Source organism: Onthophagus taurus, chromosome 11 (assembly GCF_036711975.1).
Source record: "Onthophagus taurus isolate NC chromosome 11, IU_Otau_3.0, whole genome shotgun sequence".
Lineage (NCBI taxonomy): Eukaryota > Metazoa > Arthropoda > Insecta > Coleoptera > Scarabaeidae > Onthophagus > Onthophagus taurus.
The window spans coordinates 7,567,340-7,639,428 of record NC_091976.1 but is presented as its reverse complement, the minus strand read 5'-3'; the positions used below and the strand labels follow the sequence as shown (position 1 = coordinate 7,639,428).

Genomic DNA, 72,089 nt, shown 5'->3' with positions numbered 1-72,089 from the left:
TTCTGTTGATTTACATTTTCGTCGAAGAAATATGGCCCAATTACCCCGTGATATGTTATAGCACCCCACACATTTACTTTTTGAAATGTTGACTTCGTCTAGAGAGTGTAGAATTTGGATTTACATCACGCTTCTACGGTTACATATCATAAATTGAACTGTGAAAAATTTTTAGATTAGAAAAAAGGTCAAATTTTTACATAAAAATGAGAATAATTAGTTAACTTCTATAGTTAGAGTATGAAATTCGTGCGATTTAGTGGTTTGAACATATCCGACGCATTATTTATGCTGAGATAAATTTGAAACATCAGTAATAAATTTTTTTTCCTCTTTGTAACTCGATCCGGGGACATACTGTATGTATAGAGGCTGGTCCATTTAACTTGAGACAAGCGATCATCTCGAAAACAGTTCATTTTACATAGAAATACTATTTAAGAATGCTCAACAAAAAAATCCAGAAGAGGGAGGTACATCGGGTGACCTGGCTCAATACCTTTGAAAAAAGGTTCCGACATTTCTCCGCCTTTGTCAATTTGATAATAGAATAACGCATAAAAAACAAGAGTTCGTGGAACTGCTTATGTCGGCATTTTCAAAATATCACTTTCAGAGACTTGGTTTAAAATGTAACAGGTTAAACTAAATTTGCATAAAAACTGCTTGGCAACAAATTCTGAATTCATTCCATCGTTTTACATTAAGGCAAAGTGTTTAAACTAAGTCATTAAATCATGGATACTCTAAGTGTGGTAGAAAAAGTCGAAATGATTTTTATTTATGGAGAAAGTGGCAGAAAAGTTGCTGATAGTATAGCTTTGTATCGATAACGTTTTCCTGATCGAAATAAGCCTTCGAGAAGTACCTTTGACAGAGTTGTGAATGATTTCACTAATACTGGAAATGTGGAATCAAGAAAAAGAACTCGGCGAGCAACTGTAACTACGGAAGGAAAGGAAATTGCGGTATTAGCTAGCGTTGAGGTAAATCCTCAAGTCGAATCATATCGAAGATCAGCATTTTAAGAATATTAAAGCGCAACAAGTATCACCCATACCACATTTCATTGCATCAACAGCTTTATGGAGGTGATTTTGAAAATCGATTAATATTTTGTCAATGGGCACAAGAACGAATGTGGTTGGACGTCAATTTCTTTGCTTCTTTTACAAACAATGGACAAGTCAATAGACATAACATGCACTATTGGAGCGTTGAAAATCCGAGGTGGTTGCGTGAAGTAGAACATCAACGACCTTGGTCGGCATAATTGGTGATAAATTGATCGGTCCATACTGTATTGATGGTGTGTTGAATGGGGAGAAGTACTGAAATTTTTTAGATGTCGTCTTACCAACGTTACTTGTAAAATTGAACAGGGAAGAAAGACAAAATATGTGGCTGCAAAATGATGGGTGTCCAGCACGTGAAGCTTTAGATCGGGATTATGCTGGGCGATGGATTGGAGGGGGAGGTTCAATTTCCTGGCCTGACAAATCACCTGATTAACACCTCTTGAAACGGTAATTCAATTTAGGACCAACCTGTATAAGATACTCTGATACAACAATTGACAATCTATTTGACAGCATCTGAAGAGTAATCGTGCCAATTTAGACAAAGAAGAGAATTTGGCACAGGGTACACAACTTGACAAACTAAGTATTTTTTGCATAAAAAAATTTTTTTCTTAAATTCTGCGTTATGAAGTAGATATCTTCAAAAGAAAAATAAAACATTTTTCAAAATGTAATTAGAAAAATTTAGTTAAAAAAAAACGATTTAATTAAACGTAAAATAGTACTAAAATGCTTCTTCATTTTTGAAATCACCTTAGAACATTGATTAAAATTTATAAAGTTACCTTTATATATCGATTAAATGCTTAAAATGATGACCATTCACTTCTAAACATTTCTGAATTTTCATTGAAAACGTTCTCTGCACATTGCTAAGCATTTCTTCAATTATTGATTCGCAAGCTGCTCTGATACAGTTTTTCGTATCGTTTGGTGTTGTTGGAACCTGGTTATAAACTTTCTCTTTAAGGTAACCCCAAAGAAAGAAATCGGGGGAACTTTTTCAGAAAACATTTCGTCTAAAACTTCTGTTGCGGCTAGAGCATAATCAGATGGACATCCATCATGCTGATACCATAGCGCAAGTCATCGCTCCAGAGTAAGGTCTTCCAACAAAACCGGTAAATCGTTCAACAAAAAAAATCCGATACTTTCTGCCATTCAAATTGTCATCAATAAAAAAAGGTCCAATTATTTTATTGCCATCAATGTTGCACCAGACATTAACTGACCAAGGTTTTTGATGATCGACTTGTCTTAGCCAACGAGGATTTTCATGTACCAGTAGTGGATGTTATGACGATTTACTTGGCCGTGATTGGTGAAAGAGGATTCGTCTGAAAATAGTACATTGAAGAAAAAATTTTCATTCAATCTTAATTTTTCCATAGCCCAAGTACAAAATTGTACACGAGTTTCCAAATCATCGCCATGTAATTGTTGGTGTAGAGAGACATGATACGGATGAAACTCATTAAGTTTCAAAATCCGATGTATCCTCGTTAACGAAATGCCTGAATCTTTTGACAATTGACGGCAACTTACATGAGGATTAACATCTACAGCTGCTAAAACAGCTATTTGATTCTGTTCATTCGTAACCGATCTTGCATGTGTTTGTTTTTTCCTCCACGTTACTACATTCCAGAAATTTTGCAACTATTCGATATAAAGTTTTAGGACAAGGCGCTCTTTCTGTAGGAAATTTTCGAACATAAATGCGATGGACCTCAGCGAAATTTTCTTACGGTGAAAGTCGTGAAAATTTCGCTGAGGTAACATCATCTGAATTTTCTGTGGAGTAGAGAAGTGCTCCATTTTTGCTTTGATCACAATGATTTTTTCGCTTGAAATTTTTATCCCACGTGCAAGTTAGCGCACATCCAAACAAGGTTTAGAACAGGATTTACTCGATTTATAAACATTAAAAACAATTTTTTAATCAATTTTCTAAGACGGTTTCAAAAGATAAGAAGAATTTTAATATTATTTTACGATTAATTAAATCGTTTTTTTTTATTAATTAATTTTTTTTAATTACATTTTGAAACATGTTATTTTATTTTTGTTTTTGTTGATATCTTCACAACGGAGAGTTTAATAAAAATGACGCCAGAACGGCCTTTAGGCAACCCTGAAAAAAATTCTGTTCATGTGTAAAATGTGTCCCCCTTCTCACCAAAAAATGTTTACTTGAAACTTTTTTCGATTCGAGTTTTTGTTTTTGAGATATAAGCATATGTCATTTTAAATTAAACGCCCGGTATATTAGTAGTATACAGTGTAACCCATTTGAAAGCGGAACACCCTCGTAAAATTTGTATTTATTATCCGATTTCGACAATTTTTTTTGAATTGTAGGTAAAGAATAGATAAAGAATTGTATTTTAAAGCTTTAAACATTGTTTTCTAAAAAACCTAAAATTATGGAATAATCCTTTACCTCTAAGGTACAGAAATATTTCGGCTGAAGGAATATATATACTGGGTGTTTCATTTAAAATGACATATGCTTATATCTCTAAAACAAAAACTCAAATCGAAAAACGTTTCAAGTAAACTTTTTTTGGTGAGAAGGGGAACACATTGTATACATGAACAGAATTTTTTTCAGGGTTGCCTAAAGGCCCTTCTGACGTCATTTTTATTTTTTCAAATGGCACTTAAACAACTTGACAAACTGATAACTTTTCGCCCATAAAATTTTTTTCTTATACTCTCCGTAGTGAATATATCAACAAAAACAAAATAACATGTTTCAAAATGTAATTTAAAAAAATTAATTAATAAAAAAACGATTTAATTAAACGTAAAATAATATTAAAATTCTTCTTAGCTTTTGAAATCCTCTTAGAAAATTGATTACAAAAATTTTCTTTTAATGATTATAAATCGAGTAAATCGATTATGGATGTGCGCTAACTTGCACGTGGGATAAAAATTTCAAGCGAAAAAATCATTGTGATCAAAGCAAAAATGGAGCACTTCTCTACTCCACAGAAAATTCAGATGGTGTTAGCTTACGGTGAAAGCCGTGAAAATTTCGTTGAGACCCATCGCATTTATGTTCGAAAATTTCCTGAAGAAAGAGCGCCTTGTCCTAAAACTTTATATCGAATGGTTACAAAATTTCTGGAATGTGGTAACGTGGAGGAAATAAAACGAACACGAGCAAGATCGGTTGCGAATGAACAGAATCAAATAGCTGTTTTAGCAGCTGTAGATGTTAATCCTCATGTAAGTTGCCGTCAATTGTCAAAAGATTCAAACATTTGGTTAACGACTGTACATCGGATTTTGAAACTTAATAAGTTTTATCCGTATCATGTCTCTCTACACAACAATTACATGGCGATGATTTCGAAAATCGTGTGCAATTTTGTACTTGGGCTATGGAAAAATTAAGATTGAATGAAAATTTTTTCTTCAATGTACTATTTTCAGACGAATCCTCTTTCACCAATCACGGCCAAGTAAATCGTCATAACATGCACTACTGGTACATGAAAATCCTCGTTGGCTAAGACAAGTCGATCATCAAAAACCTTGGTCAGTTAATGTCTGATACGGCATTGTTGGCAATAAAATAATTGGACCTTTTTTTATTGATGGCAATTTGAATTGCAGAAAGTATCGGAATTTTTCGTTGAACGATTTACCGGTTTTGTTGGAAGACCTTACTCTGGAGCGAAGATTTGAGCTATGGTATCAGCATGATGGATGTCCATCTCATTATGCTCTAGCCACAAGAGAAATTTTAGGCGAAATGTTTCCTGAAAAATTGATAAGACGTAATGGACCGGTGAATTGGCCAGCTAGATCACACGACTTAACTTCTTCCGATTTCTTTCTTTGGGGTTACCTCAAAGAGAAAGTTTACAACCAGGTTTCAACAACACCAAACGATATGAAAAACCGTATCAGAGCAGCTTACGAATCAATAACTGAAGAAATGCTTGGCAATGTGCAGAGAACGTTTTCAATGAGAATTCAGAAATGTTTAGAAGCGAATGGTCATCATTTTGAGCATTTAATCGACGTATAAAGGTAACTTTATAAATTTTAATCAATGTTCTAAGGTGATTTCAAAAATGAAGAAGAATTTTAGTACTATTTTACGATTAATTAAATCGTTTTTTTATTAATTAAATTTTTTTAATTACATTTTGAAAAATGTTGTTTTATTTTTCTTTTTGTAGATATCTTCATAACGCAGAATTTAAGAAAAAAAAATTTTAAACAAAAAATACTTAGTTTGTCAAGTTGTTCAAGACGTTGAAAGAATATATGCGATTTGAAAAAATTAAAATGACGTCAGAAGGGCCTTTAGGAAACCCTGAAAAAAAATCTGCTCATGTGTACCTTGTGCCCTCCTTTTCACCAAAAAAAGTTTACTTGAAACTTTTTTCGATTCGAGTTTTGGTTTTCGAGATATAAGCATATGTCATTTTAAATGAAACAGCCAATTACCTGTATACAGGGTAATTCAAATTCGATTGGGATCCCAGAAACCATAAAAGTTTCATGTACACCTCCCAAAATAACAGAAATTGCTCAATGTTCGATGTCCTCATCATTGTGGACCTTGTATTCGATGCTAAGAACGTGTTTAAACATCCATAGACAAAAATTGTCACATTGATAACTAAAAAAATTAATGACCTAATGTCACCAACTTGAACTGGTTCCATAAAATGTTACTAAAATCTCATTACAGCATCGGATGCTGTAAGGAGTCTCATTACAGCACCCGTTTGAGTACTGTTAGAGCTTTCGTTACCGTCGCGAATTACAAAAAAACTAAAACAGCTAGATCCAAAAACTTAGTTGAAAAATGATGAGCTCTAAGATACGTAACTTTGCCCCCATTTAACCATTAATGTATCTCTTATGGTTTCTCAAATCCCAATGGTGGGGGGTCGAATTTGAATTATCCTGTATATACCGGGTGATTCAGACCACCCGTACCAGGGATTGCAATTTGGGAGAAGTTGCAATAAAAAATATGATAATAAAATCGTATATGAAGAATTCAATGCACCAGTTTTATCACGCTGGTAACACCGGAAGTTGGTGGTAATGACATCAACTTAAAAATTTTCCAAAATGTCATATGAATTAAGTTATTTATTTGAACTTGATTGCAAAAAGTTACACTGAATCTAATACAATGAATATTGATACTAGACTAAATTATGTCTAATTAAGCGCATAAATTTTTTACGGCGATTACAAAAGAATCTGCTGATTATTTATTTTAGCTTTCCTTTGTTCTCGGCTTATAACTTATATATATACAGGCTGTCCCGAAACTCAACGTCAAGCGGGCACCGGGTGAGAGGCCTACCCATACCTGTTCTGGTAAAAAGAAAGAAAAAAATTCTATGTCTCTTAGTTAAGTGGTAATAGACACATTTTTGAAAAATTGTTCACTTAACTAAGAGATATGGAATTTTTTTCTCATTTTTACCAGAACAGGTATGGGTTGACCTCTCACCCGGTGCCCGCTTGACGTAGAGTTTCGGGACATCCTGTACTATATATACACTGATGACACATGCTAACTGTCTTTCATGCTAACATCAAAAGATAAACGTGACCTTGAAAATAGCACTGAAATTGTTATGGCTGAAGCTGTGGAATGGTTTGGGACTAATTCCCTGAAGCTAAATGTTGACAAGACGCAGAAACTTCTGCGACAAAACCTGAATGCCAGGAGCAAGAACCAATAAAATTCCTAGGAATTTCCGTAATGCCAAATCAAAACTGAAACTCTCATGTTGAGTATCTTCAAAGATCTCTAGCTGTTGCGATTTTCACTATCAGGCATATTAGAACAATAGTTGGATATGAGGCAGTTAGGGCTACGTACTTTGCGAACTTTCACAGTAAGGCATCATATGGTATCTTAATTTGGGGGAACTCATCGGCGGAGAAAGATATTTTCCTGCAACAAAAGACAGCGGTAAGGGCTTTAACGGGTGAAAAATATACCACAACCTGCAAGCCACTTTTTCTACAACATAAAATATTTACCTTATCCTCGGTATTTATCCAAAGGTATCTTCTTTACGTCCACTCCTCCCAAAAAGTTCTGATATTCACTTTTACGAGACACGTTGCAAATCAAACCATCAAATTCCCTATAATCGTATAAATACAACGTAAACGAGCACCAATCACCTAGCCGTGAAATTATATAATAAATGTCCTTTGCAAACAAGAAAGCTGCGACGTCTTCTGATGGCGCTTTCTATAATTTTGAGGAGTTTCTTCAAATGTTCTCATCGGTAGTGGAATCCTATTTTAATTTTTAATTACATTTGCTTTGTTATTATTATTATTATAGGTATATATATACCTATATGTATTTCTTGTATACATTACTTTTTGAGATGTTGGTCCAAATGGTCCGAGGAAGGGGTGCAACAACGTCGCCCTGGATGTCAATGTCATCTGTTTATCGCCGGATAAGGTCTTATGGGCTGCGTTCATATCGTCTATTTTTGTGTCTTCCTCTTACACCATTTCACCGTCTACGCAGGCTAGAATGGAGCACAAGGAAACAACGAATTGGGCGCAAGAATGGCATCGAATTGTGTTTAGTGACGAGTCCCGATTTTGCTTATTTATTGATAATTTTACATACAAAGTTTGTTGCCATTTGGTCATACATAAAACAAAAACATTTGAGATACGGTACTTCAAAACCGCGTATTATATTGAATTGTTATAAACACATACATTCGGGATATCAACAATACCTCAAAAGCTTAAGTGATGCATGTCTAGTGAGACCACGTAGAGGCGACAACACTCTCACCGGGAGAGGAAAGGAAGATATGTTAATGAAATTGGATTGTTAGTAAGAAATCTAAATTGAATGAAATTATCACTGCCAGGTATCACACCAGATGCAGAGATATAAATTTGGTCTAGGGGGTAACTATGTATTGTTGTGTATTATGGCACATTTCACAAATATAACTTTGTTGTCTTGTGCTAGTGCAAATAAAACATGAATGCTTGCGGTATTTTTGACATTTTACTTCCTCATTCGTTTCTTCACAATATAAGCATGAATTTATTGTCAATTTTGAATGTTCGATAATCAAAATTTTTAAAGTACATCGAAACAAATTCTGATCTAGAAAATTGCACCACTTTAAATTTTTTAAAAGTACATTACAATAGTAGAGAACAAATAGATCACAATTCCAACTATCAGTTTGCTTAGCATATTTGCAATTTGAAAAATATGATATACTATTAGACACTTTCTTAAATAGGGAGTTAATTTTTCTGAAAATTTGTTACCCTTCTTGCTTCGTGTACTAGGATCAAAGAAAAATATTTGATTACTTTCAAGATTGACATAAATACATGACCTGGAATGGTGATTAATTGAATCAATGATAGGAGGAAATATTAATTGTTTTTCACTTGGAAAGCCGATAAGATTATAATTACCATCTAGAATGGTTGTGATTTAATAAGCCATAAATACTTTAAAATGTATTGCATTTACGCTCAGTATTTTTAAATTCAAATTTAATGTTGAAAAACTTAATATATATAACTTAGAAGAATATATAGAAAATAGGGTCTGCGATATTGGTATAACAACTAGTGACACTTATTGAACATTTTGAAGTTATAATAACAGTACAGATCGATAAAAAAGAAGTTGAGAGACAAGAGCGAAAAAGAAGTACAGCATTTGTTGATTTAGGAAGTGAGGTTGTGACACTTCGACAAAAGGACGCAGACAAACTAGAAATAGAATATACGTCATTTACCATTCAACTGAAGGAATTTGGAGGTGGATTAGGAAGAACAATCGGAAGATGCCAAACTTGACTGGACATTGATGGAGTTGAAACCGAGGTAGACATCTATATGGTTCCGGATCATTGTCAAGAAGACGCCATAATTATAGGAAATAGTGCTAAACATGGAAACCCTTTGTCAGTACAACGGTGCATCACTCCGGAAGTCGAGGGTGAACTCTTTTTAGAACGAGAGAAAGAAATAAATGAAGAAACAATGATGAATGACGACGAATATGATAGCAAAGACGAAGACAAAGAAATCTCACAATCCTACAGCAATTTAGAAGAATACAATGATAAAAAGAAAGACGAAAATATGGAAAATGAATACTCGATCCCATTATGTAGGTCCATAATGATTGAAAAGGATGAGATAGAATATGACGTAAACGAAGACCTTAGTCAACAAGACAAGCAAAGATTAAAAGAACTACCCAAGAGACCAGTTTTGACGATATACGATCCAGAAGCTGTCTTGTCTGAGCTGGAATAGTATTTCAAAAGCTGAAAAATGAACCAAAAAGGTTATTGAAACAGGTTAAAAAAAAGGTTATTGAACAGCTTATTTCAGTCGACAAACAACGGAATTGGAGAGTCGTATTAAAGCTACGAACTGGAAATTCTAGCCGTTACAGAGACCTTAGAAAGATTTCGAACGTACGTACTAGGTTGAGAAATCAGAGTGGTAAGCGATTGTAATTCTTTAAAGACCATCATGAAGAAGAAAGATTTGATGCCGAGAATAGCACGATGGGTGTTGAAACTCCAAGAATACGACTTTAATATTGAATATCGCCCAGGAACTCAGATGGCTCATGTAGATGCATTGAATAGGAGTCAAATTGCAGAATCAGAGGGCGCTAAGATAGCAAGCTTTTTTTGTGCTAGTGCAATACTAGAACTAACACTAGACCGAGAAGTAGAAACATTCATATTTAGCCGCACGTCTCTCAAGACGGCTAAATCCGAATGATTCTAGTTCTAGGTCTTGTGTTAGTTCTAGTGATAGTGCAAATTTAGTTCAATTAGAATATGCAACATAGTGATATCTTATGTTAACTAGTGTGCTCATGGCTTCCGACATCATAGAGCAGGTCTAGGTTAGGTTTAGGGTTCTAGGGTTGTTTTCGCGGTGGATGTTGCCTATAGATCCCAAAGAGTTGATTCAGAACATTTTGTCTCCGAACTTGAATCACAATTGTCGACTGTTGTCCCAACAGTGGATAGATTGATACTCATGGGTGATTTTAATTTGAATTTATACAGTGGTCATAGCAATAAAGTGGATAAGCTTGTCACAACTTTGAAGGCATTTAGCTTGCCAGGATTGTTAGCTCTCCCACACGTGTGACTAAGACCACTTCAACAATTATTGACCTCGTTTTTGTCTCCGACGGTGACGGCATTGGAATGTTAGTGTTGTACCGTCAACGGGTATATCTGATCATGAAATCGTTTGTTTCGAATTGTTTGCGGAGTATGTGGTGCAGCCGCCTGCTTCTGTCACTAGGCGTATCTTTTCTAATTTTGTTTATCAATGGTTCTTGCAGGATCTATATGCTATTCATTTTTTTCTAAATTTTGATATGGTTGATGTTAACGATAAAGTAAGGTTTTTGACGGAAAATATTCTGACACTTTTTGATGCTCACGCTCCAGTGCGAACTTTTAAATAACGTGCTGCTCCAACACCTTGGATAACGGACACAATAAGGAGAATGCAAAAGCTTCGAGATAAAGCATATAAAAAATATAGATCATTAAAAACAAATGAGTCCTGGCAATACTATAAAGATATGAGAAATTATGTAAAGGGAGCCATGAACAGAGAAAGAAAGGCGTATGTTAGTCATTGTATGGGATTGGAAACTAATCCATGGACAGCGTTGCGGAAATGTAGAATCTTAAGTCGCACAACTGACAGTATTCCGACCAGCTTGCTGACTCGGAACAAATTAACAACTATTTTACAAATATAGCTCCTCTGAATGGGGACATTGACAAAGATTTATATCAATCTTATATGAATAATGTAGTCACAAGACATGTTTTCAATTTTGAATGTGTCAGTGATGCTAAAATAGAGGAAGTTATTAACTGCGTAAGAAGCAACGCTACAGGATTAAATGGACTTAATATCAAAATGATTAATTACTGTTGCCCTCACATAATTCCTCAAATTAAAGACATAGTTAATTGCTGTTTGTCAGACGGTCGATTTCCGGACTCTTGGAAAAAGGCGAAAATAGTTCCATTACCAAAGAAAAAAAATCCAGATTCATTTGTTGATTTACGTCCGATTAGCATTCTACCGGTGTTGTCTAAGATGCTGGAGAAAATTATGAGTGAGCAGCTTCAGGCGTTTGTGTACAAACATAAATTGTTACCAGAAACGTAATCTGGTTTCAGGGCGAGTTATGGCTGCGCTACAGCTTTGCTTAACATAGTGGATGATGTACTGAGGGCGTCCTATAGCGGTAAAGTAACGGTATTGTGTTTGCTTAATTATTCGAATGCATTTGACAGGATGAATCATAAAATGTTGTCCTCAATTTTGTATCATATTGGGGTAAGTCAACCAGCAATAGGTTTTTTGATGAGTTACTTATCTGATAGGGAACAACAAGTAGTAATAAATGGTCGCCTTTCGAAGCCGGCATTTGTCAAGGTTGGATGTCCTCAGGGATCAATGATATCTCCCTTGTTGTATAGTATATATACAAGTCAATTCAAAGACAGAATTCGGTATTGCAGTGCCCATTGGTATGCTGACTACACACAAATATACCATTCATTCACTGAATCGGAGGTGGATGTGGCGTGCGCAAAAATTAATGAAAACTTGCAAAGGTTGGTACGGTTTTTGGAGGGTCATGGCCTTTGCATCAACCCGCAAAAAACGGAATTAATGCTGTTTGGTCAAAAAAACTTAAAATTAAAATATAAAATAAAATGAAAATTGAAATCAACAATAAGCAATTGATAATTAGTAAATCAGCAAAAGACTTAGGAGTAATTCTTGACGAAAATTTAAAGTTGGATTCTCGTGTTAATAGTGTATACAAAAAGCATATGCGTCACTGAAATTGATTTATTGCAACCGAGAGTACATCAATAGAACAACTAAACGATTACTATATGACAGCATAGTGTTATCGCAATTCGGTGTAAACATTCAGATTTAGTCGTCTTAAGCCTTTAAATATATTGAATATTTCCATAAGCTCACGATAAACCGAAAAGATTGAAATATTGAAAAGATGAAAAAAATTTCGATTCCGACAAAATTGTCATTACGGACCAGTATTTTTCAAAAATGTCCAAACGATCTGAAACTTTCATGTATGACTCAAAACCTATTTATAATACTTTTATATCCCTTAATACATCCTGTAATATAAATACAGCCTTATAAATCAGCTATTAATGTGTAAATTTATTGTATTTTATATCTTCTTTTGCCATAAAGACAGCGTCAATATATTTTTTTTCATCATGTTCAAAATACATAGTTACATGAATACTTTAGTGTTAAATCCTTTCAAATGCATAATATATGGAGATATACCTATTATAAAAACGAAAATTGTCATAAATTTTATGACAGCACGCCCGCTCGAAGGTTAAACAACATGAGGACCAGAACTACTCAGAAGATACCTCACGAACTATTGTTTGGGTTTCTGGCACGGAACATTCTTCAAAATCGCGTCATAATAGCTCTCGAAGAAGACCAAAACGTGCCAGATATAGATAAATTAAACGATTTACGCGATCACGCGATAGGAAATATCGAAAGGGTACAACGAACACAGAAAGAGAGAAGTGGCAGGAAGTACTAAAAACCTCGAAAGTACTAAGAGGGAGATCTAGTATTGAATAGACTAGAGACAATGTAGAAAGATGATGCCATCTTATAAAGGACCGTATCTAGTAAATACCGCTCTGGGAAATGATAAATATCATTTTCCGACGCCGACGTACCAGGTGCTCAACAAACCCAGCGAAAGTTCGGTTCAATTTTTGCTGCAGACCTTGTGAAACCATGGTGCCAAATATCGGATGACGTTGACGATGGAATCGAGGACGATTCGTCAGGTACACTGAGAAATATAATATGGAGAATTGAACTAAATCAATTTAGATGTTAGACAAATAGTCATTTATGCTAGAAAATTTATTCATTTACCTAACGTAATTTAGCTGACATATACAATTCTAATTAGTCAAATTTATGATACAGTAAAGCTCCGCTAATTCGAACACCCCCAAATCCGAATTAACGGTCTTTTTGTGTGGCCGTTTAAACAAGTTGGAACACGTTTAGTTTTATAGTTTATAGTTACTTGTTTACGTTATACCAACCCAATTGTACTCCACTTATCCAACCTATGGATCAAAATGCAATTCATTTAACGAAATTGTATTACCAGAAAAGTCTCTTAGAACATGTTCTATCTATAGAGGAAGACGATATTTTCAAAGCACTGAAGAATATTTCTATTAAGGATGCTGTGTTCATGCTTGCCAATGCTTGGGACAAACTATCGGCTAATTTAATAGCAATTAAAAGTAAAACATGAGAATGCGATTAAAAGCTTCAGTACATGTATTCAATGTGCGGAGGAGAATGCAGTCGATTTAAACACCGTAACAACCCTTAGAATTCTACGGCAACGCGCCATGAAATTTAAACAAGACTGCATGCGACAAACAACGTTGTTTGATTTTTTTAAATAAACTGTATAAAACATGTATTGCATATATTATCTAGTACAATAAATCTATAAATAAGTATTTATAAGACTTTTTTAGATAATATTTAAATATGACTTCAATAATCCGCATGCTTCTATAATCTGAATTGAGCTGATTTTAATTGATTCGGATTGGCGAAGCTTTACTGTAGTTAATTTATCTATTTATTGAGGTGATATAACTAATTTTTAGAAAAAGAAACTGCATCGTGGAAACTAGTTGATAAGTCTAGTTGTTGAGTAGTTTAGTTACCTAAAGTATTTGGAATTTTTGTTTATTTTGTTCTAGTCTGAATTTCTATACACATTTAACAATGAAATATTTTACCTAAATGGACAAATGTACTATTATTAAATACTTTATTTAAATGTATTTTAGTCGTTTTGTCTACCTGTTTTCATCGTTACATCGATCGTTTATAGAAAATGTTTCTTAATACAAAAATTGCTTTTTCATCATCGAAAACGATCGATAAAGCATCTGTTTTTGAGGATTCGCTACCAACTTACAGTTACAAACTTTCTTCATTATTACAGTTACAAACCTGTAAGACTGTACTCTTGTTTTGTTAGAGGGAAGTCCACTAATATTAATACGTTTTGTGGTACTCTCAGTCGTCATTAACGTGTTCAGGTATTCGGAGTGTTTTTACGATTTGGTAAGAAATAAAAATGGATGTGCAAGTTGAAGATACTGTAACTACTTTGTTACAGCAGTGGGAATTACACGTATTAATTCCAGATTTTCAAGGCAACTATTTAATATTAAAATTATGCGTGATATGTTTTATCAGTTTAACAAACCTTTTATTATCTTTTTATATTGACAACTAATAATAACAACATTCACTTGTTTTATATTATATGTAACTACTCGTAAAACATGAACGCACTCTTGATTGCTTTAATTGCTTGATTGGGATTGCTTTATGATATAACATTTCAACACTCCCCCTCAAGGCCAATCATAGTTATAAACTTTTCTAATTTTGGTTTTGGTAACGGCTTTGTTAGCACGTCGGCAATCATTTCTTCTGTTTGACAATATTTTAAATTAATAACGTTATCTTCCAAAGCTTTTCTTATGAAATGATATTTTATATCTATGTGTTTAGTCCTACTATGATAAACGTTGTTTTTTGCCAACATTTGACAACTTTGATTATCATTGTAAAGGACGATTGGTTTTTTTGAATTGAATTTTAATTCCGATAAGAATTTTTTCTCATACACTGCTTCTTTAGCTGCTTCAGTAAGGCTCATGTCATGTATTCGGCTTCTGTGCTTGATAAAGCAACAGTCCTTTGTTTTTTAGTTTCCCACGAGATTGCTACGTTTGCCATTTTAAACAGATAACCAGTATAGGAGCGCCTATCATCTATAGATCATCCCCAATCTGCATCTGTATAACATTCCATTTCTTTCCCTGACGTTCTATAAGTTAGTTCCAAATTTATTGTTCCTTTTAAATACCTTAACACTCTTTTTGCGGCAATCCAATGACTCTCGTTGTAATTTGTGTTAAATTGACTTAAAAAGTTAACGCTAAATGTAATATCTGGTCTTGTACCAATTGATGCATACATTAAACTTCCGATCAGATTTTGATATGGATATTTTTCATTATTTCTTCGTTTTTTACTTCAGGTTTTTGTAATTTTGCATTTGGGTCCATTGGTGTACTGACTGGTTTTGAGTTTTCCATACCAAATCGCTGTAGAATATCTTTTATATACTTCTTTTGTGAAATTTTGATCGTTGTTTAACTTATTATAATTTCATTATATCATTATACATTTCACAGAACGTGGGAAATCCCCGCGTTATATGGGGGAAAACACGTGTTATACAGAAACATGATAGTATGAAAACGCGTTATAAGAGTACCGTGTTAAATGGGGAATCACTGTACTTTGTCTTTTGTACGTACAATCAGAAAAAGAGAAATAAATTTTTTTTTTTCATCGGTATTGAATCCGGATTATCGACGGACCGGATTTTTGACGGCAGACATGTTACTTGTAGTTGTATAAGTGTTTTAAAGGCACCTCTGTATGTGGTATGTGTTATGTTACAGCCAAAGGAATAGATATCGACGTCCTTGCAGAACTTACTACCAACGATATTGATCATTTAATTCCTGCAGAACAATTCGGTCTACGAATTAAATTTAGAAAAAAACTTTTTGTGTGGCAACAACTCAACGTAAGTTGACAGCTATAATCTATAAGTGCCATCGGTGCCATCATTATGTCACAATCTATAAGTTTATTTTCTTTAAATGCTTTTTATAGGGATTAACAACACCCCTGGCAAGTACAATTACTACATCGAATTAATCATCAGCAACAGTAAATAATTGGATAAATACTAATATAATAGATACAGATGAAAATGGTAATCCTGAATATCAACCGATCTTTGTAAGTTGTTTTATATTCCAGTTTATTTCCTAAATCATAGATGTATTTATTTTAGAAGTTAGAAAATCTCTTATTAAAATCGGTTAGTGGTCAGTTAATTTTATCAGAATATAAAGTTAGTGGATTAAGTTCGAAAAATCGAAATATCCTTACCACGATAATCGTGGAGGATTGGTTAGCCAGTGACACATCTGTAGATCGCCAATTGTGCCAAAATGTCGCAAAAAAAAATCTATTCCCATTAGAATTGGAGGTACGTTTCCAAATTAAAACTACCAGTACATGATTTTTTATGTTTTTAATTTCATGTGCCTTACAGGTAACGTATTTGGGTACCAAAAAACAACGGGGAAAACTAATAGAAAAATATTATTCCCTTCGAAAGAAGTATAAGCATTCACTTTCTATCGGACAGAAAAGAAAAACAGAAAATTTGGTTTTTACCACTTAATTATAAATCTGAATGCCATACTTATTCCTGCTATAATTAAAACTGGACAAGACATTTACAAACCAACAATACTAGATGGCCAAGAAAGTTTCGCCTATCATTTAGGCTAGGTATATTTAAATTTATAGACATTTTAAACACAAAAAATGATCAAAAGATTTACAATATTTTGATAAACGAACTATCGTCAATATTAAATTCAACTATTTGCAGTAGTTAATATAAATATATTATTATATAATACATCAAAACAATGTTGTAATAACACCTACCAACAATGGGATATTTTGACTACAAATCGTCGATATTACAGTGAAAAATTTTGGTACGACGTCTATATTTAAGTAATAAAGCTATCTACTACCATTAATAATAAAAATAATATTAATAGTAAAAACATCTATTAATATTATATAATGAAACTAATTTGATTAGGTATTTATAAGATACATTTTTCGATCATTTATCTATCTTAAATTATCGAAATAGAATTAGTTTATATAACTAGTAGTAGTAGTTAGCTAATTTTTGACTATATACATTCTAGATAATATGACTAAATTTTAGGTAGTTTTCCCACATTATTTTTCTCAATGTAGCGACACCTATTGAATATGTTGAAGTCATAAATATAGTGGCGATCGATAAAAGAAGAAGTTTAGGGATAAGAGCGAAAAAGAAGTACAGTATGAGTATGTTAGCGGTAGAATAAAGTTGTTGTTGTTAATGAATGTATTTATAAAAAATAAGATAAACGAAAAACATGTAATAAAAGGACAAACGATAAAGCCCTTTTTATTTACTACATTGGTATTATATGTTACTTCTACCTTATTTTTACTTGCTCATATATTTTTAATAGATAATGTTTAAAATAGGTGTATTTGCGTTTTTGCCTCTTATTCCAAGTTTATTCTGTTTTTGGAAAATGTTCTTTTTGATAGCACACTTCGTCCTTTTAAGATTACGTGTGCTTTAATTCACGGTATTGACTTAAAATATAATCACGCGTTTTCGTTAAAAATCTAGAACATTTATCCAAACGGGATTCAAGTATGTTATTTTTAACAACATTGAACCAAACTTCAACGGGCGCGTTACTTTCCTTACGCGAAAATATACTGCACCACATTGGAACAAAGGGAATGTAGTGTTTAATAAAATGATGTGCAAAATCTAAACTATAATAAGGATTGAGGTTTTCTTTCCGCAAAGTAGACGACTTTTCTGCAACTTTTAAATTATTAAATATTGCATTGTAATGTATATAAAACTTATTTAATTCATAAAACGTTTGTACATCTGTATTTAATGTGACTTCGTCAATTTCAAAATTACATTCTTTTGAAGCAAACAAATTTAAGCGACTATTTAATACAACATCCGTCTCTAATTTACACGCTAGAATTGTTAAGAAATCTTTCATTTTTCCTTCAAGTGATTCAAAACTATTAATATTGTAAAATGATCCAACAATTTCTTTCATGTATTTATTTACTTCCCCTTTAAAATATTTGTTAATGTCCCGCGTCATTAATTTCATTAAATGAGCACAACAAAGCTTTAATATAACTATATCACTGCCAGGTTGTTTACCAGATGCAGCAATATCAAACATATTATTCAAATAATCGTTTAATGATAATAAATTCCAACTTTCGCAAACAGCGTTAATTATTTCTAAATTAAAGTCGGTTACACACGACGCAAAGGCGGGCCACCTATACTTATCCTTATAATAATACTTAACTTGAAGTAACCAAACCGTCAAATTTGAAACATCGTCCTCGGATGAAACTAATTCAAAAGCCGGTATTACCCTATCGTTTTTTGTTTGAATAACACCCGCGTAATAAAGTATCCGTGTACTACCCGAAAGTTTTTTCACCACAATATCTGTGGCGTCTAAAAATAAAATTGGTAACCCTTCTGTTTTAAAGTAATATTGCACTATCCTAACCTGTTCTTCACTATAAAGATAAACATTAAGTGGCTGTGCAATTTGTTGAACATAATGAAAATTTCGGCGTTGGAATGAAACTAAATCGATAAAGAGTTCTTTCGAACTATCTAATTTATTTCTACGATATACGCAGTCGGATGTAATTTTATTTAAATTACGCGTCTTTGTCATATTTTTAACAGCCTGTCCCGTAAGATCATGCTCATGACTAAAATTAATATTCGTGCTAAAAGCTGCTAATGTAATACAATCGTTGTCTAAACGCGAAGTGATTTTAAATCTTTTGCAGGTAGTATGACCACAATATCCATATACAACTACATTTTGTTTACTTTTATTTATATTATAGCCTTTAACATAAAATATGCAGGAGTTATTTATTTCTTTAAATTTTTGTCGTAACAGAAATGTGTAAACGTTGCGGTCTAATTTTAATTTAGATATTGATGATTTCATGCGATTATACTCTTCAGTTGTTAATTTTACCGATCCTTCAAAGTGAACGTACAAATTTAAAACTCTTAAATTTTCTGGAAACACATTTTGGGAAAAATGTGGGCAATTATTATCAAGTTTCGAGTTTTCGTTAGTTACATCTACAGTATTATTTATACAAGTAATTGATTTTTGATCAGTGAGTTCAATCGAATTCGTTTGGGGGTTTGAACCTTCAGACGTACTATCCTGAGTAATATTATTAATTGTTTTGATGTTACGCGCTAATTCTTCATTACTATTATCTAAATTATAGCTAATATTTTGATCTAAAGTGTCGTTAATTCCAGCAGTCTCATATTGTTTTAACTTTGTAACTACTTTTGTTGTACGAGTGAGTTTATTAACTATCCTATTCCTAACTTCTATTGAACTGTTACCATAAATAAACTCTGCAGCCCTTATAATTTCATTACTTGTCCGTTTTAACCTGCGCACCTTATATGAAGGAACAGCAGCTTGTCGAAAGAAATCGACCAACTTATCAGTAAGAAAATCCATGGTAGACTTTTCAAATATTTAATAATTACCCTAAATTGTTATCTAATTAACATGTATTAAAAGTTGTGTACTAATTTGTGTATTAACTTAAACTAACCTTTGCCAAATCCTGGAACTTCGACTGCCCTAGATGATGATCTCGTTGTGTTGGCACAATATTAATATATAACTTATATATTAGACACCAACACTTATACGAAGCAGTTTGATTCTAAAAAGAACCGATCAAATATCGAAAAAGGAAAATATATCAACTAGTGATCTCAGCAGGACATCAAATACCATTCGAAAGCTAGCGGATAATGTACCCAAAAGAATATTTTAACCACATTTATAAGTTTACTCCTCACCCTTGCGGCAAAATCTTAAAATTTTTTCCTAAATAACTGCCATAAAAAATAACAAACGCAACAACAAACCGTCTGTACCTGCGCTCCTTTGTAACTGCACGTGACGGAGTTCCTTTTGTTACCTTTTTGCCTGCAACGGCTAAAAAGTCCATAAAACAATAAAAAGTCTTTCTTAACAATATTTATTTTTTCCACGAAATATTAAGAGTTTCGCAGTTTTGATAATCTATTAAATTACTAAAGGCACCTTCTAAATCATCCTAAAATTTCATTAGGGTCAAATTCTGCGTCGCCCTATACAGGGTGTTCATTTCAAAACTTTCCACCTCAATTTCTGTAAATCCGGAAGTTTAAAAAGAAAATCGCTGAAATAGGTAAAGAATGAAACCAAGGGGGACAACTTTTTATGCAAAAATTGACTCACTCACTTCAACCCCCCGCCGCCAGAAACCAACCAACCCCTTAAAAATCTTAAATGGAAAGGGGTGTCAAGTGATACCTCATTTTAAAGGTCTTTTAAGGTACTACATGTTAGTATTTATTTTTTTTAAATTGATCGATTCGTTTGCGAAATTTCCCGCTTTAATTAATATTAAAAACTTTAATCACCTTCTTAAAAGGGATAAAGAATAAGTAATCTTTTATTATTAATTTATAAAATTAAATTACCATGTTCATTTTTACAACGACCATTAAACCTTTATTATTTCGGAGCAATCGGAAATATTTAAGAAAACTACACGTATAATTATGAATTAAACTAAATTTTATTGAAAGTATTTTACATTAAACCTGTATGAAAATTACTCTTGACTCGAATGGCCAAAAAAAGGAAAAAATAAATAAAAGTGCAATTTTAAACATAAGTTTATTTGGTTATTACTTAAACAACTTTGTGTTATCCACTTAACAAAGTTATTTAAATAAAACAGCAATAATGGTTTACAGTTTGTAGGAAAGGATTGAAATTGTATTAATGTATGGATCCCAAAATGAATGTGCTCGACGAAGTGCCGCAGTTTTTAATGAAAGGCATCCAGATCATGAAGAAATTTACTCAGACTGGGTCCGTTGCCAACATAAAACATAATGAGTCGAGAGTTTTGAATGAAACCACTCAACTGGAAGTGTTGGGTCATTTCGGTATCAACCCCAATACTTCATTGCGTCAGGTATCTCGTGCAACTGGTATATCCTTGGGTTCTGTTCATAAAGTTGTAAAACTTCACAAATTCCATCCTTATAAATTGAAAATACATCAAGAGCTAACTGAAGACGATTTTGACAGGAGAATACAGTTTTGTGAAGAAGTGACCACTATTATTAATAATAACAACGTTTTTGTGAAAAATATCTGCTTTAGTGATGAATGCACTTTTTCTTTACATGGATTTGTAAATAAACATAACTGCAGATATTGGAGTAACGAAAACCCTCATCTGACTGTAGAAGGGCATACACAATATCCTGAAAAAGTTAATGTATGGGCCGGCATTTTGGGAGACCAAGTGATTGGTCCAGTGTTTATCGATGGAAATTTAAACGGCGAAATGTACTTGGATATGTTAAAAAATACTATCAATCCATTAATTACGGGAGCTCTCGAGAATCAGTTGGATAGAGAAGAAAATGCCTTACTTGATGAGGATGAATTACATTTTCAACAAGACGGAGCTCCTCCTCACTATGTTCTCCCAGTACAACAGATGGATAGGACGAAGAGGTCCTATAGAATGGCCAGCCAGATCACCAGATTTGACGCCATTAGACTTTTTTTTATGGGGTCATTTAAAGTCTGTTGTATTTACCCCTCAACCTCAAAATTTAGAAGAACTTCGTCAGAGAATTACTGCAGCTTGCCATGGAATTCAAAGGGACGTTTTTGAAAATGTGCGCCGTAGTTTTGAACAACGGTTGTACCCTTGTTTAGCTAATAACAACACTTTCAACAATTATTAAGTTGATTTCGGATTGCTCCGAAATAATGAAGGTTTAATGGTCGTTGTAAAAACGAACATGGTAATTTAATTTTATAAATTAATAATAAAAGATTACTTATTCTTGCTTTTAAGAAGGTGATTAAAGTTTTTAATATTAATTAAAGCGGGAAATACAAAACAAAGATTTTCGCAAAAATTTCGAAAACGAATCGATCAATTTAAAAAAAATAAATACTAACATGTAGTACCTTAAAAGACCTTTAAAATGAGGTATCACTTGACACCCCTTTCCATTTAAGATTTTTAAGGGGTTGGTTTCTGGCGGCGGGGGGTTGAAGTGAGTGAGTCAATTTTTGCATAAAAAATTGAGGTGGCAAGTTTTGAAATGAACACCCTGTATGTATGTATACGTATACAATCAAACAACAAATTTTTTCCTCGAAAACCGTTAAGTTTGCGAGTGCGGGAGGTTAGCCCCCCATTTTTTGATATTGTTGTTCTAGATTGTTCTAGAGTTGTTCTACATTGTTCCAAAGCGGCAAATCGAAAAAATAAGAACTCCGCGAGAAAACCGAAAAAACGGGTTTTTTAGCTAGCCCCCCATTTTTAGAAAAATCAAATTTTCTTTGTTGTTCTGGGTTGTTCTAGTTATTATCCTAGAAAATCAAAATTATGGGTTACAGCATTACGAAGTTATAACTAAAAATAGGTTTGGCCGCCGAAATGTCTAGTTGATTGCTGTGACCATAGTTTTTCTATTATCAATTCCATATTACAAATATATACTTATTATAGCTAACGCAATCTGGAACAGCTATTATTTTTACTAGAACAACTCTCTAAAGGGCACTTTACTCTTTGAAAATGAAAGTTTTCGGAAGTTTCAGTCAGTAATTCTTGTGTCAGCGGTTTTATATTACACAATAAGAATTAAAAAATATAGAACAATCTAAAATAACTCAAACTTTGCCGATTCAAATTATTGTTCTAGATGTGTTTTATGTTTAACACGGACATTAATTTTGCAAAATCACATATTTTTTGTTGCTCTAAATTGTTCTTATTGTTCTAGGTACTTAAAATGTTTATTTAATCACTGCGGCATTAGTTCTTTTAAAGTTTCATATTAAAAATTAGTACTTACAACAATTAAAACAATTCAGAACAGCTGTTATTTTCACTAGAAAAACCTTAAATTTGAGTTGTTGTGATATCGGACTTTCATATTAAAAATTAGTACTTACAACAATTAAAACAATTCAGAACAGCTGTTGTTTTCACTAGAAAAACCTTAAATTTCAGTTGTTGTGATATCGGACAGGTTTTGTTGAATCAGTGAACCCAATCTTTAATATAATAATAGTTTTAAAAAACTAAAAAAATATGGAATTATCTGACCATATTAATTTTCTAAAAATCACAAGTTTCACCTTTCTCTTTAAACTTATAACACTAAAACATAAGATGCGATTTAAAGTGTATTTTATTTTGTATAAACTAAGTAATAAATTAATAAATAAACTAAACTAACAAATAAAACAATAACTATTCGATCAGTATTACCACAGTATATATAACAGACAGTACTCTCACTCGGTTTGGCGGGAAGATATGCGCAGCCCTCATTACGCAGGCGAGCGGCCATTACGCTGGTTTAAATCTTGCTAATCGCCAGTGGGTCTGTGAGGTTTGTTTTTGTGCAGAGCCGTAACGACAAGTGTAAAGATTAAAATAAAATATCAAATATTATAAATAATATATAACTCAATAACTAATGTTTTTATCAGTTCAGAAATTTAATTGCGAATAACTTTTTTAATTTAATATTTTCGACGTTTTAAATATTTTTAATGCGGACCTGTTGTGTTTTATGCCAGAATAATGGCTTCGAGGTCATTGAAAATCAATTCGCCACATCAAACGTACCGCCACTGAGTGAGAGTACTGTCTGTTATACAGTGCTAGCGTAAAGTAACCCCCCCCTGTTTAACTTCCGAACAAATTGAGATATCACTATGAACAAAAAAACGTCAGTTTCTATATTTTATCAGCACAAATATTTTCTTATGGAAAATTTTGCCATCACTTTTAGTTTTTCCGGAAAATAGATCAACTTTGTTTTTTTAAATGGAACACCCAGTATATTATGGTATCTTCCGAAAGATGAAAACAATACGAATCCAACGGTACCTCACAATCAAATATCGGTTTATTAGTTTTTCGCATAAAAATTAAACAAAATGCGGAATTTTGCCGCAAAAACCAACGTATCTTCGTCGACTACCTGTCGAAATGCAATCGGCCAGGTAAATGGTGGACGGTCGGTATACGCTCGAGCTAAGACGGATTTAAAATTGCAAGTTCAATTACTTATTTTTTTTAGAAATGAAATAAAAGTTGTTTGGAAGTATATTAAATTTATGAATTAATCATATTTTATCAAAAAATATTTATAAAGAAAAAAAGTCAATATAAGAAATGAAATTTTCTTATTAAAGATTTTGCTAGTATAGGTAACGGTTGAAAAATTTGCTTAGTGTTGTTATTGAATAATAAAAGAATTTTTTATTTATTAAGAATCAAATATTAAGTAAATTGTTCGATATGATTACCTTGAACTTCTAGGCAGTGGTACCATCTTTGTAGTGTTTCCTCTCTCACACGGCTTAACATGTGATCAATATTTTGGCAGACGTCAATAATTTTTTGTTTTAAATCCTCAATACTACCCAACGGAATTTCATATACCTTGGATTTTAAATAACCCCATAAAAAGAAATCTAAAGGTGTCAGATCTGGTGATCTTGTTGTCCATTAAAATTTTTATCAAGATAATTTCGTACCATTGGCGCATAATGTGGAGGTGCTCCGTCTTGATGAAACACTAGTTCCATTTCAAAATCGTCAGAATTCTGTTGTACAATTTGCAAAAGTCTTGAAAAAAAACATTTACTTTCTAATGAAATTGAGTGATAACGTCACGATATTCATGTGGATTAACATCACGCCGATGCAGTTTTCCACCCAAAAAGAAAGTACATTCATCACTGAAACAAATATGTTTCAAGTATAATCGATTTCGTTCAACCATATTTGTCATTAGCTCACAAAATTCTGTTCTTCTATATCAGGGTCATCTTCTGTTAATTCATGAAGCATTTTTATTTAAAATGGATGATATTTATTCTGCTTTAAGTATTTCCACGTCGTCCAACAACGACGCGGAAATATTTAACACATCACACGTTGATGCGATAGCAGCAGACGACATCATGGGCACAATAAATACTTCTGTTAATATCTGACGACCAGTTCTTTTGCGGTCTTCGACGCTTCCAGTTTCCAAAAACTTATTCACAAGCTCTCTTAAATATTTTCGACTAATTGGATGTTCAGGAAATCGTTCCTTAAATTGTCGCCCTGTTTCATGTACATTTCTGTCAGCACGAACGAATATTAAAATTGCTTCGATATTGTGCTCTAAACTTCTTCTAGCTATTTTGATCTCACCTTTCTTTGGTTATACTTGTTCGGGTAGAATTCAAAGATAGAAATGAAGGAAAATATTTGCATGCTGCCTTAAATACAAAATTTCAAAGTACCTACAAACTTTAAAATTGTTGTTATGACAATTTTTTCTTAGAAGTTTTAAAAAGAACTTTCTTTTTATCCTTTTCTTGTATTGATTGTTTCATAAAAACATTCTAAAAGAATTGCTGATTTTAACCCTGCTTAATCCGAGCGTAGACCGACCTTTAACTGACCGTCCACCATTTATCTGGCCCATTGTATCTCGACAGGTAGTCAACGAAGATACGTTGGTTTTTCCGGCGAAATTCCGCATTTTGTTTAATTTTTATGTAAAAAACTAATAAACCGATATTTGATTGTGAGGTATCGTTGAATTCGTATTGTTTTATTCTTTCCAAAGATACCATAATATACTGGGTGTTCCATTTAAAAAAACAAAGCTGTTCCATTTTCCGGAAAAACTAAAAGTGATACCAAAATTTTCCATAAGAAAATATTTGTGCTGATAAAATATAGAAACTGACGTTTTTTTGTTCATATTGATATCTCAATCTGTTCAGAAGTTAAACGGGGGGGGTTACTTTACGCTAGCACTGTATATACTGTGGTATTACTATATCAGTACAATAACGTATTCTAAGGTAAAGTATAACCCTTTTTTATAGATATACATAGTTATTCAACCGGTCGAGTTGGGTTGCTCTAGCTCGTGCTGCCTCTAACGGCAAACGAGAAAACCATCATTTATGAATGAATTGAATAAAATTGGAAATTCGACTTGTAGCATAAGTTGCATACTTAAAGTAGAAAATTAGTATGACTAAATATTGGAATTTTTCCGCAAAAGAGACATTTTTTACATAGAAATGCAATTTTAAGAATTACAAATTTACTTTTAATAACACAATGTATTACAATTCCATTAGAATTTTTAATTAGGGTATAAATTAAAACAATATTTGCAGTGTTAATCTATAACACAGAAAAATTTTTTTATTAAAAAATATTTATATAATATGAAATATTTTTATGTGTTCTATTTAAAAACGTAGGCTTTTCTTTAGGGTTAGAAGTGTAACTTTTTTCATTCAGTGAAAAAAAGTTACTTGTTTACATTGTTCTTGGCGTCATCAACCTTTCTTCACTGTTTATTTTTTTATGTTTCCGGAACTTTTTTTTTGTTTTTTTTTGTTATCGAAACTGACCAGCGCAATAAAGTAAATAAAATTCTAGACAAAATTGAGTTGATTTTAATATTTAATTGAACTCGGCTGTAATTGTACTTCTAACACTTAGTTAGCCCAACTGTCCAATAGTCCAAATTTATTGAAATAATATATTGAATATTAAGCAGATGGTCTGAGAGAGAACATTACTTAACTGTTTATTAATATGTCTATCACAGAAAACTTTAATTATGTTGAACAATACTTAATTTATTACTCCTACCACGACTTTTAAAATTTTGTGAAACGTTTTTACATTCTTTATAGATCAACGTCCGTATTAGTAGATGTAACATAAAGTAGCGGTGATCTTTACATACTGAGAACCAATCGGGATAATTTTTAAGAATTTTCATAATTATTTTTTTTTCTAAAAATTTAAATAAGCATCGTTGGCTCATGATTGGTTTAAACTGTTGTGAAAAACATTTCATGCTTAATTTTATAATATTTCTTTGTAAATCGGAGGGATTTGTCAATGCCGTAGGGTTGTTAATGTTAAAATTCTTATAAAAAATTAAAATATCATTATTATGCGTCAGTTGACCTTTATCTGTTAATAAGTCTCGGCACACATCGCAGTTGAATTTATCAATACATTTTTTTATTATACAGGGTGATTCATAAGTAATGGGCCAAATTGTAAATGTACGTTCAGGAGGCCAAAATAATAATATTTTCATTAACAATAATGGGTCTTAGTCTGCTCCTTACTGAGATACAGGATGTTAAAGCGAAAAAAATAAAATAGATTTTTGTTAATAGATCAGCTACTTTTCTACATAATGACTCATAGTTGACTTATAGTTTTTGTAAGGGTAAACAATAATGTGTGAGAGGATTTGAGTTAACTCGTAGATGTCGCCACATGCGCCATATGAATTATGAAACGTCAATGAGCTTTTACGTTTAATGAATAGTTTAAAACATTTTATTGTTAAGTAAACTGATTCATTCTTGTCCTAACATAAATCAAAATGCCGAGACATAATCACTTTTCAAACGAAGAAATGAGAGACATGTTATGCGTTTACGCACAAGAACGTTTTTCTGGGCAAGCAGCATCCAGAAAATATCGTGAAATGTACCCTTACAGAAGGCAGCCAAACCGGAAGATATTTCAAAATATTTATAATCGATTGGGTGAAACAGGTTCATTTCGTCCAAAATATCATACAGGACGTCCTAAGATTATCACTCCGCAGCAAGAAGATGAAATTTTGGTAAGAATTGCGCAAAATTCTGAAATAAGCACTCGTCGATTGTCTGCAGCAACTGGAATAAGCCAACCATCCGTGACTAGAATTTTACACAAGGAAAATTTATATCCCTATCATTTTATACCTGTGCAAAATTTACTTCCAACAGATTATCGAATCAGAGTTCAATTTTGTCAGTGGCTAAAAGGAAAATTGAATAATAATCCAACATTCCTAAATAACATTCTTTTCACGGATGAAGCAACCTTTACCAGACGCGGAGTTTTTAATTGGCGAAATAGTCATGCCTGGGAAACCGAAAACCCTCGTTTAAAAAAAGATAGACATTTCCAGCACGAGTTTAAAATAAATGTGTGGTGCGGTGTAATAGGCAATACATTACTGGGCCCAGTTGAATTACCTCCTAATTTAAATGGAGCTCTTGGGAGATCTTCCATTACAACTAAGAAGAAATATGTGGTTCATGCAAGACGGTGCTCCTCCACATTTTTCACGTGCTGTGCGCGAACATCTGAATGAAACATTCCCTCACCGTTGGATTGGACGTGGTAGTGAATTTCAGTGGCCACCTCGCAGTCCCGATTTTAATCCACTTGATTTTTATGTGTGGGGTTACATGAAATCAATGGTCTATGCTGAACCTACTATAAATACACGAGACGAGTTATGGAATAGAATTCAAGATGCAGCCAATTCAATACGAAATAATCCTGCTACATTTTTTAAAGTCAGACAATCCTTAACCAAACGGTTAAATGCGTGTATAAATGCTGGTGGTGGTCATGTTGAAAACCTTTTGCAGTAGCTCATAATTAAGCTTAAATTTAATTTAACTTCGCACAACATTAACATGTAGGTTTTGATAACAGTTGTCGTAAGTGGTCTTAGTTCAAGTCTGTTCTAATGTTGTATTTCGTTTTATTAACTGGCGTACAATAAATTGTTTTATTACGTAATTTTTTTATGGTTTCAGTTTAATATTGTTATCAATTATCAATTACGGTTAGGTAAATGTCAACATTCCATGCCATGCTTGTGTCTTAACAGATTAATGCTACGTCGACCACCGTGAAATGTAGTGTAGTGAATTAGTAAAATTCAAATATCTCGAAAATCGTTAATATTTTCAAGATCAAAGAAGTATAGCTTTTTTCTACAGAAATGATAGGGCTATCCAAATTAAACAAGTATGTTGTAAAATAATGAGCGATAAAAAATTTGTAGCTGATTTCATCTAATTCATATGGCGCATGTGGCGACATCTACGAGTTAACTCAAATCCTCTCACACATTATTGTTTACCCTTACAAAAACTATAAGTCAACTATGAGTCATTATGTAGAAAAGTAGCTGATCTATTAACAAAAATCTATTTTATTTTTTTCGCTTTAACATCCTGTATCTCAGTAAGGAGCAGACTAAGACCCATTATTGTTAATGAAAATATTATTATTTTGGCCTCCTGAACGTACATTTACAATTTGGCCCATTACTTATGAATCACCCTGTATATCCGGCGAAATACACTATAGCACAATCTTCTAACATTGGTTGTATTAAAAATTCTTCCTCACTGTCGCTACTTCTTGCCGAAGATGCGCTTCCGGATGTAGAGGTGCTTGATTCTTGCATCGGTGTTGCTTCCACATTTAATACTGTTTCAGAGCTGGTTAGTTACATTATAACTTCCTGTTTTTGGAGGCCTTAAAAGATTCCAAACAGCGTTACTTTTAAACGCAGCTTGAAAATTGCGCACTGTTGGATTTTTTGCATACCCCCCGCGTTGCCTGTAAATAGAAAATTGATTTTCCAAGATATCTTGATTTAATTTTCCAGTGAGGAGGTAATGATAACCCTTTTCCTTTTGTTTCGCATATAATTTTAGGACCGCATTTATTGTAAGGAGTAACCCATCAAAACATGGAGGTCTTTTAAATTTACCCCTTTTTGACATTTTATTGATGTCTTTTATCATATCGGTCGCCCTTTTCAGGGCATCAAAACCTATTATATTGTGGTCTGAAAGCGCAGCACAACTTGCCTTTCTCGCTTTTACTTCTTTGCTATTTAAAGCATCGAACATATTATTTATAATATGTACAAAATTGGCGGTATGTCTTGCGCTTTTGGACTGTAATTGCCCAGTTTCAGCAGCAGTTTCTATAGCAGCACTTACGCTATGGCTTAGAACTTGTACCGCCAATTTTACGTTCATTTTTTGGAATGCATTGGGCATTAAATGCGTGTCCGTTAACTTTGGCAAAGCTTTGCCCGTGCTGCTGCTTTTGTCGAGTTCGTATACGTGACGAATATCAGAAAATGATATTATATTATCGTGCCAAACAAAATTGGCATCAATCAAATTATTTCTCAAACTTTTGAGAAGATGTGGTGCATCATATAGAGCAAAATATGTTATCCCGCCAACTTTAAAGTAAGGGTTGTTATGTGTAACTTTTAATAAATTGAATAATTTTTGATTAACGGGAGCCTGGTCGCAAATAATTGTTATAGAGTGCCTTGTTTATAACTTTTGTTAATTGATTTTATAATTTTTTCTTGTTTAATTATAAAAATTTCACAAATTATTATCTAACCAATCAAGCAGTTAGCCAAAATTCACCTGAGTTAATTATCCACTGTTGACACCTAGTTTCGTCTGAGGTCGGAAAGGCAAACATTCTTAACCCTGGTGTATTCCGATCAGTTTTCCCACAAAGAAAATAAACACACTTTCGCACCATTGTAGAAAACGGAAAAGTATATAAGTTATGTACAAAAAATAGGTAGAAGAATAATTGTACAGGATTTCTATAAACTGCAACTACCTACTAATAAGTCAACTTAAAAACTACACTGCACTACAATTAAAAACACCACACTATTAAACAATAAAAATAAAAAAATAAAATATTATGGATACGAATAAAGTACGAAAATTATGGATACTAAATAATAATAAGATAATTAAATAACTATAAAAATAACTAAATGTTTAAATTACTTATTGAAAGGAATGCGAAATCGGTTTAAAGTGGGTTTAATCTTCTCACACGAGAGTTGTTAAAGAACTGACTCTTAACAATACGTCACAAAAGCTTTAAAGCCTAAATAAACTCAAAACAATGACGAAAATAAGTCGAAAATAAATTTTAAAAAGGTTTACATAAAACAGAACTAAAGTAAACTAAGAGCAAAGGTGACAAATACGTATTTCAGAAAATGTTTACATAAAACAGAGCTGGACCCTACAGTCTCTACCTGCTTATTCGAATTTTGGTTTGAAAAATATTCTTAAATATTTTATATCCAATAAAAACTCTGTAAGTAAGCAAAAGATTTGTTTCTTCAATCCCGTTAGCAACTCGAAAAGACACGCTAATTCAGGATAGGATTGAGGACGTTAAAGAACAATTATTTTTTCATTCACCAATTTTTCGCTTTGTTTATTAAAGCTTCTTCAGGGTTTGAATTCATGTGAGAACCGTAAGGACGTCAAGCTTTAATAAACAAAGCGAAATATTGGTGAATGAAAAAATAATTATTCTATAACGTCCTCAATGCTATCCTGAATTAGCGTGTCTTTTCTATAAGTAAGTTGACATGTTTTTAGTTATTAATAAATTAGTTAGTAAAGTTTAGCCCCCAATAAGAAAAAATTAATTTGTATTAAATTGATTATACAACTAATTAGTGTAATTAACTTGTTTTTCATTACGTTGTCCAAGATAAGTAAAATCAATTTCAGATGTGCCGAAAATGATTAGAATAAAGAATGACTAAATTTTTCCAAAATATTTATTTAATATAGTCATTTCAACAAATTTCTTAAAAACATTTAACTCCGGTGGTTTCTTCTCATAAAATCTGTTCATACACCTACGTAAAAAAATTTGGCGCCTACAAATCGGTACCTACCGACGAATAGTCTCCAACAATTCATTATTTGTTTCGAATTTGTATCGCTTCAATATTCAAGAAAAAATTTTTGGAAATAGCGAATCGATTTTTGTTTGATATGCTGTATCATTATCGCCTCAAATATAAATAATATTTATAATAAATTCAATGCAATTATAGAATGGAAGTAACGGTGAAAAGATATAAAAATGTGGCAGAATTTTACAAGTCTAGTAAAATCTACTAAAATTTAAAATTTAGAAAAATATACAATAAATTGGTAGGATTTAGTATTTACCAAAATTTTACTTCCGGTAATACCAGAAATGGATACAAGCTTCGTTATTTTAAAGAAATAGCAATATTATTAGTTGATTAGTAGGGCTCGGATTTTATGCAAAATGCATCTTCTTTATTTTCTGGAATATTTTGTTCAAAATTGCTTTCTGGGCGAATTACATAAAAATAAGGCAAATGGTACAATAAAAAAATTGCATATTTTGTATATTTTTTTGATTGTTGCATAAATTGGCCTTTTACTGCATATTTTCACATATTTTGTCATTTTACTAGATTTGTTTCTTGTTACCTAATAAAATATATACAGGGTCATCCACGACGACCGTTCATTAGAACTTTACAACTTACACTAGGTTAAATACCGATAAATGTGTGAATCTTTCAAAAAACCCTAATTATCTCCCAAACTATAAATGTTAGGTATAGGACACATCGGATATAAAAGATGTAAAATGAGACACCGAAGACGACTATGTAATAAAATATGGGGGGTGCCATTTAAAAAAATGAAGTTATGGTAATTCCAAGTTTCGAAAAGTTAATGTGCCATAGTAAAGTGACCAAATGTTCTAGACAGCCGTACTCGGCACCAAAACATACTCCATCATGTTGCTTATGCATGTTCTGAATCCTAAATTGATATCCCAAAAATCGAGTGTTCTCTGATTTTTTGAACAAATGTCTGCTGGAGCAGGTTTTTCTAGAAAAATTTGAATAACTCGAGAACGGCCGAATCAAATTGCAAAAAGTAAAGTTATTCATAAACCTTGAAAACAGATAAATCCAAATATGTAAACATATATAGGGACGCGAACAACCTGAAGACGATTATAGAATAATCGAAACCGGTCGTTGAGAACAAAAAAAAAAAATTTTTTTTAAATAAAATTTAATCTTCAGAAATACAATCTGTATTATTTTCACCGATTACTGTAATTCACCTGAAGACAATGGAGAAATTCATTAATTTATATATAGGGTGTTCCATTTAAAAAAATAAAGTAGGTGGCGACTTCCGGTATAACCGGAAGTGTTAGATATCTGAAAATATATTAGTCGAAGAGAACGCAATTGATAATACTTAAATCTGAATTTTCAAATTTTTATTTTGGCCAGAACCCTGTAAAGTTCTAATGGACGATCGTCGTGGATGACCCTGTATAATGACTGCGTGATTTTTAAATATGCGAACAAACCTTTTAGTTTAAAGCAGAATACAGGATATTTTTCGATTGAGGCTTGGTTTCTTGTTTACAACGATTCACAGAAACATGCGGGGAATCCCTAGCGCTGTTGAGTTTAAGTTTAAGGAAATCTCCAACTATAGTTACTGTGGCTGTGTTCAGTGTGAGTGAACATTAAGCTACCAATCTATAACAACAATACCTAAAGTGATATCGTGTCTTGTGTCCCAGTGGATAAAAAGTTATCCCGAACTAAATTTAAATAGTGAGGAATTATTTTGTAAAAGTTGTGCCAAAGTTGTAAGCGTGTTTTTAAAAATTATGTCGTAGCGTTTTAGCCAAAGATTTAAGTTAAAAATTTGAGTTTTTAGAGGAATTGCCAATGGCTTGTTCCGAAATTGTATTTCTCATAGACTTTTACACTACGAGTTAAAAAAAATGGAAAGCTGTTAAATTAAAACTAAATGAAACTATATTAAATTTGGTGTCCCATCTTCTTGGAATATGTTTTTATATATGTTTCTAGACAATCGACAATAAAAAATACGAATCTGTTTTATAGTCTCAGAATTAAATTTTCATCTGTTAGAGGATCCATGGCTAACTTTTTTAATTATTCTTTTTTAAGATAATGTGTGACAGGAAGAAAATAAATAAAACAACATGACATGTGAAAAGTGCAAAACATATACAAAAATGTAATAGAAATAGATTGATAACTACAGGGTCATCCACGACGACCGTCCATTAGAACTTTACAGGGTTCTGGCCAAAATACAAATTTGAAAATTCAGATTTAAGTATTATCAATTGCGTTCTCTTCGACTAAAATATTTTCAAATATCTAACACTTCCGGTTATACCGGAAGTCGCCACCTACTTTATTTCTTTAAATGGAACACCCTGTATATTTTTACATATTTGGATTTGTCTGTTTTCAAGATTTATGAATGACTTTACTTTTTTCAATTTGATTCGGCCGTTCTTGAGTTATTCAAATTATTCTAGCAAAATCTGCTCCAGCAGACATTTGTTCAAAAAATCAGAGAACACTCGATTTTTGGGGTATCAATTTAGGATTCAGAACATGCTTAAGCAACATGATGGAGTATGTTTTGGTACCGAGTATGACTGTCTAGAACGTTTGGTCACTTTACTATGGCACGTTACCTTTTTGAAACTTGGAAGTACCATAACTTCATTTCTTTAAATGGCACCCCCCATATTTTATTACTTAGTCGTCTTCGGTATCTCATTTTACATCTTTTATATCCGATATGTCCTATACCTAACATTTATAGTTTGGGAAATAATTAGGGTTTATTGAAAAATGTACACAAATATCGATATTAAAGTATTTTCAGGTTCCGGGTACTTGTGGTTACACCGGAAGAGGTGACAATTTTCATATTTTAAATGGAACACCCTGAGTTTTATAACATTTTTCAATCAAAAATGTCAACTACAACGTTACTTTTTATAATTTATAAATCGTCTACTTTGACTGCCGGAAAAAAAATTTTGTGTTGGGAATGTTGTTGTGGTTATGTATTATCAGAGGATCAGTAAGGAAAGAGTAAACAGTTTGACATTTGCTAAAGCTATGGTTTATTTCTGTTGGTGTGATGATTGTATTGGCCAGAACCCTGTAAAGTTCTAATGGACGATCGTCGTGGATGACCCTGTATAAGAAAGGTATATGTTTGCATAATTCCACATATTTTTGCATATTTTTTGCATATTTTGAATAAAAAGCTTGCATATTTATGCGCATATTTCCTATAATTTGACTGCATAAAAATCCGAGCTCTATTGATTAGATAGCTGTAGCAAGAGAGAAAAGAGAAGAACAAAGAGGGAAGAGACGTTAGATTATCGATCGGTTTTATGCAAGTAAAGCAGCATCTGTGTTCACGACTTAAGGCCCGTACAGACACGTTTAGTAATTTAGTCAAGTAGCAAGTAATTTAGTAACTCGCCACGTGCGGACAGTACAATTTAGTCGAGTAGTTTACTAAAACGATTTAGTCGAGTGGATCCATTTTATTCTATTTTTTCGGTCGAGTAGCGTACCCCCACTACTCACAACTGCCACTAAACACGTGCGAACGCATAAATTTAGTTTAGTGAATTAGCAATTGTATAGCGCGCTATGACGTCGTCTGTTCATCTTGAATGCCACTAAACTGCATTATTAAGTGTGGACAGTTGCAATCTACTAAACGCTCCAGTGGTAAGTGGCTACTCGCTACTCGACTAAATTACTAAACGTGTCTGCACGGGCCTTTAGCGTCGCCAAAACCCGGTCCTAATCTAAAACGCCTATAATTAAATATAATATAATAAAGGCCTTAAAGGCCGATTTACATGAGACGAGCGAATTCTCATTCTATCCCCACTCTATCATATTCTTTTAGTGTAAACAGATGTAGAGCATTCTTTTGTTGTTCTGTCTGTGTTCTCAAAGATTCTATGGAATATTCCAGGAATGTTCATCGCTTGATGTAGACGGCATTAGAGCGTGCGAACAAATGTTTAAAGCGTTCTTGCGTGTTCGGACGTCCTCGCTCATCGGAGCGATCTCTTCAAAGCATTCTTGGGGTCTAGCGGTTTGAATGCATATTTATCGATTGTAATCATGGAATGGTCTCAAGAAAAATGCCTATTAATGATAGAAGCCTACCGAAACAGCAGATATCTGTGAGATCCAACCTTTGAACATTATAAAAATACAACTCGCAAACAAGATGTTTGGCAAGAAATTGCAAACATACTAGAATGTAATGCTGAAGAAGCAAAAAAAAAGATGAACTCACTTCTCGCATCTTACCGCCGTGAAAGGCAAAAAACAATGACCACGAAATCTGGCAGCGGTGCCGACTGCACTTATAATTCAAAATGGTTTGGGAAACCCCACTTGTCATTAAATTTCTGAGCAATTGATAGCCATGCGTCTTCTGTTGACGGTGTCTGAAATGAATAAAAACTTAATATAAGGTGTATATCAATTAAACTGTTCTTTTAGGCTGATGAGCAGGAGATTGAGCGAAATGAACAATTAGGAACTGCGGTAGTGGGCCCTAATGGAGGAATACAGTCAGACTCAACAACATATCAAAAAAAAACTAAACGTGAAGATCCTCGAGCAGACGAAGCCTACCGTATTTTAAAAGATACATAAAGGATAAAAGTCAAGCTTTTGGAAATCATGTAGCTTAAAAACATCGTGAGTATTCGTAACGGACGAAAGCATATGTTGAACATTATAAACTGACCGGCAAAAAAAACCGGCCACTAAAATTTGCCACAATTTCAAAGCTGGGTTTCTCGCGAACCACTCATTCGATTTTGATGATTCCTTTTTTGATCGAAAGGTTGATTCTTCTGTAATAATCAGTATCCGATTTTTATTCGGATATTAATTTGAGCATATACGGGGTGCAAGAATGAGAAAAGCATTTTTTCTCGAAATTTGTAATAACCTGTGGGGTGCAGATGGGGAATCAAACGGTAACCCAATCTTTTCTGAACATTTTGTTTTTTTATTCACTCTATTATCTCTGTTACTAACGAAGATGCAGTGTTTTAAAGCGAACGCCTGTGAAAACAAGACAAACAAGCATACAAAATCTAAGGTAGCGCGCTAGGTAGCGTATGTCAGTTGTTTCGAATAGTAAATTGACAGTTGTCAAAGATGCCGTTGTCAATAACTGATGTTGCGCGTATTATTAGATTAATTGAAGATGGCAAAAGTTATCGGTACGTTGCCCATACGTTGGGTATACCCCGAACAACAGTTCAGGATGCCTGGAATCGATATGTGGAAACAGGAAATTTTACTAGGCGGCAACATTCCGGTAGAAGACGAATCTATCTTGAATGCTATCTTGAACAGTATAGAAAGGTCTTCATTTGGCACTTTTCTATATATAAAATATTTTGCAGAAATACGTAATAAGCACTTCTTTTAAAGCTAATTAACACCTACTTGAAGTTACAACCAAATGTTTTAACATATATATCTCGCAGAAGACGCAAGAAGAACTTTTGTCGCTAGAATATTCTTATTCTTTGAGATGTGCTCTATATAACATGATAACCACATCTTGCTTTAACTTGCTCCTTTCCAAGATATTAACGATCAAAGATGATCAGTGACTGAGTGTGTTATTTGACCGTTTTCATATAAAATGCTTATATTCTTTTTCTTAAAAGATAAATCTCATATATTTGGTGTAAACTTGCATAACAATAATAGAATACCAGACTTAAAGTTTCAGGCATATCTAACAACCGGAAGTGGTTGTTAGATACAGTGCGGCAAAAAACTGGAACACTTGAAATATCTACTTTTTTTGTAAGTACGAAGGCTTTCACGGCCGGAGTTAATTGAACTAAAATTAGAACTAAAACTAGAACTAACACTAGAAACTTTCGGGTTTTGCCGTGCGTCTTTTAAGAAAAGGTTTGACGTTTCGGATGCCATGTTGCAACTTTCTTCAGAAACACTTCGAACCAGTTTTATTAAATAATATTTAAAAAATTTTTTTTAAATGTTTCGATAATTATCCAAATGTAATTGTAAATTCTATATTACGTTGTAAGTGGGGGTTTGATGGTAGCGGATGTCATTCGACTTATAAACAAAAGTTCATCACAAATGCAGAGGGAAAACATGATTCGCTATTTGTGTCTTCCTAGTCCCATTACGATTGGAAGACAATGATAATAATATTGTATTGTGGAAGAACCCCACACCATAATCTATACGGTTTTTTAGATCGATTAGATTACAATGGGTGCATGAAAATGCCGCTCTTATAAGAACCGAAGAAAAATATATATTTCAAACCAAATAAGCTCCCTTCAGACATATACCTCAAAATGTGTAAGTGTTAACTTTTCTCTTTATTTCACGATGGTGGATGGGAAGGTATAAAGTCTTCGTTTTCTTAAAACTTTATTTGAATTATTCATACATGTTGTAGGTCTGTAATTCTTTGATGGGAATTTGAAGGAATCATCTGGAATGGAATGTTATTTATGCAGAGCAAAAATTTCACAGATGAACGGTAGAGCTAGAAGGTTTTAAGTTTGGTTTGTCTGTTCTCCATGCATACATTCGGTTTTTTGTGTGTCTGCCTCACATTTCATATAGATTAGAAATTAGAACTTGGAAGGTGACTAGTTGATACGTAGTTTTAATAAATTATCATCAGAGATTACTGTTATGACAATTTTATAGTAAGCGCGCATGTACTAATCACTTTATACTTCATTTAAGGAATTGACGAGGAACTAATACAGCGATTTGGCGTTGTTTTGGCTGCAATAAACAGTGGGTACAATATTAATTACAATGAATTTGATAAATATTGTTTCAAAACTGCCGAAAAGTACGTCCATTTTATAGTTGGTACTATATGCCAACCAGCGTTCATAAAATTTTGATACATGGATCTGCAATCATTAAAGAAGCTCTACTACCTATTGGAGAGTTGTCGGAAGAAGCGCAAGAAGCTAATAACAAAAAAATCCGAAAATTTAGAGAGAGCCACACAAGGAAATGTAGTAGACTGGATACGAATGAAGATCTATTTAAAAGACTGCTACTCAGCCCCATTTCACCCCCCCAGCTCACATCCATTTATAAGTAATTTTCAACAGCACATTTCTAGAAAACATAAAAAGATGAGTATCGAGACTAAAAGATTACTTATAATAGACAATGTAGAAGACCAGGAAGAAGAAAAAGATGGCGAAAAAGAAGATGAATATGACGAAGAACAAGAATCAGAACAAGAGTTATATGAGGCAGGATGCAACGAAGATGAAGATGACGAAGAATGGTCTGAAACAGAACAAGAAGAAACACATATTGTTAAGCAACGTAGATAATTTATAAAGAATTAAAGTCCATTTCTGATAGGCTAAAAAAGCATGGTTCGTTCCATTTAAAATTTTCTACTTTCTCGCCATTGAAAATGGAGAAACAATAATTCAATTTTGGACCAGCCTGTATAAGATACTCCGATACAACAAATGACAATCTACTTGACAGCACTTGAAGAATAATCGTACCAATTTAGACCTTTTTTGAATGAACGTTGGCTGAGATATGGGGTTTTAAAGAGCATGGTGAAATTTACCAAAAAAAGTTTAGAACCAAAATAACTCGAAAACAAAAAACGCTAGGTACCAATAACTTTTATCAAAGTTGACCTATTTTTTACGTACAATCAAATGGTGTAATAAAAACTATAGCATTCCATTTAAAATAACGAAGTTATGGTCTACTTCAGTAGACCGGAAGTGGCAGCCATCTTGAAAATATTTTAGATTGAAAGTTCCGAATGAACAACCCATGCTACCAAAATTTCAAAATTGTACGAATAGTGGAACCTGAAAAAGTTCTAACGAACCAGATATGTGAGACACTCTGTAGTTAAAGATTTATTTATAGAAACCTTACATCGAAGTAAACTATATAACCAATTTAGTTTAAACAATTTTGTATTTAGCTATCCTTCACGATTTAATAGCGTTGTATAAAATTTTGTATTTATCCAATTCTAAGGACCTAAATTATATGAAAAAAATAGACTGTGGCCTCAAGTAAATTAGTACTTCCGGTTGACATATTTGATCCAAAAGTTCACAAAGTCTTTAGCATATAGTCCTATAGCCACATACCAAGTTTCAAAAAATTATCTCAACCCAAACTGCATTAAAATATTTTTGTTCGGGTTTTTTCGAATTTAGACCACTGTGCGTCGTAATAAAAGGTTTGCGACCTGCACAATTTCGGAAAGAATACCTTTCCATGGAGGTTCGGTCATGGTATGGGCGGTATTCCGACGGAAGCGCATACAGCGCTCATCTTTGTTGAAAATGGCACGCTAAATGCCAACCGTTATAGCCAAGATATTCTGCAAGAAGCTGTCGTGCCCTACTCCCATTTTATTGGTGACGGATTCATGCTAATGCATGATAATGCGCGACTGCACGTAGCACGTGTGGTTAGCGAATATCTTGATGAGGTGGGTATTGAACGGATGGAGTGGCCAGCGTGCAGCCCGGACCTTAACCCTATCGAACATCTTTGGGACCAACTTCAGAGACGCATTCGTCGTCCTACCTGTCCTACCGGACAACCTTCAGGAGTTACGAATTGCTCTTGAAGAAGATTTTACCGCAATTCCTCAGGAATCAATTACGAACCTAATCAGTTCGCTGCCGCGTCGACTACATGACGTTATTTTGGCTCGTGGGAGGCACACACGCTATTAATTTTCGTGTTATTATTAATTATTACATTAAATTAAATTTGATTTCTTGTTTATTTGTCTTTGTTTTTACCGCATATTAGAACTGAGAACAGATGTTTACAATAATGAAGGACGTAAGCAATTCTGTAATTCTAAGAAAATGTAAGTGCTTCTGCAAAACTGTTTCGGGTGCCCAGTTTTAGTTTTCAAGGTCAGTGATTTAAGGCGCCACTTTTAACAATGATTAATACAGAAGGCCTATACAGATTGTATAGGCCTTCTTTGGAAATTCCCGGCCACACCATCACAGAACCACCATCGAAACTTTCGCGTTTCATAATTGTATAGTCCACAAATCTTTCATTTCAACATCTTCATTCGCTCCTGACTATCGGGTGATAGTAGACAAAACCACTACTCATCCGTAAAAAGGACCTTCATTGCACTACTCATTCCTCCATTGCTCGATCTCCCAATTCATATGTAAGCGCGCAGTGTAATCTAGATGGAGAAGAACACCACCGCCACCAATGTAATATTAGAGGAAAAAAGGGGCACCCGCCACCAACGTTATGCGGACGGGAAAAGATAGAAGTACGGTAGCGTGTACTTGCAGAAAAAGAGAAAAAATTATAGAAGGTTTTTAGGATGCTGCCACCAGGTAAGTTACGTACTTGGCCGAACGGTTTAAGAAGTTAATGAGTAAAAGGAGGGAGGATCGTAGCCCTTGTGTTGAAATTGAAATAATACGAACAAGAATTTATATAAAAAAAATATTAATATATTAAATTAAGGAAATTAAAATATATAAAAAAAAAATAGAAAAATAAATTAACCAACAAAAATTAAGTTAAAATATTAAAGAAGAAAAACGAAAACTAATTGAACAAATTTTGGATAACGGAACGTTAACTATGGATACAAATAATAGCGATGATTATGAGTTTCAAGAACAATAGTAATTAATTATGCTTACTTATTCTACGCCACGACGACGCTCCTCCACCAGGATTCGAACGCTTCAGGAACTGGCTTCAAGGCACAATTTTGATCTGAGGATTCGATTTCTCTAGCAAATTACCCAGCACAAACCACCAACGTATTTAGAAGCCTTTCCGAATTTAGTATTGAGAATTTAAATTAAAAATAAAATGAAATGGAGCGAACTCAAGGGGAAGACTATAGCTTCTATCTACCTTGGTAGTTGGTACTCGACTCCCCGAGTCGAACTCGGTGGCGCATCAACGGGCGGTTTGTTACAGCAGATTGAAGACGCGCACGTCGATATCTAGGAAGTAGCCTCGGCCCTTTGGCAGCCTTCTTGCAGCCAGACCAGTTCTAGCAAGTTTTCAGCAAATGGTTCTCTCACTGACATCAACAACACGCACCATTTGAAGACGATGCCGAGCCTCTACAGCTGTCGTTCTACGATTGCTTAGAACAATAAAACGGTCATCAGCTATTATTGTCACTCATCTTGATTTCACAGGCGATCGCTTTCAAAAAAAGAATCATCAAAATCGAATGCGCGGTTCGCGAGAAAGCCAGCTTTGAACTTGTGGCAAATTTATAGTGGCCGGTTTTTTTTGCCGGTCAGTTTATAAGTAATATACTGTTCGACGCTGATTTGGGGAAATTTGAGTTTGAGTCAAGTTTAGCATCAACTCCGATGTCTTCATATTCAGACAGTTCACAAAATATACTACAGCATTCTGTAATCACAGATCAACCACCACCCAACCAGATAACAACAGTATTGGAAAACAGTTCACAAAATACTGTAAAGACAGGCCAACAATTACACATTCCGGATGATAACGAAACTGGAGGGGCTTTAGTGTACTATCTTAACAGTTTTAAGTAACTTTTTCATTTTTAATTTTTTTTTGTGTTTAAAAAAATAGTGAGTATAATTTTGTTTACTTACCTTAGAGTAGTCATGCAATGCTTCATTTATCGCAGCACATACTTCATATATAGCATTACAGATTGTGGATTTAGATATTTTAAAAAAATACATCAGGCTTTCATTGGAATCTCCAGTCGCCAAAAATCTTAAAGTCAGCACTAGCCTGTCATATGCAGGAATCGAGTCTCTAAAATTCGTATTTGATTTCCGAATTTTGTCGCTGATCAGAGATAATACATGGTCAAAATCCTCTGACGCCATTCTACAAACATTTTGGAATTCTTCTTGTTCTCGCATATCGGTCATCGTTTCACCTACATTATCCAGTATCCTTCGGTGCATTAAATTTGTCACCCACCAACGTCTCTTCCTTCTTTTCTTTTTGAGTGTTTGAGACAAAATAATAAATGCAGCACTTGCAATTACAATATTGCTGTCAGAGTCGGACATAACGAAGCACCCAACCACAGAATTGACACGAATGAGCAATGAGCATTCGTTCGACTGATCTAAACATCTATGTGCAATTCTAATTCTTGATTCTCATTTTTGCTCATTGATCTTTTGGTGTAAACGCTAAAAACGCGCTTTCATTTACACTAAAAGATCAAGAAAGAATGCTCTTGTTGTAGCTCTTTGATCGTTTGGTTTAAATGCACCTTTACGTGAGACACCTGTATACTGTTAGCATAGTTGATGACGTCACATAATGTGACGTCATAAATAATAATAATAAAAAAGAACATAAAAAAAGAATAATAATAAAAATGCATTTCCTGGGACAGGGAATTTTTTTGATAGCATTAGTATATTAAAACAATCCTATAAAATTCAAGATTTTGTACAATCATAATTACACCAAATTTTAGTAAACTCTTTAACTCTTTCACTTTGCTCATTAAATCCTTGTTTTTTAGGTTTCCTCCATTTAGCATGGTCCAAATCCAACATCCCCCCAATAATTTCTTGCGCAAAATTCTTAGGAAAATATTTTTCTTCTTCAATAACATGAGCGTACCCTTCGTTCATTCCAAAACTTACACAAAAATACGGTAACCCCTTGGGAATAGCCCTTCGAACGTCTCGATTAGCCAAAGACACCAATTTTTTATTAACGGACCATTCCGTTTCGGATTCATCGATAGCTTTTTTAAAATAAATCGGTGCTAAATCGCCTTGTTCTTTTGGAACGGGGACGCATTCAAAAATCATATGCGGAAATTTATGTAAAAAAACGGCGGTTTCAAAAAATATTACGTCTTCATCTGACTCAAGAAACATTTTTGTGAGTGATTTTCGAAAATCTAATAATTCACTCCATTCATTTTCGTCTAGTTGAGTTGAACATGGAACGTGGCGTATTGGGATTATAAAGCAATGACCTTTTGTTATTGGCTGGAAAGGTGGTAACATCAAAAACATGGTTTCGCCCATTGATATCATGAGATGTTTTGGCATATTATCTGATTGGATACACCATAAACAATTTTCTAAAGTTTTTGATGTCATTTGATGCTGTTGAATTGCTTTATCAATGGTTTTTTTATCGGAAAGATTATCTTTTTGACGTATTTTATCTTCAAATATTTCATCCATGTCTTGATTTTTTATTTTCGAAGCCATATTAATAAATTCTTTGTTTTGATCTTGAACTGTACTATATTTTTCATTTTCAAACATTTGTTGTAGTGAATATTTATCATCATCTGGAAAATATTTAATACGTTCGCCATCTTTATGGGTTTCAACTCGTTGTTTTTTCTTTCTTTGAGTTCCTGAAGATTCTCCATATTCACTTTTTAGTTTTATTGGTCTTGAGTAACCCTGATTATCGGTTGTTGTTAATAAAACGTTTTCTTCTTTTGTGATTGTTGTAGTTTTTAAAGATCGAGCATTTTCAAGTTTTAATTTTAATTCTTTAACCAATTCTTCATTACCCATTATTTCAGCTTTAACTAATTTTGCTGCTATTGCATTTAATTCTTTATCTGTAATTCCAATTTTTTCTTCATTATCTTCACTAGTAAAGATGTTTTTAGCTTCATCCTTATGTTTCTCAACCAATTCTTTTTTCCTCCATCCTGACGATCCTGTATATTTACTTTTATACTCAAAATCATGTTCGCTTGGTTTTTTGAAAGTGGGTAACCCATCTCCTCCATCTTTCCAATAAGGATTTAACTCCCTAACATTGCTTTTTGGGTCATAAACATCCTTTTCTCGTTCTTCTCGCTTTCTTTTTTCTCTATCCTCTTTCCTGTCTGAATTAGAAGTTGTTAAAAAACTTGATGACATCGACATCCAATCATCTCTTTTTGAAATTTCTTCTTCCCCGGATGCTTTATTTTGGGACTTTTCAACCCATTCATTCTCCGACGAACTTGAACTTGAAGAGTACCTCTTTTTCTTAGCTTTTTTTTCACGTTTATTTTTTTTCGATTTTTTCTCCTTATGTTTCCCCTAAATTAAACACTAATTATTATTTTAACGTATTTATTAAAAATAGCATACCATTTCAGGTTATTTTTTTAGATTATGGTGGTGATGGTTGTCTATCTGGTCAGGTCTTGGAGTTCGAACATTTGTCCATATCATACTGCAGTCACCAGTTTTCTTTTATTCTCTTATGTAGATTGTGGGTAGATCTGTTATATATATATAGTTAAGTTAGTTATTTTTAGTTTTAAGAGTTTAGGTTGGCAATAGAAACACGTTAGATGTTAGAGAATGACATGTTAGAACTTGTAAGAAGCCAAGCTGTTTTATCTAATAAAAAATACATTTTTTAATATTAACCCTTTGCGCTCTTATGCCGCCGTATAGTCGCCACAATACGTTTAACCTTTGCACTCGTATGTCGCCGTATAGGCGGCACACCATGTTAAACGCGCCTGAAAATGATAGATTGGATAGTGATAATATTAGTGAAGAAAGTGACTTTAGTAGTGGTAGTGATATTATAGTTACTAAAAGACAGAGAACCATACCTTTACCATCAAGTTCAAGCAGCAGTGAAGAAGACGAGAATATAACACAACCTGGTAATGTTGGTCCATGGCAGGACGTCGCATGCCACGATCAGGTACCAGACAGGATTCTATTTACTTCTGGGGATAAAATGGTAGGACCACAAATTCCAGATACTTGTACAAAACCCATAAATTTTTTCAAGCACTTTTTTACCGATGAGCTAATAATAAAAATAGTGGAACAAACAAATAACTACGCTAGACATAAAATAGCACAGAAGAGGTTGTCAAAACGTTCTACAAGGCACACGTGGGTAGATACTACAGTAGAAGAGTTTACCGCATTTATTGGGGTTGTCCTAAATATAGGTCCGATAACCGTATCTAATATCCAAGAGTATTGGTCACAACAGTTTAATGCCAAAATACCTTTTTTTTGTTTAGCATATTTAGAAGAGAACGATTTTTACAAATTTTTGGGATGCTCCACTTGCATGAAAACGATCCAAATGACCAAACTCTTAGGGCTCGAACTCAGAAGTCAGTTACTATTTAGATTATTTGGACAAACAATTCAAAGAACATTTTTGTTCCATCAAGAGAGATATCGGTAAACGAATCTGTTGTTGGATTTATTTATTTTGAGACAATTAACGCACAATAATGTGGATTTTAAATGGTCTGATCAGGAACAATTAGAGTTTGATAAAATTAAAGATATTGCTTCAAATATTCAACTTTTAAAATATTATAAAAGATCCATTATATTAGAGGTATAATATATGTTGAAATGAAATAAGTAATAATAAGTAGGCCTCTTGACCTCTAAAGTTTTTTATTAATTAAGTTTATGTACTTAGTACTAGTTTCGACATATTATGATGTCATCATCAGCCAAATCTACAAAAGGATATAATAACTATAATGATCTTAAAAAATATATAAAAACAATAAAACTGCATAAATGTATCTCAACTTACAGTCAAATAGTTAAAAAAATCACGCTGAACAAACAAATTTCTACGTTAAAATAAAACATTATTTAAAAGAAACACGAAAATAACTATTCTAAACCAGGAAAACACAACACCGTACACAATTGAACTCCAAAAACGACTGTTAAATCAACATCGAACTAAATTTAAAACCGGTTACAAAAAGGAATAACAATATCACAGTAAAATAATTTTAAAATGAAATTATGTTTTCAAAAAGGCGTGGTTTATAATAGTTTTCGAGTTGATCATTTAAAGTAAGATAGTTATTATTGTATGATAATGTTCAATATCATGTCAGAACTTTGAAAGGTCCTTCGTGTCGCGGAGATAACAACGGTTTCAAAATCTTCAATTCTAATGAAAACGAAATTTGATTTGTGCAAGTCTTTATGAATAAAAGGTTTTTGAATAGAGTGAAAAGACGTATTTACTGGTTTTAATTTTGAAAAAGTGTCTTAAACTGGAGAGGAAAGGCTCATAGTCAATAGATGGATTAGTAGGTATGAAGAACTCTCCAGGAAGTCTTAGTGGTTGCCCGTAAAGCAGTTCTGCTGAGGAGCAACCTAGATCTTCCTTAAGTGATGTTCTTAATCCTAGTAGGATGAGGGGTAGATTGTTGTCCCATCCAGTAGAGTCTCCTTTAGCGATGATAGCTGCCTTCAATGATCGATGAAATCGTTCTAACATTCCATTTGCTTGGGGATGGAAAGATGATGTATGTATTTGTCGTGTGCCAAGTAATGTGTTAAATTTTGAAAAGAGGTTTGATTCGAATTGCCGTCCCTGATCATGTGTTATTGTGGTAGGTATACCAAATCGACTAAAATAATGCCGGAAGAGTGTGTTTGCTATAGTAGAAGATGTGATATCTTTCAGCGGAAAAGCTTCTGGCCATGGAGTGAAGCGCTCGATAACTGTAAGTACATAAGTACAACCTAGGGACGGAGTGAGTGGTCCAATCAAGTCGATATGTATATGATCAAATCTAATTTTAGGAATTTTGATGTTGATGATTGACGATTTTGTATGTTTTTGAATTTTTGCTTGTTGACATTTTAAGCAGGTTTTAGTCCAAACATGAATTTGCTTTGACATGTGTGGCCAAAAGAATCTTGTTTTGATTGCATGAATGGTGGAACGTATTCCGGGATGAGATAAGCTATGAATTTTGTCAAAAATTGCTTGTCTGAACTGTTGCGAAATATAAATTCTTGCAGATGATGAAGTGGTTTCACACCACAGTTTGATATCGGATTGTGATGGTGTTTGGTGTGTTAAACGATAAGATTTTGAAGGATTATTGGAAAATTGCTTATTTAGTAAGTTTTCCAATTCTGTGTCAGCAAGTTGAGCGTTGCTAAGGGCTAGAAAATCTGGATAAGATGAATTTAGAGATCCGATGTTTGTTCTGTATAGAGTATCTGCAACAATATTTGAATTTCCTCTGATGTATTTGATATCTGAAGTAAATTGTGCAATATAACTTAGATATCGGGTTTGTCGAGGAGTTTTGTCTGTGGACGAAAAAATTGATGCGACAATGGGTTTTTGATCTGTATATACTGTAAATTTATTTCCATGTAACGAATGTTTGAAAAATTTGATAGCAGAGTAGATCGCTAAATGTTCTCTATCAAAAGTGGAATATTTGGTTTGGCATGAATTAAATTTTTTGGAAAAGAACGCTAATGGTTGAGACCTTCCATTGACGGTTTGCGTTAAAACAGCTCCCTTACCTGTGTTAGATGCATCAGTTGACAATGATAGGATAGCATGCGAAGAGGGATGTCCTAGAAAGATAGATTTTGATAGAAGATTTTTGGCTGAAGAAAAAGCGTTGTCGTGTTGCAGAGTCCAAGAAGTTGATGAAATTGTTTTTTGTTTTTGATAGTGAAGTAATTTTGAAAGTGTGTATAAGGGATCAAGAATATTTGAAATGTTAGGTAAGAATCTATGGTAGAAGTTTAACATTCCCAAAAATCTTTGTAACTCTTTTAGAGTCGTTGGCTTTGGAAAATGTGTTATGGCTGTGATTCTTGATTGCGATGGTCGAATGCCATCGGATGAAACATGATGATTAAGAAAATCCAATGATTTAACACCGAAAATGCATTTTTTCGATTGGATATTGATATTGTAGGAAGTTAATCTGTGAAATAATTGTTTTAAATGAAGTATGTGTTCTTCTTCATTTCGACTTGCTACAAGAGTGTCGTCTATATATACAAAAATGAAGGTTAGTCCTGAAAGTACTTCATTGATGAACCTTTGAAATGTTTGCGCTGCATTTCGAAGGCCAAAAGGCATGCGAACGAATTCGAAAAGACCGAAAGGGGTTGTTATAGCTGTCTTTGGTATGTCCTCTTCATCTACGGGTATCTGCTGATACGCTCTGACCAAGTCGATTTTAGAAAAGATTTTGCATCTGTGCAACTGAATGTTGAAATCATGTATATGAGGTAGCGGATAGCGATCTGGCACAGTAACGTTGTTCAATTGGCGGTAATCTCCACATGGTCTCCAGTCATCAGAATCTTTTTTAGGTACCATGTGAAGAGGCGATGCCGTAGATGAAGAAGATGGTCGACAGATGCCCATAGCGACCATTTGTTCGAATTCTTTTTTAGCGATTGATAGCTTACGCACATCCAAACTTAGTAATAATTTTGTGTTTAGTGTTGTGTGTAACGGGAGATGAGAACTCAGGCCACAATATAAATAAATAAGTTTGGTTAAATTAATATTTTAATAAATAATATATGCACCGTACACGTGTGTTTTTTAATAATTTGAATGAATGATAAATAACAAAAAATGATTTTGTTTTGCAACACGATCTTGATTTTCTACATGTCGTGTGCACAGCATACTACAGTTATCATTATGCTTAAGTTTATCGATTTCGAACATTTCAAGGCATTTTTAAACAAATTGACTATAAACCAATACACTCCCTGAAAAACTCATTACAAATCATCAAAAACTTAAAACATATTTCACCTAATAATAATACACTGGTATCCTTCGATGTGGTCAATCTATACACAAATGTTGAATCAACATATAATATAAAATTTAAGAAGTTAAATACCTAACAATTAAAAAAAAACAAAATTTGTCTCTGTACTTTGCTAGTCTCGAACGACTCGACTGTCATAAATAATACAGGTACTTTTTTGGGGTAATAATTACTTTTGCTCTGCTTATGCGGGTAATAAAATCATCAGCAATATCGAAAAGTATAAAGAACTTCGTTCCCACATCACCACCTTGCTTTTATTTTATATTTTCAGTTGTTTTATTTGAGATACTACCTGTTTCAGAATGTCTGAGAGACAAAAGAAATTATCGGGTCACCAATACAAACAACGAAGGCTGGAAAAAGAGGTCCAAATACAAAAACAAGCTGGCGCGTTAAAAAATTATTTACAGAGAACATCTAGAACTCCCGAAACAAATGACAACTCAGAGTGTCCAACATTAAATCCGGAAGTAGCAGAAAACACGGAATCACGAAAGACTAATGATGACCAACAAATGGACGATATTTCTACAGCAACTGGATCTGGTACCACTCTGCTACCAAATGAAACTACAAAAATCGACACCAACCTGTCGCATACGGAAAGCGCTGTACAACCGTTAAGTACAGATCCAGCGTTGTGGCCAAGAATTTTAGGAGATGTCGATAGAACATTTTTGGTTAGGCAAGCACCACCTAGGCTATTATACAATCACAACTTTCCTCCTGATGACACTGGTCGAAAATTTAGTGCAACTTATTACAGACGCATATTAACCAATGGAGAGCATGTTGTAAGAGACTGGCTAGTATACTCTATTTCAAAAAACTGTATTTATTGCTTTTGCTGTAAAATTTTCGGCTGTGTGATCAGTTCTCTTTCAAAAGACGGCTTTAAAAGTTAGAAGCATATCGTTGAAACGTTAAAAGAACACGAAGTTTCAAAAAATCATATTGAAGCTCACAAATCATGGCTGGAACTGAGTCAAAGACTAAAGTGTTGGAAACCTATAGATGCAACTGCTCCAAGAATTATTAATGCTGATACAAACCATTGGTATGAAGTGCTTCTAAGAATCGAAAGAATCATTAAAATGCTTGGTAAAAGTTGTCTGGCTTTTCAAGGTACAAGCGATAAACTATTTGAGCATAATAATGATAACTTCCTAAAAGTAGTTGAACTACTGTCTGAATTTGATCCCATTATGGAAGAAGATGTGCGAAGGGTGGTGAAAAAAGAGGAGACGAAAGCCCACTATCTCGGTAAAAATATAGAAAACGAGATAATAGACTTGTTGCATCAAAATGTGAAGTCTTATATTATTAATGAAATAAAAAAGGCCAAATACTATTCTATAATTTTAGATTGCACCCCTGACGTAAGTAAGGTGAAGCAAATGACTCTTATAATCCGATATGTTACAGTCAATAAATCTGATTTCAACGACGCAGAAATAAAAGTGAATGGAAGTTTTTTGGGTTTCCTTCCAATTGAAAGGTCCACAGGAAAACAAATGACTGAAATCATAATTGAAGAACTTACTAATATGGGTTTAAACTTGCAAGATATTAGAGGACAGGGATATGATAATGGATCTAATATGAAAGGCGATAAAGCTGGAGTGCAATCTAAAATTAAGAATTTAAATTCACGAGCATTTTACGTTCCGTGTGCCAGTCATTCTCTGAATCTAGTGGTTAATGATATGCCAAAAGCTTCTTCGGTAGCCGCTAATTTCTTCAATATAATCCAGAAACTATATTTCTTTTTTCATCATCTACGTTTCGGTGGGCAATACTTTTGAAACATATTAAAGGATTAACCTTGAAACCATTGAGTGCCACTTGATGGGAGAATAGGATAGAGGCCTTAAAGCCTTTACGAGATCAAATAGGAGAAGTATACGACGCTTTACTAAGCATTCATGAAAATCAAGATATTGACAATTTAATAAGAGACGAAGCTTCGGGATTATTAAATTGTATTAAACAATTTAAGTTGTTGTGTTCGATAGCTGTTTGGTACAAAATCTTAAACTGCATTAATCCTATAAGCAAACTAATGCAAACAAAATATTTCGATCTAGCATCTGCACTTGACCTCTTACAAAATTGCAAAAAATTCTTCAAGGATCTTCGATCGAACAAGTCTTTCAATGAAAGTATAATTGATGCAAGAAAACTGGCTGCCGAAATTGACATTGAAGCTAATTTTGAATCAACAATTCCACAAAAAAATATTTTCTCATACGAATCTCGAGATGAACCGATTGAATTTCAAAATTTTTATAGATATCAAATAGACTTTTTTAAAGAAATTGATTTTTTAGTAATTTTTAGCAGTCGTAGATAAAATGCTGTATATCACACGTGGGCTAGAGCATAATTACAGTATTCGTGTGATTACACGACTCGGCCTACGACCTCGTCGTGCAATTCTCCATATTCGTACAGTAATTATCTTTCTAGCCCACTTGTAATATAAATAACTATTATCGCCAACCGGCAGCAAAACCATACTTTATGCTATCCATTTGCGGCAGTAAAGTGACACTTTGTGCTACTATCTAGTAAACTGTGCATTTAGCGGCAGACAATAGTATATTAAAAAACAAGTTTCATAAGACACGTTTGAAATGCACGAATTCAAGTTGAAAAACGAGTGGCGAAGCCAAGTTTTTTATGCTATTTTTTGTAATTCGCGTTTTTATCCATTTTTTTTCTAGTTGTCAATGTGACAATTTTTGTCTATGGATGTTTAAACACCTTCTTAGCATCGAATACCAGGTCCACAATAATAAGGACATTGAACACTGAGCAATTTCTCTTATTTTGGGAGGTGTACATGAAACATTTTTCTCAGGTAAATACATTTTGTATTTTGACAGCTTCTAATTGTCAATTCAAATTTCTATATTCAAGTGTTACGGTGTTACCAACTGCTACATACCTATTTCCCAACATTGTCAAAATTTATTTTATTTTTGAGAAAAAAAAAGGATAAAAACGCGAATTACAAAAAATAGTATAAAAAACACGTTTCATAAGACTTAAAGCACTCATTCATTAAAAAACTCGTGGCTTCGCCACTCGTTTTTCAACTTGAATTCGTGCATTTCAAGCGTGTCTTACGAAACTTGTTTCTTAATATACCATTTTGTAATTCGCGATGATAATGAAAGCTATAACAGTACCCAAACGGGTGCTGTAATGAGACTCCTTACAGCATCCGATGCTGTAATGAGACTCCTTACAGCATCCGATGCTGTAATGAGATTTTAGTAACATTTTATGGAACCAGTTCAAGTTGGTGACATTGGGTCATTACTTTTTCTAGCTGTCAATGTGACAATGTTTGTCTATGGATGTTTAAACACGTTCTTAGCATCGAATACAAGGTCCACAATGATGAGGATATTGAACTCTGAGCAATTTCTCTTACTTTGGGAGGTGTACAACTGAAACATTTTTGTCAGGTGAATTCATTTTGTGTTTTGACAGTTTCTAATTGTCAATTCAAATTTCTATTTTCAAGTGTTACGGTGTTACCAACTGCTACATACCTATTTCCCTACATTGTTAAAATTTATTTTATTTTTAGAAAAAAAAGGATAAAAACGCGAATTACAAAAAATAGCATAAAAAAACGTTTCATAAGACTTAAAGCACTCATTCATTAAAAAACTCGTGGCTTCGCCACTCGTTTTCCAACTTGAATTCGTGCATTTCAAACGTATCTTACGAAACTTGTTTTTTAATATACTATTATTTTACTGTTTTTCCTTACTTGAATGTTAATTATTTTATATACAGACTGTCCCGAAACTCAACGTCAAACGGGCAAAAATTCTATGTCTCTTAGTTAAGTGGTAATAATAGACATATTTTTGAAAATGTTAAAAATCGTTCCCGTACATCATATCTTTAGGTACTACGGTCAGAAATGTTCACAATTTAATAGTAATTTTTTTAATAATGTATTCCTAATGAACAACAAAATGAATATAGCAATTACAAATCGAACAACAAAAGTCGTTAGTTTTGTAAAAAAATATATTAGTTTGATTGAGTTAAGGTTGAAAGAATTTATGTCTATTAAGTTTGAGACACGATTTCTAAACAAAGGAGTAGTACAACACCCTTGGCAAGTTATTTTAAAAGATGGCCTGTTTAGTCAAGATTCCAAAATGGTATAACACTTGCCATTTTCTTTTCCTAAAAAATATGATTGCCTGTTTTTCTGCAAAAAACGCGTTATTTAAAAAATTCATACTTTCGTATGTTATTTGTATTTCCTCCAATGATTTAACAACTTTGTTAGAACATGTGCCACTCAATATCTATAGAGAAATGTGGTTTCAACAAGATAGTTGCCCAGCTCATTATGCTTGTCCTGTACGGGATTGCATACAGAATACCCAGAAAGATGGATTGGGCGTCGTGGTTCGATTACGTGGCCTCCTCATTCTCTGGGTCTAAATCCCTTTGATTTTCTTATTAGGATTGCATAAAAGAAACAGTGTATTAAAAACCGATTGAAAATCTTGCCGAACTGAGCCACCAAGTTTATACAGCAGCAGAAGAAATAAATGCAAAGAGATTTGCACAACTAGTAAAAAGATCTTTTCTGTGACGATGCAGAGCTTGTATTAGTGCCGACGGCAAATAATTTGAGCATTTGTTTTAAGAAAATAATGCTATAAAGTTAATAATAAATAAATTTGTTTGTTTAATTTTGTCTTTAGATTCTCCTTATTTGAAAGAGTCTTTTTGCAAGACATAAGGGCAACCATCTTGTTGAAACCACATTTTGTAGTTCTTAAATATTAACTGGCACATCCTCTAACAAAGTTAAGAGGAAATAAAAAGTAAATACAAATAACATACGAAAGTATGAATTTTTTAAATAACGTGTTTTTTGCAGAAAAACAGGCAATAATATTTTTTATGACAAGAAAAATAGTAAGTGTTGTACCATTTTGGAAACTTGACTAAACAGGCCATCTTTTAAAATTACTTGCCAAGGGTGTTGTACTATTCCTTTTTTTAGAAATCGTGTGTCAAACTTGACAGACATAAATTCTTTCAACCTTAACTCAATCAAATTAATATATTTTTTTGCAAAACTAACGACTTTTGTTGTTTGATTTGTGACTTCTACAGTAGCATGGTTCACAAGGAATAGATTATTAAAAAAATCACTATTAAATTGCGATCATTTCTGACCGTAGTACTTAAAGATATGATGTACGGGACCGATTTTTAACATTTTCAAAAGTATGTCTATTACCACTTAACTAAGAGACATGGAATTTTTGTCTCATTTTTACCAGAACAGGTATGGGTTGGCCTCTCACCCGGCGCCCGCTTGACGTTGAGTTTTGGGACAGACTGTATATAAGACCTAGACATGATAACAAGTATAGAAATAAGAATAAAGATTATGATTCGAAGTTTGTAGCAAATTACGTTTTGGAAAATGGCAAGCAAAGACATGTCAAATGAAACTACGAATAGAATAATAGAAAAAGAGGTATCACACGAGATAATTGAAGAAGATTAACCCAATGTAGAAACTACTTCACTTGAAGAATCTGTAATACAGGAACCTGAGATGATAAACCATGAAAGAGTTAATACCACAGTAAATCACTTAAACGGCACAATGACAAAAAGAATTAGGAAAAAACCGGATAGATTTAGCGATTTTGTTTTATATAAATAAATGACTTAGGTTAGAGTAGATTTGTTTGACTAAATAATTTATTATTATGTATTCCTGTACATTTTAGGATTGGGGATGTAGTATAGATCACCACCATTACATGTAATGTTGTACATACAGTGTGTCCCAGGATAGATGTTACAAGAGGTATAATCACTTAAAAATTTTTGAATTTTATATTAGGGCTGAGGAATTAAGCCCTGCTTGGTGTGGAGAGAATTTTAAGTATATTTTCATATTTTGAAAATCAACTCGTCCCTGATAGTGAAGCGAAAACTATTTTGAGTTCAGGCAATGTAAGCTTTTATTCTTGATACGGCAAAATATCATTAAGAAAACTTGTTCAGAATGAGAAATTATGGCACTATACAAAATTTTAGAAAGATCTACCTACATTGATTAAACCACCATATTTTAGATTAGATCAGAGTGAAGAAAAAAAAACAATGAAAAATGCCATGAAAAAAGAAAATGACTTAAGTAGTCGCAAATATTGACAAATAAATTGTATTTTTCCTCAGTTTTAGTTCACATTTCAATTACTATACAATATTTATGTTATTTAAACTAAAATGTGGTGGTTCAACCAAAGTAGATAGATTCTTCTGCAATTTTGTGTAAGACCTTAATTTCTCATTTTGAACAGCTTTTCTTAATAAAACTTTTCCGTATCATGATCAAAAAGATTACTTTATCTAAACTAAAAATAGTTTTCGATTCATTGTCAAGGTCGCCTTTGTTTTCAAAATATGAAAATATTTTTAAAATTCTGTTCACACCAAGCAGGGGTTGAATTTCAAAAATTTTTAAGTTATTATACCTCTTGTAACATCTATCCTAGGACACACTGTATGTAAATGCGTACTTTAGAATAAATCAGTTAACAACTAGACGGCGTATGATTAACGCCCGAACCTCAAACACAAGAGATCACAATATAACACATGTCATCAATTTGTTTGCAAAAATCAATCGAAAAAGACTGTGCTCTGCGATACTTGTTGCCAAAAATGTCAAATGGAAGAAGACTGATTTTTTTGTTAACGCGTTTTTCATTTTTCACATTTTTGCAAAAATAAATGTTTAATGTTTTGTTGTTAATAAATGTTTAATGTTTTGTTATTTATAAATGTTCCAGGTCGCGTGATCCTATGAGACGCGCTCGCCGAAGGGTTAATTTATGTTTCTTTTAAAGAGGAGAGTACAGGATAAAAGGTTAGCAAATAGAATACGTGAAAACTTACCACGGGGCAATAATTAATGTTGAAATCGAGCGCTTTTTCGTATTAAATCTTCACACACCAAACGATTTAGGTTGAATTTCTTTAGGTTATGTCACATTGTTTTGATAAAAGCTGTCAGATTGTTTTTATGTCAGATTGAGGTTAAAAAGTTTTTAGGGAATTTCGGTGTTACCAACCGAATTATTTTGTAGACGTCTGATTTGAAAAATGGCTGCCGTAGTTGACAGCTCACAAGTATCGGAAAATTTTGAAAAACTCGCCTTAGAATCGACTAATAACCCGAAAGAAAACGGGAAAATTTGCGAAAATGATTCTTCTAAGTTCGGGTTACCTTTATTGGACGTTTACAAACTCGCTGTTGGATTTTATAGAGGTATTTATGTCGGCTTATAGGTTATGTTGAAACGTCAAAATTGTTGTCGGGGTTAATTTTTAATTAAAATTAATTAAATTTCTTTAGAAAAAGAAGGAAAAGCAGTACATTTTAGTTACGAAGATAAACTCCAATTAGTAGCGTTTACTCAACAAGTTTTACATGGACCTTACTCCGAGGCGATAGAAAAGCTTCCCCCATTGGGTGCTTTTGATGTTGTTGGAAAAGATAGACGCCTTGCCTGGCAAAAATTGGGTAATTTAAACCCCGACGAAGCCAGGGCGGGGTTTGTAGAATTACTCAGTAGAAAATGTCCGCTATTTTCGACATTTATCGAAGCTCATCGACGCGAAAAAAAGGAACAAGAAAGGTTGGCCATTGAAAATGAAAAAATGAATCTCCTTCAAAAGGAGGAGGTTCGGAAAAAAGAGGAAGAAGAGAAATTGGTACAAGAAAGGCTTGAAAAAGAGGAAGCAATTAAAAGACAAATTCAACAAGCGTTAAACGAGCAAACTTATGACCAATTTCGAAGGTATGCAGAGCAACATTATCCTGGGGATCCCGAAAAACAAGGGGCTTTAGTTAGACAGTTACAAGAGCAACATTACATTCAATATATGCAACAACTACAACAAGTTCAAGCTGAAGATTGCGTTAAAAAAGAAGAAAACAGAGTTGGAATTGAGGAAAATGTTGAATTATGTATAAATAAAACTGAAGATGTAGAAGAAGATGAAGAGATTAATGAAGATGGTCAAAATGAGTTAGTACCAGCAAGTATGTGGACGAGATCTAACATTGAAGAATTTAAAAAAGATGTAGCTCAAGCAGAAGGTGATAATGTGGTTCGAGTTGCTCATGGTGAAACTGTTACGGTTAGAGTTCCTACACACGAATCTGGTACAAGATTATTTTGGGAATTTGCAACTGACCATTATGATATAGGTAAAAAAATTAAAAATAAATCAATAACACTTTTTTAAATTTAATATAAAAAATAGGTTTTGGAGTTTATTTTGAATATGGGACACCAACAACAAATTTAGTTTCTGTGCACATCTCAGAAAGTGAAGATGAAGACAGAGAAGATTTAGAAGATGAATATGATGATGAAACAATAGAAGCTGAAGATTTAGAATCTGGTTCTTTGACGGTAGGGGCAAGTGGTGGTATTTCAAGACCATTATTATCAGAAATAGTGCCAGTATATAGAAGAGACTGTCAAAATGAGGTTTACGCAGGATCACATCACTACCCTGGAAAAGGGGTTTATCTTTTAAAGTTTGATAATTCATATTCATTGTGGAGATCGAAAACCTTGTATTACAGGGTTTATTATACACAGTGAATGTTATTGGGGAAATTCTAAAAAGGAAAAATTATGTAGTTATTTCAATTTTTTGCTACTTTTCTACGTTGATTGTCGAAAGTTCTAGTCGATTAAGACTTTTTAAAAGGTTAAAATTATTAAGTTATTTCAAAATTTTTTTCTCTATTTTGTGTGGTACAAAGAAAAATGAAATTTAATGTTTGGTAGCGTTTATAGTAAGAAATAAGTGTGAATTGAATTTTTAGTGTGTCCCCATTGTGTTTTCTTGTATAATTTTATTTTATTTTTGAGTATTATAAATACGAAAAAAAAACTGTGGTACTAAAAGTAAGTTAAAAAGAATGTTTGTGCAATTTTTATGTTATAATTGCGTTTAATAAAGATATGTATATCTATTCCATATGAATCAAAATAAAGTTTTTAATATGATCTTCAAATTTAGAATAAAGCCATCGGTTAAAACAAATTATCAGGGACAATCTTAATAATACGCCGTTTAGTTGTTAACTCTTTTATTAGTTTATTAGAGAAGCTCTTGCGCACAGACACTACACATGTATGTTTGGTAGCCTATACTACATCCCCCTTTTTAAATGAAATGCATCATTTCAAGGTCCGTTATAATTATTTATTAATTATATATAATTATTTTCAAAGAGAGAATATAAGAGAAACGGCTTGAATTACTATGTTCAAAATTTGCGAATGTCTCTTATACAGGTGTTTTTTACATAACTAGGCTTTTTCTCTTACAATTTAATATGGATATTAATTGTTTTTTTTTCATCACATTCTTGAAAAGATTGATCCATCTAAAAATTTTCATCACCTACTTTTGCTAAAATGTCGTATCTAATAATCAGAGCCCGGACAGTTTAGGAAAGTGATCCTAAAACGCCTCCCACTCCAGTCTCAATATTCAATGAATTAAATAGGGCTGGGCGATACCTCAAATAAGGTATCGAGTATCGATACCTTCGCGGTATCGATACTATTCAAAGTATCGAATTATTGGAAATAATATTCTAATAAACAAAAATATTAAAAACAAAACAATTTATTGTTTTTATTATACTTATATAATTAATTATTATTTATTTATACTTAATTATTTTGGAACAAGTTTTTTATTCATTGCCAAAAAAATTAATTGCTCGGCATGCTCCGCAGTCAAGGAAGCACGAGCGTCCGTAATAACATTTCCACCGCAACTAAAAACACGTTCGGATGCTGTGCTTGTGCCTTGACCGGTAAGAAATTTTTTGGCAAATTGTGCTACAACTGGACAAATATTTTGATGTATTTTCCACCAAACTAGGGGATTTTCTGAAAAATCTTGTATTTCCATAGACTTATATTTTCGCAATTCCGATTGTAACTTTTCCTCTTTCGATAAAGCTTTCATTGGATTTCCGGTACATGATGTTGTAGATGACAGTAAAGCTGCTATACCGCTCAAATTTTCCTTCCGTTGATTTTTTTGATGTTTAATTATGTTTTCAACTTGTACTTCACCTAAGTTCATTTCCAAATAATTTTCAATTGTGGTGATCTCTTCTACATTAAAGTACGTTACTTTAAACCTAGGGTCCAAGTAAGTGCATATTTTCAAAATTTTGTTAACATTTTCGTCATCATATTTGCTATTTATATAGGACAAAATAGTTGATTCAATTTTTGTAATAATTATATTTTTCTCTTCTGTTATATTATTGTCATTTTCTGATTTAGAAACTGTATCAGAATTTATTTTTTTCAGTAAAGGTATTATTACACTTGCAGTTACATATGTTTCTCCAGCCATATGACTTGAAAATTCTTCATATTTAGCTATAGTTTCAATCAACCTCAAGCAAATCGATGTCACGGAAATCAATGCTGAAGTCCCTATACTTGTTTTTGTGGTTCTCCGTAAATAAGGTATTTATTGCATGATAATTTGAATGTATGCATTTGATTAAATTAAGCAATGACCACCAACGTGTCACTGAATTTTTTTTACCGGTAATTGCAGTCTGGTTTGAATTTTCTTAAATTTATCAGTTAATATGTAACTATGATTTATTGAATTTTAAATAGCTTTAGACTTTGTAATAATTTGCTCAAACTTAGGTAATTCGAATACTTTAGACACAGCATTATTTATGATGTGGCCAAAACAACCGATACGATTCCACTTCAATAATTTCATGGCCGACATGATGTTGGTATCATTGTCTGTGGTACATATTGAAATTTTATCTGACTTTATATCCCATATATCTGTAGCTTGTTGTAGGTAAGTTTGTAGATTCTCGCCAGTGTGGCTTTCACATAGTTTATTACACTCTAATGTCATGCTTTCAAACACCCATTTCTCATTAATTATATGAGCAGTTAACGCTATGTATGGTTCCATCGCTAAAGATGTCCAACAATCTGTTGTTAGTGACACAAAATGATCTTTTATTTTATTTTGTATTATTTTACGTGTTTTCTCGTATATACCCGGAATATTGACATTCGAAATAGTTTTCCGACTAGGCATAATATAATTCGGTTGTAAAGTATGTATAAAATGTTTGAAGCCTTCTTTCTCAACAATAGAATAAGGCATCATCTCTGTCGCAATAAAATTGCATAAGGCGGTCGTAATTTTTTGTTCGGTTCTTTTAGGTAATTGTTTTATTACAAATTCCTCTAAAGTCGAATTTCCAGTGTTACCTTTAGAACTTGATGGTATTATAGTGCCAGTATTGGGTTCGTTATTTTTTGTTGATAGATTCAATGATTGCGAAGAAAGCACGCTAGATAGAGAGGATGTTTCTTCGATTGACATTTCTGAACTGAAAAAGCAATAAATGAAGCTGAAAATGGAGCCGTTACGCTATACTCAATCGAGTAGAAAGACCGTCTTTCAAAAAATCCATAAATTATGTAAAAATTAAAAATAAGAGAATTGGTAATATTTTCAAATCCATGAATTGTTTAATTTATACAATAATTAATATTAAAGTTGAAATTCCCCTCTATTTAACTTTAGTGACGTTTTCATGAAAGATGTAAGAAAACACAAATGCGCATCGTTCGTAGTCAAAGTTCCTAATTCGGATCGCTTCTTCTAGCGCATAAGATTCTACGTGACATCTCGTTCTTTCAACATTTCCTCCTGGATCGTTTTATTGATCTTTCAAAAAATTTAGATTTTTATAAAATTCAAACTTTAATTTTTTATTTTGAAAAACTAAAGCCCAGATTGAAATATTAAAATATCTTTCTCTTTAATTTTAGGGAACTATAAGCCAAAAGAAAAAAAGTAATGGTTCTATTGCCCTTTCGCTATTTATAAAATACTATGCGCTTGTCATTCAGTGGATTTGTTTGTTTAGATGTCTACTAAATAGAAAATGCCCCAAAGAAATGGTTAAAAATAATTAAGTTAATTCAATTAAAAATAATTTACTACTTTGGTTGTCATTTTCCCATATTTCATCAAAATAAGCGACTGTACTTATTCAAAGATAATCAAGTAAAACGACTGTATCGAAATTAAAATGTTACCTTTGTGAAAGATCACTACTGTCCTTATCCTTTTCTTGGATGGATTTTTTGTTGTTGTGAATTTCTCTATAAATAAGTGGGTGATGTATCATCAGATGTTTGTTCAAGTTAGATGTATTTCCAGAAAATTTTGGATTTTTTTTACATTTTAAACAAACTACAACTGTAGAATCGTCGCTAATTTGTCTTTTAAAGTACTCCCAAACTGCACTTCTATACTGCTGACTTTTTTGCATTTTTTGCTTTTATTGTGTAAAATACTATACGAAACAACCAACACCTTCGCTGTTGGTTATTAAAATTATTGGGAGGCGAGCTAAACACGAGAACATTATATGAACCTTTCCACTGTTTCCGAACAATATACTACCGGCTTTACCGGGTGTTGCATGGCGACGGGACGACAGACGCCGCGCCGTCGATGTGTCGATACTTTCGATACCTTCGATACTTTCGATACTTTCAATACTTTCGATACTTTGCGGGTATCGAGTATCGATACCGAGGTAGGTATCGATACCATCGACAAGTATCGATACTTTGCCCAGCACTAGAATTAAATCCGTTCGCTTATTAAGGCATTCGTTTAGTGTGGAGGGGCGCACGTTTCCTAAACTGTCCGGGCTCTGCTAATAATAAATGCTTTATTCCAACAGGTCTCCACCCAATTACAAGAATACAAAAAGAAAAAAAATACAAATGTAGTAACATACAAAAAAAAAACAATAGGTAGTAATGATAACAATTATAAGATATATGAATACATCAAAATGGAAAAATAGTATTATACAGGGTGAGCAAATTTGGGTGTTATTATAGGCTATCTCAGAAACTATAAGAGTACGAAAAAAGTAGGTGCCATCTCTTTTTTCTAGACTAATCCAATCCCGCAAACACCAAACCTCTATCGTCTTTTGTTTTTAAGTTATAGCCAAAATGTCAAATTTTCGTGATTTCAAAAAATGCTTTATTTCGTTTATTTCTGAAATTAGAGAAATGGGGTTGATACGTTCTTAAGACACTTTTTTAAGTAGAATATACTGCCGTTGAAAAATTTTTAAAATATTTAATGATTTTTGAGATACAACACAAAGTTGTATTTCTTTAAATACAAACTATACTTGATTATGATATTAATGAAAAGAACATATTCTTAGCTTTCCAATGATGTATCGCAAGTATGGTGTATTTGCGCAAAATAAGCGTTAATTTTCAATTCCAAAATAGTAAACGCTAAAGTTCAAACTTTTGATTATAGTAGGCGGGTTCGGACTGTAATTACTACCTAATATACGAATATGACAGAAAGTTCGTCTTGTACCATTATGCAGGATAAAGTTGGTTTTGTACCAACGAATAAAAACTTCGAATAGTTGATTTAAATTTCTCAGTGTCTTATCCCTGACTTTGTTCACCAATAAAAAATGATTTGTAGATTAAGTTTGTTTATTAAAAATACAAAAAACGTATTAATTAATGAATAATTAAATATGAACAACAACTTCAGGAACTAAACAGTCACAGAGTGTGTCATCTTCTTCTACTAAACCTACTGTTTGTAAGGTTAGAACAGTTGGATATCAATGAATGAAATCTTCGGTAGTATTTTCCCAGTTTTCCCCAACCATGAGATTTAGAAGATTTTTGATATTAGCAACCTTTTCTTTTGAAATTGGGTGAGATAGCGGAAGATTACGGATCATAAACTGGGCAGCGGACTTCCCATTGAAACGATGTTTATATGGGATATGGTGCCTTATCTATCATTTTCAAAGAATCATGTTTTAATTTTATCGCTTTATGTATTTAAAAATAATGAGGAATATTTAAGCAGGACACTCGTTTCGAAAAATTCACGAATGAAATGATCAGTAAACTCACGTTACTATAGTAACTAAGTGGCATTTAACGTTTTCTCGCTTACTATAATTAAAATTTTGAATATTAATCTTTAATATTTTAGAATTAAAAAATAACGCTTATTTTCCCCAAATACACCATGCGTGCAATAAATTACTTTTCAGTAACACCATAATCTACTATAGTTTGTAAAAAATTTTTTTAAAAAAATACAACTTTGTGTTGTATCTCATAAATCATCAAATATTTTTAAATTTTTTTAACGGCAGTATATTCTACTTAAAAAAGTGTCTTAAGGACGTATCAACCTCATTTCTCTAATTTCAAAAATAAACGAAATATCAGCATTTTTTGAAATCACGAAAATTTGACTTTTTGGCTATAACTTAAAAACAAAAGAAGATAGATGTTTGGTGTTTGCGGGATTGGATTAGTCTCGAAAAAAGAGACCGGGACATGGCACCTACTTTTTTCGTATCTCTTATAGTTTCTGAGATAGCCTATAATAACACCCAAATTTGCCCACCTTGTACGGTGTATGTAACATACAAATGGCCTAAAATTGAACAAAAATTTCAAAAATGTAATAAAATACAGGGTGTTCCATTTGAAATATGAAAATTGTCACCTCTTCCGGTGTAACCACAAGTACCCGAAACTTGAAAATATTTTAGTTAAAAAGCTGGCATCAAGCATCACAAGCCTGCAAATTTTCAAAAATTTCTAGGTATTCATGGCACACTAGGTTAAATATCGTTATGATATGTGTGCAAATTTTCAAACCTCCACTTCATTTGGTTATTCACTAGGTCACACTAGGCACTTAATTCATTGTCACACTAGGTAAATATCGATATGTGTGCATTTTTCAAAAAACCCTAATTATTTCCCAAACTATAAATGTTAGGTATAGGACAAATAGGATATAAAACATGTAAAATGAGACAACGAAAACGACTAAGTAATAAATTATGGGGGGTGCCATTTAAAAAAATGAAGTTATGATACTTCCAAGTTTCGAAAAGTTAATGTGCCATAGTAAAGTGACCAAACGTTCTAGACAGCCGTACTCGGCACTAAAACATACTCCATCATGTTGGTTAAGCATGTTCTGAATCCTAAATTGATATCCCAAAAATCGAGTTCTCTGATTTTTTGAACAAATGTCTGCTGGAGCAGATTTTTCTAGAAATATTCGAATAACTCGAGAATGGCCGAATCAAATTGTAAAAAGTAAAGTTATTCATAAACCTTGAAAACAGACAAATCCAAATATGTAAAAATATACTGGTGTGAAGTTATCTATAAATCCCAGCCATAAACTTAAAACATTAATAATTCCGTAACCAATACGATTTGGGTAACCAAATTTCACACACCGGTCACTCTTACCCTCAAGAACAGCTTACCACCACCATTTAGTAAAAAAAAAATTTTCAACCCCCACCCCCGAAAAAGGGATATTTTCACCCTGATGGGCACCTTCGAATTAAACGAAATTCTACCACATAATAGAACACACTTCTAAGTATTTTTATCAATTTTCAAAACACCGTAAGCCCTAACGGTTTTCGAGAAAAGAAATCATTCTTATAAACCGCGGATGGGACTTTAGGGGTGAATTTGACAGAAAAGTTTCAGAATAGTTTTATCTATCTAACTGAAATTTTTCCAATGTATTTATCATCTCCATAAAAAAATCTAGGCATAAATTGAACGGGGTTGGTTGCGTTTAGTAGTTTAGAAGGGTAGGTTGAAAGTACAAATAGGGTCAAAACGTGCCCTATTATGAGTTAAACATATTACCCAAAGCGTTTATGATTTTTGAGAAAAAAAAATTAAACCAGAATTTTTACACCTGTATAATATATAGGGTGATTCATAAGTAATGGGCCAAATTGTAAATGTACGTTCAGGAGGCCAAAATAATAATATTTTCATTAACAATAATGGGTCTTAGTCTGCTCCTTACTGAGATACAGGATGTTAAAGCGAAAAAAATAAAATAGATTTTTGTTAATAGATCAGCTACTTTGCTACATAATGACTCATAGTTGACTTATAGTTTTTGTAAGGGTAAACAATAATGTGTGAGAGGATTTGAGTTAACTCGTAGATGTCGCCACATGCGCCATATGAATTATGAAACGTCAATGAGCTTTTACGTTTAATGAATAGTTTAAAACATTTTATTGTTAAGTAAACTGATTCATTCTTGTCCTAACATAAATCAAAATGCCGAGACATAATCACTTTTCAAACGAAGAAATGAGAGACGCGTTTACGCACAAGAACGTTTTTCTGGGCAAGCAGCATCCAGAAAATATCGTGAAATGTACCCTTACAGAAGGCAGCCAAACCGGAAGATATTTCAAAATATTTATAATCGATTGGGTGAAACAGGTTCATTTCGTCCAAAATATCATACAGGACGTCCTAAGATTATCACTCCGCAGCAAGAAGATGAAATTTTGGTAAGAATTGCGCAAAATTCTGAAATAAGCACTCGTCGATTGTCTGCAGCAACTGGAATAAGCCAACCATCCGTGACTAGAATTTTACACAAGGAAAATTTATATCCCTATCATTTTATACCTGTGCAAAATTTACTTCCAACAGATTATCGAATCAGAGTTCAATTTTGTCAGTGGCTAAAAGGAAAATTGAATAATAATCCAACATTCCTAAATAACATCCTTTCACGGATGAAGCAACCTTTACCAGACGCGGAGTTTTTAATTGGCGAAATAGTCATGCCTGGGAAACCGAAAACCCTCGTTTAAAAAAAGATAGACATTTCCAGCACGAGTTTAAAATAAATGTGTGGTGCGGTGTAATAGGCAATACATTACTGGGCCCAGTTGAATTACCTCCTAATTTAAATGGAGCTCTTGGGAGATCTTCCATTACAACTAAGAAGAAATATGTGGTTCATGCAAGACGGTGCTCCTCCACATTTTTCACGTGCTGTGCGCGAACATCTGAATGAAACATTCCCTCACCGTTGGATTGGACGTGGTAGTGAATTTCAGTGGCCACCATGTGTGGGGTTACATGAAATCAATGGTCTATGCTGAACCTACTATAAATACACGAGACGAGTTATGGAATAGAATTCAAGATGCAGCCAATTCAATACGAAATAATCCTGCTACATTTTTTAAAGTCAGACAATCCTTAACCAAACGGTTAAATGCGTGTATAAATGCTGGTGGTGGTCATGTTGAAAACCTTTTGCAGTAGCTCATAATTAAGCTTAAATTTAATTTAACTTCGCACAACATTAACATGTAGGTTTTGATAACAGTTGTCGTAAGTGGTCTTAGTTCAAGTCTGTTCTAATGTTGTATTTCGTTTTATTAACTGGCGTACAATAAATTGTTTTATTACGTAATTTTTTTATGGTTTCAGTTTAATATTGTTATCAATTATCAATTACGGTTAGGTAAATGTCAACATTCCATGCCATGCTTGTGTCTTAACAGATTAATGCTACGTCGACCACCGTGAAATGTAGTGTAGTGAATTAGTAAAATTCAAATATCTCGAAAATCGTTAATATTTTCAAGATCAAAGAAGTATAGCTTTTTTCTACAGAAATGATGGGGCTATCCAAATTAAACAAGTATGTTGTAAAATAATGAGCGATAAAAAATTTGTAGCTGATTTCATCTAATTCATATGGCGCATGTGGCGACATCTACGAGTTAACTCAAATCCTCTCACACATTATTGTTTACCCTTACAAAAACTATAAGTCAACTATGAGTCATTATGTAGAAAAGTAGCTGATCTATTAACAAAAATCTATTTTATTTTTTTCGCTTTAACATCCTGTATCTCAGTAAGGAGCAGACTAAGACCCATTATTGTTAATGAAAATATTATTATTTTGGCCTCCTGAACGTACATTTACAATTTGGCCCATTACTTATGAATCACCCTGTATATATTAATATTTTGCCGACGCAACGACGACACCATTTGGGAGCGCGGTCGAAGTTAATAAAGAAATAGTGATATTCAGAAACTTATTTTTGATGTTAATAAATGTATAGGGAATTCCTTTTTAACTTCTTTTCGGTAAAAAGGTCACTTAAGCAGGTACGTAGCTTACGAGTTAGTGCATTGTAAGTACACTTACACCAGCTTTGACCAGTCATAGCGATAGGATTAGGAACTAACGATATACTCCACAACCATCACCAGAAGTCCCAATATTCTCACCTCTTCCGCTTCCTTCTTTCCTTAAATCCTAAAGGAATACAAATTTGCACAATTCCTCCCTGCAAAAACTTCGAGTCTGTGAACGTATGATATTATAATTTCTATGTCATGCTATAAATAAATACTCTCTATGCCTTTATAGGAAATCAATCATTACATTCGAGGGTTTTGTGCTGAAAAGCAAATCAATTGTACCGACATTGAAGCAATTGTTAACAGAAACATGATGGAAGGGTAACACAACGTAAAAATGTTTCTTTTCTTATGTATTTAATACAAATTTCTACATAGGATGGCATTCACTTAAATGAATTATAAGCAAGCATTATATGCAAGTAATTATAATCATATTCTCAATCCATTACACAATTTAATTATAAGTAAAACAGTCCATTAATATAATAAATTTCTTTCTCTATCAAAAATCCACCTTCCAAATCATCCTAAAATTCACCCCCAAAGTCCGCGTCGCGCTGTACACCTATAGAGTCTAATAACAATTATTTTTTCTCGGAAACTATTATACCTTACGGTGTTTCGATGGTCGATTTAAATCGCTAAAGGCATCCTCTAAATCATCCTAAAGTTTCATCAATTTTGGAGGTGCCCAACGGGGTGAAAACATCCATTTTTCTGGGGTGGGGAAGAAAAATTTTTTTTTACCAAATGGGGTAGTAAACTGTTCTCGAGGGTAAGAGTGACCTGTGTGTGAAATTTGGTTACCCAAATCGTATTGGTTACGGAATTGTTAATGTTTTAAGTTTATGGCTGGGATTTATGGATAACTTCACACCAGTTAGAAATATACAGGTGATCAGTGGCGTCGACTTTTTAATATTTAAGGGGGGGCAGAACTTTTTCAAATGATGCACCTTTTTACAATACAATTGTACACTTTTACAATTTTCCGGGGGGGCTCAAGCCCCGTAGCGCCGACTTCGGGGGGGCTGAAGCCCAGCAGCCCCCCAGTAGTCGGCGCCACTGCAGGTGATCCATTTAAAAAAGTAAAGTAGGTCGTGACTTCCGGCATAACCGGAAGTGCTAGAAATCTGAAAATATTTTAGTCGAAAAGAACGCAATTGATAATACTTAAATCTGAATTTTCAAATTTTTATTTTGGACAGAACCCTATATAGTTCTAATGGACGGTCGTCGTGGATGACCTGTATTGATATTTTTTTTTCTGTTCAAATAATTTTGTATCTTATTCTTATTATCATTATTTCTGGCTTAATAAACAGTTTATTATTATTATCTACGAATAATTATTTTGGACTTAGTTGGTTTTGGAAAAGTGCTCCTCGTATTTAAATATTTAACGGGTAAATGATAAGGGGTAAATGCCATTTACAAACTTGCCAGGGAAAGATCTCGAACAAGTTTAAACATTTATTAAGTGTTTTATAACAATTTTAAAAATAGGTCGTAAAATCCTTAAAATTCCATGAAGTGACTTCTTTACTTGTTTATATTAATGGATTTACCGTCGCAATCCTTCTGCGCAACCCACCGACCAAGATTTACAACTTTCTTGTCCAACTTTGAATTGAAAAAATTAAACATCTTTATGCGTCATTAGTAAAAATGTTTTGTAGGTCAACGTGATTCGACTAATCATCAAAAATATAACGGCAATTAACCATAAAAAGGCAAATATATAGAAATAACAGAACTTTATTAAAATCAATACAAAATCACATTTTTATGTCTCGAAATATACTTCATAAAATTAACTATTATTACTAACTTTATTATTTCGTTATACAAACTAATATCATTCTAATGATTTTTAACTTAAAAATCTGTCCCTATCCTAAACAATATAATATTATAATAATTATTTCATTAGTTTAATCATAAGGCACATTATCTAATTAGAAATGAAACCAAAATCTTTTACAAACAATAAAAGACATCTTACTTTTATATCTTATCCCAAATTAAGGCATATTATCACTCTTATTGTTGTTAGTAAATTTAGGAAGGCACTTTAATTTCTTAATCAACTCACTATCACCAGTTTCACCTTTCGAAGGACTCAAATTTAACCTTCTCCTTAATTTCGAACTTATTTCCGGTCGTTGTTTAACGTATTTTTCGGGCGTTTTATCTTTTGGGGCACACAACAAATCGCACCTGTTGAAATTCAACGGCGACCACGTCTCAGGAATTCTTCTTGGCCCCCGATGCATTATTATTATCTCCTCGGGCGATGCTTTTTTCGGCGTTCCATTACCTTTATTAAATTCAGATAAAACAGGCCTTAAATCTGCGTTGTTTTCTTCTAAATTAATCTCCTCCATTTTTAAAGGTCCTTATATTAACGGTTTGTAATCATTTAACCTCAAAAAATCACTTTTAAACTTACATTTTAACCAATTTATGAATGATGGTGATTAGTTTTTAATCAATTTTAGAGTTACGGGGTTGTTAAGTTGATATTGGACGAGTTACTTTGGAATTTGTTGGAAAATGAGGTTGGAAATAACGAATTTTGCGCGCTTTATACTGATTTAACCGCCATTTAAAGTCATTTGACGTTTAACGGTTTTTTAAACGCAAGTAGTGCCATCTATGAAGCAAGTTCCATTAAAATAAAATTATTAATTTAATTTTAGATTTATTTGGTATTTTTAATGTTATTAAATTAAAAGTGGTTAAAATAATTAAATTTAAGTCATATTTTAAGCCCCACTCATATCACAATTTCCGGAGTTTTGTAACGAACAAACTAATGCTGCATTTTCTTAAAAATACCAAATAACAAAACTGAATTGTTGAGAATTCTTGGTCTACTCAAATTTTTTACAAAATATATTCCTAATTTGTCAAAATTAACATACAAAATAAGAGAATTAACGAAAAATAATGTTAAATTTGTTTGGAAACAGGAACATGAAAAAAAGTTAGATTATTTAAAAGATTTACTAACTAAAGTGCCCACTTTAGGAATATTTGATTCCTCAAAATCCATCATAATTCAAACGGATGCGTCAAGTGAAAGCTTAGGTAGTTGTTTAATGCAGGAAAAACTAATTGCTTTTGCATCACGAGCTTTAACAACAACTGAAAAGAGATAATAAAATATTTGGATAAGACTGCAGAGAATGTTACTCAGATCATTAAAATACGATTTGGGAATAAAATATGTGCCAGGTAAAGATATGTATGTTGCATGAATATACATTGTCAAGATCATTTTTGAATGATGTAATTCCTGATGACCCAGAAATGGAATATATAATTCATACATTGTATATGAATTTAAACATGAGTGAATTAAGAAAGAGACGATGGGTGATGAAATATTATCCCAATTAAAAATCTTTAGATACGAAATGGCCCAATCACATAAAAAATTTGAGCCCTGAACTTAAAATGTATTTTAGGTTTAGAGATGAATATTTCGAATGGGTTAGTTAATATTTAAAAACACTAAATTATTAGTACCAAAAAAATTAAGACGGGATATGTTGGCTATTATACATGAAGGACACTTGGGTATGGAAAAGTGTAAATTAAGAGCAAGACAAATATTTTATTGGAACAACATGACGAAAGATATAGAAAGATTTATAAATGGTTGTCAAGTTTGTCAAATTCACAGGAACTCTAATACAAAACTACCATTATTGAATAGAAAAATTCCGACAAGACCATGGGAAATATTGTCATCTGATTTATGTGAATATAAAGGTAAGATTTTCTTTGCCTTGGTGGATTTTTATTCAAACTGGATAGAGTAGATTCGCTGCACCAGATATTTTAATATCCGATAACATACCGTTTAATTCAACAAAAATGAAAATCTTTGCTAATAATTGGAATTTCAAAAACGAATTTTCTATACCTTTTCAAGCTCAAATTGGCACTAATCAGAATCAAAATGACATTAGTCAAAATCATATTGGCAATGTCTTTAAATTGGCATTAGTCAAAATCAAATTGACAATAATCAAAATTAAAATGGCATTAGTCAATATCAAATTGGCAATAAACAATATCATATTGGCATTAATCAACAAATTTAGCACTAATCAAAAGCAAATTGGCATTAAACAAAATCAAAATGACATTAGTCCATATATTGGCACCAAACAATATCAAGATGGCATGAAAAATAAATGTATAAATTGGTGTCAAACAATTGTTAACTTATCGGTTATTGTAAAGTTTATGGTAATTTATTGCGAGATTTCAACTATTATATTCACACGAGATGCCTTATTTAAACAAATATGCTGCTGCAAACCTGAGGACACAGATTTGCGCTTTGTATAATGCCAATGGTGACTGGCGTAATCTTGCAAACGTACTACAGGTGCCAAAAAGAACCGCGTATCGATGGGTTAACAACCAAGAACAACCGGAAAAGCAGCGAGGAGGTAAACGTAGAGCTAAAATAACTGATGAGCACCGTCTATTCCGAAAATCCTAAAATTACTCTTAAAGGACTGAGTGAAAAAATC

General features: G+C 33.0%; 3 protein-coding genes and 1 long non-coding RNA gene across 5 annotated transcripts; 2 read left to right on the top strand and 2 right to left on the bottom strand.

The window, feature by feature from the left end:
- Positions 1-6,560: 6,560 nt before the first annotated feature.
- On the bottom strand, positions 6,561-7,906 carry LOC111421964 (uncharacterized). Its single transcript, XR_002707265.2, has 3 exons — positions 7,470-7,906; positions 7,119-7,383; positions 6,561-7,029 (listed from the first exon to the last, which is right to left on the bottom strand). It is a non-coding gene; the product is annotated as an uncharacterized lncRNA (long non-coding RNA).
- Positions 7,907-43,104: 35,198 nt separating this feature from the next.
- LOC111421902 (CWF19-like protein 2 homolog) lies at positions 43,105-56,383 on the bottom strand. Of its 2 annotated transcripts, XM_071200556.1 has the most exons (3): positions 56,291-56,383; positions 44,844-44,977; positions 43,105-44,792 (listed from the first exon to the last, which is right to left on the bottom strand). In XM_071200556.1, exons 2-3 carry the CDS (start codon positions 44,844-44,846, stop codon positions 43,164-43,166), a joined length of 1,632 nt encoding a protein of 543 aa, XP_071056657.1. In that variant the 5' UTR covers positions 44,847-44,977; positions 56,291-56,383; the 3' UTR covers positions 43,105-43,163. The 2 variants fall into 2 exon arrangements, 1 of the variants encoding a protein (XP_071056657.1); XR_011642034.1 differs by lacking the exons at positions 43,105-44,792; positions 56,291-56,383 and adding an exon at positions 45,320-51,934 and having other exon boundaries at positions 44,843-44,977.
- LOC139432047 (zinc finger MYM-type protein 1-like) lies at positions 49,624-51,126 on the top strand. Its single transcript, XM_071200381.1, has 2 exons — positions 49,624-50,115; positions 50,227-51,126. The coding sequence occupies exons 1-2, from the start codon at positions 49,624-49,626 to the stop codon at positions 51,124-51,126; spliced, it is 1,392 nt and encodes a 463-aa protein (XP_071056482.1).
- LOC111419479 (Golgi resident protein GCP60) lies at positions 56,360-58,422 on the top strand. The gene is made up of 3 exons (XM_023052290.2): positions 56,360-56,663; positions 56,751-57,608; positions 57,665-58,422. Exons 1-3 carry the CDS (start codon positions 56,498-56,500, stop codon positions 58,009-58,011), a joined length of 1,371 nt encoding a protein of 456 aa, XP_022908058.2. The 5' UTR covers positions 56,360-56,497; the 3' UTR covers positions 58,012-58,422.
- Positions 58,423-72,089: the final 13,667 nt, after the last annotated feature.

Bases quoted from the DNA above. Each gene is read 5' to 3' on its own strand.
- LOC139432047 (XM_071200381.1), top strand. From the start codon at position 49,624: ATGTCTGAGAGACAAAAGAAATTATCGGGTCACCAATACAAACAACGA. The intron at 50,116-50,226 runs GTAAGAGACTGG...TTTAAAAGTTAG, and splicing joins TAACCAATGGAGAGCATGTT to AAGCATATCGTTGAAACGTT.
- LOC111419479 (XM_023052290.2), top strand. From the start codon at position 56,498: ATGGCTGCCGTAGTTGACAGCTCACAAGTATCGGAAAATTTTGAAAAA. The intron at 56,664-56,750 runs GTATTTATGTCG...AAATTTCTTTAG, and splicing joins CGCTGTTGGATTTTATAGAG to AAAAAGAAGGAAAAGCAGTA. The intron at 57,609-57,664 runs GTAAAAAAATTA...TATAAAAAATAG, and splicing joins AACTGACCATTATGATATAG to GTTTTGGAGTTTATTTTGAA.